The sequence below is a fragment of the Strongylocentrotus purpuratus genome, unplaced genomic scaffold (assembly GCF_000002235.5).
Source record: "Strongylocentrotus purpuratus isolate Spur 01 unplaced genomic scaffold, Spur_5.0 spur5_scaffold_21, whole genome shotgun sequence".
Lineage (NCBI taxonomy): Eukaryota > Metazoa > Echinodermata > Echinoidea > Camarodonta > Strongylocentrotidae > Strongylocentrotus > Strongylocentrotus purpuratus.
This window is the reverse complement of record NW_022145607.1, coordinates 35,423,758-35,477,970: the sequence shown is the minus strand read 5'-3', so window position 1 is coordinate 35,477,970 and position 54,213 is coordinate 35,423,758. Positions and strand designations below refer to the sequence as shown.

The following is a 54,213-nucleotide window of genomic DNA, read 5'->3' as shown; positions in this document are numbered from 1 at the left end:
TCTGGTCCCAAAGAGAACTCAGGAACTTGCCAGCAGTTTTGTTGATATTATAGATTTTATCCAAACTCGGTTTAAACTTTTGTGCAGACATCCAGAAAATAAGAACGTTACCAGTTGTTTTTTTCATGTACACGGTATATGACTGCAGACTCCTGTTAAAACTTGGACAATAAAATTACTTTCTACAAGAATATATTGCGAATGAGGAAGAGAACTGCGAAATCTGTTTAACATATAATGAATACGGAATGGTAACACTATGAATCAATGATATTGAATTTAGCTACCATTATTGTGCCAACTGTTGATAGATATTGTTGGATCTTCCCATACTTCAACTTCATACATGCATTGATACTAATACTGGTGTGATAATCGTGATTGCGGAGACGTGGTAATTAATTTTAATTGACCCTAGGGCTAATATAAGCTAGCTAGTAGTGCTACAATGCCTCCCAAACAAACAGCAATAGCATAATCTATCAAGGAGCTCCTAGACAGTGAGGACTCCAAGGAGGCACTCTCAAACAATTGTAGTAGCAAATTAAATGAAATCTCAAATAAGTTTGATGACATTTACCAGAAACTTGATCATCATGATCAACACTTCATAACTATTGAAAGTCTCAGAAAGTCAGATATTAAAATAACTGAAGTTTATGATGAACTCGCAACAAATTTCAGTACCTTCACACCTCATCAGAGAAGGCAAAATCAACCTTGATGGATGTCGAGATGAAGGTGAATGAGAGGGAGACAGCCATCAAACATCTTCCAAGTCAACTGATACAAGCCTCAACAAAATGTCAAACCTGAAACTTCAAGTTAACAGATAGAGCAGTTATCTCAAAACAGCTGCAAAATAATCTGAGGTCTCATAGAGAAGCGTGGAGAATACACCAAATTGAATACTGTCGTTTGTGAAGAAGGTAAGCAAATTAAAGTTGATCTTCAGGAGCAAGATATAGACGGTAGCCATCGAGTTGGTGACCCTTCTTTAGCAACACGTAAAGGTGATCATCCAATTATAGTTAAGCATAAATCATATTGCACGAGACAAGAGTTGTTACACAATAGAAGAAATCCTGTATAAAATTTAATAATTCCTATATATACAAGGTGATGATTGGGATGGGATGAAATAAGAATTATTATAAGGTGACAGGAGAAGATGGTTAATAGAATGATAAATAATAATAATAATAATAATAATAATACTGTAAACTTATAGAGCGCACACACCGTCCGGGGACGCTCATGGCGCTAGCTCAGCAACAGTTCTTTTTTATACAAGTAAAGTAAACAATTTTCCAATATTCATTTATTTAACCCATTTAAATCCTCAGCTCTGCCCGGTGGGGCCGGGTGCCCTCCAGCTGCTCCGTTGACGTTCACTGACAATTTAAGGGACTAGCCCAGTCAGCACATTATTCACAGGATCTCTAGCATCTGAGGCCACCAGGCCCCACAAGGGCAGCCAATGAGACTAAACGGTGATAACTAATTAATTTCAGATGTATATACAAATAGCATATCAATTATGGATTTAGTAAAATAAACTTATACAAGTTAAGGAAGTACTGAGTTAAAGATGGAATAGGTAAGTCTGATGACAATCTTTATTAAAGGTGGAGTATGTTGCAATACAGCAAAGTGATGGGGGAAGCTTATTCCATAATTTGGCTGCTGCATGTGAAAAAGCATGGTCTCCCCATGAATGGTGGGTACGGGGAATTTGCAGCAAATTATCACATCCAGATCTTATGGTACGAGTTGGATTGTAGGGGTGTAGTGAGTCTTTAATATATTGTGGAAAAATTCCATGGAGAGCCCGATAAACAAGTAACATAATTTTGAAGTGGACCCTTTTCTGGACAGGTAGCCAGTGAAGAGAGCGTAATATAGGCGTAATAGAGGACATTATTGGTGTGAAAGTAAAGAGTCTTGCACTGGAATTTTGGAGGAATTGCAGTCGATCTGTCTTGCTGCTGTTTGGCGAGTCCAAATAGGAAAGAATTACAAAAATCTAATCAAGATGAGATTAATGCATGGATTAATTGTTCACATGCTTTTTGAGTCAAAGATTTTCGTATGAACCCAAGGTTCTGCAGTTGAATTCTCACAGACTTGGATATGTTAGATACATGTTCAATAAATGACATATTATTGTCAAATATCACACCGAGGTTACAGACCTTTGAGGCTGAATTTAGAACTTTGCCACCTACCGGTACATGCAAGCCTAAATGAGTATGATTTGCTCTCAGTAAAGAATTCTTAGAGCCCAAAATGATAAACTCAGTTTTATTTTCATTTATTTTAAGACCGTTGGAATCCGTCCAGCCTTTCCTGTCATGAATACAGGCTTCTAAAGTTCTCCTAGCATCGGCAATTGCATCTGAGGAAGGATGTACAGAAATGAAAAGCTGAATGTTATCAGCATAACAATGATACTTTATATTATGCTTTCTAATTATTGTACTGATTGGCTCAAGGTAGACAGAAAACATTAACGGGCCACCAACGGACCCTTGTGGCACACCATATGAAATTTAAGTTTTGTCAGATTGAGAATTATTTACAGAGACATACTGGGTTCTTTTATGATGAAAACCACTGCAACGCAGTGCCTGTTACCCCAAGAGAATGTAGTCTCTTAACAAGTATTGTGTGGTCAATAGTGCAAAAGAACTTGACATATCAAGTAGCACAAGAAAAGTAACGTTACCTTTATCCATTTCAGAGAGGATACTGCCCACAAGATTAGTTAGCAGCGTTTCGACACTATGGGGCGGGCGGTAGGCAGATTGAAATTATCAATTAAATTATTTTCAATAAGATATGTGCGAAGACGTGAGAAAGCCACTCATTCTGTGAGTTTGGACAGATATGACAAATTTGAGATAGGTCTATAGTTCTGGAGACACTCACTATCCAAATTAGATTTTTTCAAGGTGAGCGCACTGCTGCAATCTTCATACTGTCAGGAACTATCCCTGAACCAAGACTTGTGTTAATTATAGTTACAATTGATGGTATAATAGCAGGAAGACATTGTATCATAAGCAATGTTGGTATGGGGTCAAGTTCACTGGATTTAGAAGGTGACCTCATTATGATTGACCTTGTCTCATCAGGAGTTGTTGGAGATAGCGTATCTAGTGTCTTCTCTGTAATCAAAGGAATTTCAAACCCTCCGATATTAGTAAGAGCTGATCTAACATTCTGAATTTTTTCCACAAAGAAATGGTTAAAACAATCTGCAAGATTTACATAAGTAGGAAGGGGAGATTTTTTACTTCTGTTAAGTAGAACATTTGCAACTCTAAAAAGCTGTCTTGTAACTAGTTATATGATGTTTTGGCAGCGCGAACACTTAACTGCACTAACTGATGCTGGTTCTGATATTTCTAGACTCTAGGCCCGATATAAGCCATTTGCGCTCCAAATTCCTATGTTGGATAGTTCAGTGATTCTTTCCATAAATGATACAATATTGATGGACTTAATGTTACATGTGTGTATCACACTCTTTGCAGCAGGAGGTTTTATTAATTTCAACTTACAAATTATGGCAGAATGGTCAGAAAGACCATCCACCACCATTACATCTGTCACACTATTTATAGGGTTGTCACAAGCGCTATATAAACTGTTCATTGCAATGACGAACCTTCGTCATTGCCTTGTTTTCGTTCACATTCTGCCCAATTAATTGCAATGACGAACCTTCGTCATTGCCTTGTTTTCGTTCACATTCTTCTTATTAATATTCTTACTTCTTCTTCTTCTTCTTGTCGTCCGGAATCCCATTCGTTTTGCACGTAGTGCTTGTTATTCCTAGTTAGGTGCTTTCCTCATGTCCTTTTCCTTTCAAATTTCGTAGGCATCATCTCTAGCATCTCACCAAGGTCACCTACTTTTTCGATTTTCGAAATCACTCATGCATAACCGTCCAGGCGCCATTTTGTCCGTTTCTGGTCCATTTTAAGCCCTTAATCTTCCTTCCTATCTCCACTATCCTAGATCCTACAAACTTCTAACAAATTCCTCTAGATAGTCTGAGAGATGTTCTTTCATCTGCGACGTATGACTTGACCTTCAAAATGCCATCTTCATACTCGAAATTCAAATCTAAAACCGACTCCGTCAAAAATCTCTCAAGTTCTTGAAAAATGGACCCCTAAATAATCTAAAACTGCCATAACTTTCTCATATAAATTCCGTTTTGTATTTAAATCTCACAGTATCTTTATCTCATAATTGCACATAGCCATGCCAAATTTCACGCTCCAATGGCTTTGCACAACATAAATAGCGCCCTCTAAAGTTCTGGGAATTGGCTTTCTCTCTGTGGCCGTATCTCCATAATGGCTTGGCAAACCCGTACCCTTTTTTGGATTTAGATACTTGAAGATATGCCCTTTCCAGCCATATACAAAATTATATACCCTATCACTGACCAAATTTGAGAAAATTGCCCTCCAAATTCGCCATTTTCAAGAAAATTGAGAAATAACTTCAACTTGCTCTAAAATGGCGATCGTTATACCTACATCAATGAAACTTGGCACACATATGTATCCATATACGTGACAACTGTTTACAAAGTTTGGTAAAATTCGAATATGTCAGCGCAAAGTTATCGCCAAAAATGATTAATTTACTATGGATTACGTAATAGCGCGTTCAATGCGCGCAATACATTGCGCGCAGTTAACAATGGTGTCAAACTGACCGCAATGAAGTGCCCTTTCGGATGATACCAAGTATTATATATGTTCACACAGAAAATTGTGAGTAAATCGCATTTGAACAAAGATCACTACACGAATTCCGCCGAGTTTCCGCCCGAACCTAACACGTTTCGGCTATGACGTCATTTTTTCAGACTGCTTTTCGCCCCTTAAACGTCCTTTTTTTTCCTTGAAAATTTGCAGTGACATGCCGAGTTCCAATACGCAGGGCACCTCTTGGCCGGATTTTTGAAATTGGTCAAGGGGGCCATTTAAGACGCCATTTTGTCCTATACATCTATTTTACATCACGTGTTTCGATAGGATTATCATAGAAAAAAAGAGAGTGGTTTACAATAACCATGAAATTCTCTTTCTAATGATACCAAATACGGCCCATAAAGAGACGTAAAGAGAGAGAGAAAAAACAATTTAACTCCGGCCATAATACAGATCCTGCACGTTTTCCGCCCATTCATTACACGCATTGTCTATGGGGCATATCGGGTTCACGCTACAGACTTCGTGCAAATTGCTCTGGATAGTCCGAGAGAAGCTCTTTCGTTTGACACGTAGAAACACGGCGTCATTGCACGCACATCGTTCTGACACGATTGCATTTCTAGTATTCTCCTTTTCCTTATCCTTATCGTCCGGAAATCGCATTCGTTTTGCACGTAGTGCTTGTGATTCCTAGTAAGGTGCTTTCCTCATGTCCTTTTCCTTTCAAATTTCGTAGGCATCGTCTCTAACATCTCATCAAGGTGACTACATTCTTCGATTTTAAAAATCACTCATGCATAACCGTCCAGGCGCCATTATGTCCGTTTCTGGTCCATTTTAAGGCCTTATTTTATTCCTTCCTATCTCCACTATCCTAGATCCTACAAACTTCTAACAAATTCCTCTAGATAGTCTAAGAGATGTTCTTTCATCTGCGACATATAACCTGACCTTCAAAATGCCATCTTCGTACTCAAAATTTAAATCTGAAACCGACTCCGTCAACAATCTCTCAAATTCTTGAAAAATGGACCCCTAAAAATCTAAAAATTGCAATAACTTTCTTTTACCAATTCCGTTAGGTCTCATCTTCTCGCAGTATCTTTATCTCATAATTGCACATAGCCATGCCAAATTTTACGCTCAAATGGCTATGCAAAACATAAATAGCGCCCTCTAAAGTTCTGGGAATTGGCTTTCTTTCTGTGGCCGTATCTCCATTATGGCTTGGCAAACCCGTACCCTTTTTTGGATTTAGATACTTGAAGATATGTCCATTCCAGCCATATACAAAATTATATACCCTATCACTGACCAAATTTGAGAAAATTGCCCTCCAAATTCGCCATTTTCAAGAAAATTGAGAAATAACTTCAACTTGCTCTAAATTAGCGATCTTTATACCTACATCAATGAAACTTGGCAGACATATGTATCCATATACGTGACAACTGTCCACCAAGTTTTGTAAAATTTGAATATGTCAGCGCAAAGTTATCGCCAAAAATGATGAATTTGCTATGCATTACGTAATAGCGCGTTTAATGCGTGCAATACATTGCGCGAAGATAACAATGGTGTCAAACTGACCGCAACGAAGTGCCCTTTTGAATGATACCAAGTATAGTATATGTTCACACAGAAAATTGTGAATAAATCGCATTTGAACAAAGGTCACTACACGAATTCCGCCGAGTTTCCGCCCGAATCTAACACGTATCGGCTATGACGTCATTTTTTCGGACTGCTTTTCGCCCCTTAAACGTCCTTTTTTTTCCTTGAAAATTTGCAGTGACATGCCGAGTTCCAATATGCAGGGCACCTCTTGGCCGGATTTTTAAAATTGGTCAATGGGGCCATTTAAGACGCCATTTTGTCTTATAAATCTATTTTACATCACGTGTTTCGATAGGATTATCATAGAAAAAAAGTGAGTGGTTTACAATAACAATCATGAAATTCTCTTTCTAATGATACCAAATACGGCCCATAAGAAGACATAAAGAGAGAGAGAAAAAACAATTTAACTCCGGTCATAATACAGATCCTGTACGTTTTCCGCTCATGCATTACACGCATTGTCTATGGGGCATATCGGGTTCACGCTTTTGACCCCCAGAACGATCTGTATTGCAATGACGAACATGCACCAAATCCCCTTGGTTTTTGCACGCAGTGCTTGCGAGCCCTTTCTACGTCCTTTCCCCTATCCCAATTTCTTTCAAACTTCGTAGGCATATAGTCACTACCATCCCATCAAGGTCACTGTTGAGGCCTTTCTCTCGCCCTACCTATCTCTAACATCACAGAAGCTACAGACTTCGTACAAATCGCTCTGGATAGTCCGAGAGAAGCTCTTTCGTTTGACATGTAGAAACATGGCGTCATTGCACGCACATCGTTGTGACACGATTGCATTTCTAGTGCTAATTATTCTTGTGCAAGTTTTTCAACTTGAACTTTTAAAGGCAGGTGATATTCACCCTATTCCAGGGCCAGATAATAATAAATTTTTTTAGGGGTCCATTTTTCAAGAATATGAGAGATTGTTGACGGAGTCGGTTTTAGATTTGAATTTTGAGTATCAAGATGGCATTTTGAAGGGCAAGTTATACATCGCAGATTAAAGAACATCTCTTAGACTATCTAGAGGATTTTGTTAGAAGTTTGTAGGATCTAGGATAGTGGAGATAGGAAGGAAGATAGAAAGGCCTTAAAATGGACCAGAAATGGACAAAATGGCGCCTGGATGGTTATGCATGAGTGATTTCGAAAATCGAAAAAGTAGGTGACCTTGATGAGATGCTAGAGATGATGCCTATGAAATTTGAAAGGAAAAGGACATGAGCAAAGCACCTAACTAGGAATCACAAGCACTGCGTGCAAAACGAATGCGATTTCCGGACGATAAGGAAAACAAGGAGGAGAATATTAATGGGGCAGAATGTGAACGAAAACAAGGCAATGACGAAGGTCGTCATTGCAATTATATGGAATTCTTCTTTTCAAGAAGCAACTCCTACTATAAGGTTGATGTACAAAGTCATTTACAGAACCACTAACAAAATTATGTGCACATGCAATGTTACTCACATGGAAGCACAATGTTACAAGAAACCAGAGATGAATAGAATCCATTGTATTACATAATAGTACTCCAATTGTGCTTGGTCAGGCAATGACAATACAAGGTTAATACAACAATTCAGAGCCGCGATCATAACATTTTTACATAATTGAATATTCATATCAAATGCTAATGCAACTTATTCAAAAATAGAATGGTAGTGAAATCCTATAGTGTACCATAGGCTTACTAAACAATAACATGAGTTACAGATACAGGTAATATTAAACAAAAATCTGATAAAAGATACAAAAGAGAAATATCAATACCGGTATCTATGTTACATTCTATCTAGAAATATATTTTCCACAGTGAACTTACAAAAATAAATACTATCCCTTCAAATGTCTTCTTGGGAAAACGTGACATCATATACGAGAAAAGATATCGCTTCCTCGATCCGAAAATAGAATATACAGTAGGCCTGTTGGTGCACCATATGTGAGAGAGAGAGGGAGGATTGAGAATAGAATAATTGAAATTGATCATTTATGAAGTACATGTACCAACAAAATTGGGGGTACATTTAGCTTGCAAAATGAAATCCTATTTCAAGCATGCCATTTGTTATATCCCCCTCCCCCCCCCCCCCCCCCTCCTGAAGTTTTGTGATAAATTCACAGTACACACAATTTTGCTACATGAATTCATGATGCTGAAATCTACATTCATGACACTGAAAATATATACATCAACATAGTCTTACACATATCACCCTCATTTTGTATTATGTATAGCGGTCCTTATGAGTAGTGACCCCTCACGCAATTTACGGTCATCTTCACAATTAAACCTCGTATCTACTTCTGTGTCAACTCTCTCTTATGGTAATCGCTCCTTTCGCAAAGCTTCTGCTGAACTTTGGAACAAATTACCTTTAAATGTAAAAAACTGTCAAACCGTTAACCTATTCAAAACTAGTCTCAAGACACATTTATTCAAAATTGCGTTCGATGATTAATTATCTCTGTTCACTTTGATGTGTATTTTATATGTATTGTTATTTGTAGGTTTATTTGCATTTTTAGTTTTGTATAAGATGTAATTGTATATCAGTCTATTTTGTGTGTATAGCGCTTAGAGACTTCGGTGGTAAGCGCTTTATAAGTAACGTTTTTATTATTATTATTATTATAATATAAATTACGAATAGCGGTCCTTATGAGTAGTGACTCCCAATATAAATTATGAATAGCGCCCCTTCTTCATGTTCATGAATAGCGACCCTCATTTGGTATTATGAGTAGGGGCCTGTCCTTACAAGTAATGACCCTCAATATAAATAATGAATAGCGACCCTTACCTCACACTATGAATAGCGGTCCTTAAGAATAACGGTCCTTATGACATTACGAATAGTGACCTCCTTTCCGTTTTATGAATAGCGCTTCTTCATGTATAGGAAGTTACACGTTATGAATTGTAGTCCTTAAGACTAGCGAGGTTACCCCTTAAAAGGTTTCTCTCCTGTATGTGTTCTAAGGTTCCTAATTTTGGACATTTATATGTATGCAGAGGCGCCGGAGGTGAGGGAGAAGGGGGGGAAGGGGGGGGGGGGCAGGGAAAAATGTGTGGGGGGGGGGGTGGGGTAAAACGCATTTTCGCCCCACAAAAAACAAATCACCGGTAAAGGAGTGAAGATGGTATGTATTTTTTAACCAAAAATACAATAAAAATTGAATCACAACAAAAATTATATTCTATCCAAAGAAAAGGAGAGTAAACAGAAATTGAATTTCCTAAATATTCTGCATGCCCATATATTTACCAATGAAGGATTTGATAATAGCAATAGGCGCATATCGTGGAAATATTGTGAGAGGAATGGGAAAGCGTGTGTTTTTTTTATTATATGGATGAGAAGACATGATCCCCTCAACACTGGCATACTGACGGGTTGGGGTGGGGTTTTGGGCAGTTGCCCCCTCCCCCCCCCCCCCCAAATAATATTCAAACAAGGTTTATTTCTCATTCGATACCTCTAGAGATTTACAAATGTTGCTGAAATGACACGATTTTCTGGGATTTTTTTCTCAATTTCCTTGGTAAGTGCGTTTGTTGGAAAATATCAAAATCCAAAATTTACAGCCAGGCCTTCAGACCCCACCAGGGGCCCTAAGACGGGCCCCTCAATTGGTCATCTGACTATAATTAAATGCTTTAAAAAAACCTGAGCTTCAAGGGGCTCAGCCCCCTGGCAGTGACCTGCCAGTGTCACAAATAAGGTATCTAAATACGCTTTTCTGACCATAATAATTAAATGCCTAAAACCCCTGAGCTTCCAGGGGCTCCTCACCTCGACTCCCCCCTGGGCAATAGAGCGATTTACAAACCAAAACAGAAGCAATTTAAAATATTCAAGTTTGATTGTAATACATTAACAGGTTCTCAGAATATCGTGACTCAAGCTCTTTTTCATATATATGTATGACCCTTTGATCTTTGACCTCATGACCCTTAAATCTAATCAGTTCATTGGCTCTGCAATATACACGCATGTCATGAGTTTGTTAGTAATCTGTCCATCTGTTCTAATGATAATATTTATGTCGCATTTTTACTGTGTGTGTTATTGGTCAATTAGCAAGATCATGAACTGTATAAACGATAAAATCCCTTTTTAGAACAAAGTAAACATTTAAATGGCTTTTCTCCAGTAACTATTAAGATTACTGTTAAAAGAAAATCTCTTAATACAATCTTAACATTTATGTTCTTATATGCCTTGTGAGCTCACATTTATCAGAAAATTCCTTTTTTTATAAGAAACGCTTGAAGAGTTGCTCTCCTGTATGTGTTCTACAGTGGCTAGTAACATCCTTTTATAAAAAAAGAAATCTCTTATTACAATCACGACATTTATAAGGTTGTTCTCTTGTGTGTGTGTCTAACATGACAAATTAGATGACCTCGTTCAGAAAAACCTGTATCGCAAACGGATTAATTAAAGGGTTTCCCACCTGTAATATATCTAAGCTGGCTAATAACTTCCAATTGATAGAAAATCTCATATTACAATCGAAACATTTTCTTCTTTTTTTCTAGTACGTGTATGTGTCCTAAAATGACGATTAAGATCACCTTGTTGAGAAAAACTGGTATCGTAATGGTAACATCGATAAGGCTTTTCTCCACTGTGTGTTCTTAAATGTCGAATAAGGGTACTTCTTGGAGAAAAACTTGTATCACAAATTGGAATGCTTAAAGGGTTTCTCTCCTGTATGTGTTCTAAGGTGGTTAGTAAGCCTAGCCTATTGAGAAAAACCCTTATCACACTTAGAACATCGATAAGGCTTTTCTCCTGTATGTCCTTACATGAGAGGTACATGTAAGAGTACTTTGTTGAGAAAATCTCTTATCACAATGGTAGCATCGATGAGGCTCTTCATCGAGGCTGTGTGTTCTTAAATGTCTAATAAGGGTACTTTTATAGGGAAAACCCTCATCACACTAGGAACATTTAAAGGGTTTCTCCCCTGTATGTATTCTAAGGTGGTTAGTAAGAATAGTCTTTCGAGAAAATGTCTTATCACAATGGGGACACTTAAAGGGTTTCTCTCCTGTATGTGTTCTAAGGTGGGCAGTAAGATTAGTCTTTACAGAAAACCCCTTATCACACTGAGAACACTTAAATGGTTTCTCTCCTGTATGTGTTCTAAGGTGGTTAGTAAGAATAGTCTTTCGAGAAAATGTCTTATCACAATGGGGACACTTAAAGGGTTTCTCTCCTGTATGTGTTCTAAGGTGGCTAGTAAGAAAAGTCTTTCGAGAAAATGTCTTATCGCACTGAGAACACTTAAATGGTTTCTCTCCTGTATGTGTTCTAAGGTGGTTAGTAAAAGTAGTCTTATCACGAAATCTTTTATCACAATTGGGACATCGATAAGGCTTTTCTCCACTGTGTGTTCTTAAATGGGTAGTAAGATAACTTTGACAAGTAAAAACCTTATCACACTGGGAACATTGATGAGGCTTTTCTCCACTGTGTGTTGTTAAATGTCTAATAAGGGTACCTCTTTCGGCAAAACCTGTATCACACTGAGAACACTTAAATGGTTTCTCTCCTGTATGTGTCCTAAGGTGACGTGTAAGATTCTTGTTTTCAGAAAATCCTTTATCACAATTGGGACATCGATACGGCTTTTCTCCACTGTGTGTTCTTAAATGGGTAGTAAGATAACTTTGGCAAGTAAAAACCTTATCACACTGGGAACACTTAAAGGGTGTCTCTCCTGTATGTTTTCTAAGGTGTCTAATAAGGGTACTTCTTTGAGAAAAAAACTTTTCACAATAGGAACAGTGAAAAGGCTTTTCTCCTGTATGCGTCCTTAGATGCTTTCCTAGATTACTTTGGCAAGTAAAAACCTTATCACACTGGGAACACTTAAATGGTTTCTCTCGTGTATGTGTTCTAAGGTGGCTAGTAAGCTCATTCTTTTGATAAAACGTCTTATCACAATGGGAACATCGTTGAGGCTTTTTGTTGAGGCTGTGTGTTCTTAAATGTCTAATGAGGGAACTTTTATGGGGAAAACGCTCATCACACTGGGAACACTTGAAAGTTTTCTCTCCAGTTTGTGTTCTAAGGTGGCTAGTAAGCTCATAGTCGACCTGGTGTTTTTTTGGATGTAGTATAAGAGTGTTCTCATCTGTCAATGTCTTACTGCAATGTAAACACAGATGTGTCTTCTCTCCACTGCATGCTGTTATATGTGGTTGTATATTGTCTTGTCCATTGTCCAACTCTAGGGAAGAAAAGAAAGTACCGGTAATTACATCCCTATTGAAGAGAAGGTCAAGTTCTGGTATTAAAGTGTCAAAATCAAAATTAAAGTCACTGTAGAGTAAAGAAATATCCCCAGGCGTATCCAGTCTGCCTAGATGCAGACTATCACGAAATGGTTAAATCCTTCAATACAGTCAATTTTGCATACATCAATTTTGACAGGATACATTGAAATCTTTGAAATGTGTGTAAATCAAAGAAAATTTGACTTTCGTCCAAGTTGTCTTTGATGGGACCAAGCAAAATGCATCTAAATAGATGATTTTTGCTTTCTATGTATTAAGTCAAATGAATTAAACCATATCTGGTCCCAAAGAGAACTTGGGAACTTGCCAGCAGTTTTGTTGATTTTATAGTTTTTATCCAAACTCGGTTTAAACTGTTGTGCAGACATCCAGAAAATAAGAAAGATACCAGTATTTTTTCATGTACACGGTATATGACTGCAGACTCATGTTAAAACTTGGACAATAAAATTACTTTCTACAAGAATATATTGCCAAAAAGGAGGAAGAGAACTGCAAAATCTGTTTAACATAATGAATGAATGGGTACTGAATACGGAATGGTAACACAATTATGAATCAATGATATTGAATTTAGCTACCATTCTTGTGCAAACTGTTGATAGATATTGTTGGATCTTTGAAATAATCTACTACGGTCCCATACTTGATGAAACGTTAAGTGAACTGCGTACATGCATTGATACTAATACCGGTGTGATAATCGTGATTGTGGTGACGTAGTAATTAGTGTCGACCCTAGGGCTAGGCCAGCTAGTAGTACTACAATGCCTCCCAAACAGACAGCAATACCATCAAGCTATCAAGGAGCTCCTAGACAGTGGGGACTCCAAGGAGGCACTATCGAACAATGGTAGTAGCAAATTAGATGAAATCTCAAATAACTTTGATGGCATTTACCAGAAACTTGATCATCATGATCAATGCTTCATAACTATTGAAAGTCTCAGAAAGTCAGATATTAAAATAACTGAAGTTTATGATGAACTCGCAACAAATTTCAGTACCTTCGCACCTCATCAGAGAAGGCAAAATCAACCTTGATGGATGTCGAGATGAAGGTGAATGAGAGGGAGACAGCCATCAAACATCTTCTAAGTGAACTGATACGAGCCTCAACAAAATGTCAAACCTGAAACGTCAAGTTAACAGATAGAGCAGTGTTCTCGAACAGCTGCAAAAGAATCTTCGGTCTCATAGAGAAGCGTGGAGAAAACACCAAATTGAATACTCTCATTTGTGAAGAAGGTAAGCGAATTAAAGTTGATCTTCAGGAGCAAGATATAGACGGTAGCCATCGAGTTGGCGACCCTTCTTTAGCAACACGTAAAGGTGATCATCCAATTATAATTAAGCTTGAATCATATTGCAAAAGACAAGAGTTGTTACAAAATAGAAGAAAATTAAAGCCACAGTAATAATCGGGAGCGCCAGGAGTGTCAAGTCTGATGACAGATATGAGCTCAGCTTGAAGGCGTGGCAATCCTGTATAAAATTTAATAATTCCTATATATACAAGGTGATGATTGGGATGGGATGAAATAAAATGTATTAAGGTTACAGGAGGAGATGGTTAATAGAATGATAAATAATAATAATAATAATAATAATAATAATACTGTAAACTTATAGAGCGCACACATCGTCCGGGGACGCTCATGGCGCTAGCTCAGCAACAGTTCTTTTTTAAACAAGTAAAGTAAACATTTTTGCAATATTTATTTATTTAACCCATTTAAATCCTCAGCTCTGCCCAATGAGACTAAAGGGTGATAACTAATTAATTTCAGATGTATATACAAATAACTTATCAATTATGTGTTTAGTAAAATAAACTTATACAAGTTAAGGAAAGACTGAGTTACAGATGGAATAGGTAAGTTTGAAGACCATCTTTAAAGGTGGAGTATGTTGCAAGACAGCAAAGTGATGGGGGAAGCTTATTCCATAATTTGGCTGCTGCATGTGAAAAAGCATGGTCTCCCCATGAATGATGGGTACGGGGAATTTGCAGCAAATTATCACTTCCAGATCTTAAGGTACGAGTTGGATTTTAGGGGTGTAGTGAGTCTTTAATATATTGTGGTGAAATTCTATGGAGAGCCCGATAAACAAGTAACATAATTTTGAAGTGGACCCTTTTCTGGACAGGTAGCCAGTGAAGAGAGCGTAATATAGGCGTAATAGAGGACATTATTGGTGTGAAAGTAAAGAGTCTAGCACTGGAATTTTGGAGGGATTGCAGTCTGTCTTGCTGCTGTTTGGTGAGTCCAAATAGAATAGAATTACAAAAATCTAATCGAGATGAGATTAATGCATGGATTAATTGTTCGCATGCTTTTTTAGTCAAAGATTTTCGTATGAACCCAAGGTTCTGCAGTTGATATCTCACAGACTTTGATATGTTAGATACATGTTCAATAAATGACATATTATTGTCAAATATCACACCAAGGTTACAGACCTTTGAGGCTGGCTTTAGAACTTTGCCACCTACATGCAACCTTAAATGAGTATGATTTGCTCTCAGTAAAGAATTCTTAGAGCCCAAAATGATAAACTCAGTTTTATTTTCATTTATTTTAAGACCGTTGGAATCCATCCAGCCTTTCATGTCATCAATACAGGCTTCTAAAGTTCTCCTAGCATCGGCAATTGCATCTGAGGAAGGATGTACAGAAATGAAAAGCTGAATGTCATCAGCATAACAATGATACTTTATATTATGCTTTCTAATTATTGTACAGATTGGCTCAAGGTAGACAGAAAACATTAACGGGCCACCAACGGACCCTTGTGGCACACCATATGAAATATAAGTTTTGTCAGATTGAGAATTATTTACAGAGACATACTGGGTTCTTTTATGATGAAAACCACAAAACGCAGTGCCTGTAACCCCAAGAGACTGTAGTCTCTTAACAAGTATTGTGTGGTCAATAGTGTCAAAAGTATACTTGACATATCAAGTAGCACAAGAAAACTAACATTACCTTTATCCATTTCAGAGAGGATACCGTCCACAAGATTAGTTAGCAGCGTTTCCACACTATGGTGCGGGCGGTAGGCAGATTGAAAATTATCAATTAAATTATTTTCAATAAGATATGTGCGAAGACGTGAGAAAGCCACTCATTCTGTGAGTTTGGATAGATATGACAAATTTGAGATAGGTCTATAGTTCTGGAGACACTCACTATCCAAATTAGATTTTTTCAAGGTGGGGCGCACTGGTGCAATCTTCATACTGTCAGGAACTATCCCCGAACCAAGACTTGTGTTAATTATAGTTACAATTGATGGTATAATAGCAGGAAGACATTGTTTCATAAGCAATGTTGGTATGTGGTCAAGTTCACTGGATTTAGAAGGTGAACTCATTATGATTGACCTAATCTCATCAGGAGTTGTTGGAGATAGCGTATCTAGTGTCTTCTCTGTAATCAAAGGAATTTCAAACCCTCCGATATTAGTAAGAGCTGATCTAACATTCTGATTTTTTTCCACAAAGAAATTGTTAAAACGATCTGCAAGATTTACATAAGTAGGAAGGGGAGATTTTTTACTTCTGTTAAGTAGAACATTTGCAACTCTAAAAAGCTGTCTTGTAACTAGTTATATGATGGTTTGGCAGCGCGAACACTTAACTGCACTAACTGATGCTGGTTCTGATATTTCTAGACTCTAGGCCCGATATAAAAGCCATTTGCGCTCCAATTTCCTATGTTGGATAGTTCAGTGATTCTTTCCATAAATGATACAATATTGATGGACTTAATGTTATGTGTGTGTATCACACTCTTTGCAGCAGGAGGTTTTATTAATTTCAACTTACAAATTATGGCAGAATAGTCAGAAAGACCATCCACAACCATTACATCTGTCACACTATTTATATCTGACTGGCGAGTGATTAGCAAGTCCAGAGTGTGGCCATGTATGTGTGTTGGGACTTGAATATGTTGTTTAAAGTGACTTGGTAACATTGTTGAAGGTTGATGAAAAAAATTGCTTAATTTTTGTATAAATGTTACTTACTATATTCCTTCTACTGTACTAACCCTCTGACATGCAAAAAATCCTGATTTTTTTTTCAAACCACGAAGATATCTATGGTTTTCTTTGAAGTCGTCAATGTATGACACCCTCTAACAGTGATTAACAGTAAATTCTCCCAACCCTTTTTGAATTTTCCCAACCGTTTTTCCATGAAAAAGAGACATAGAACAGGCTATAAAAAAATCGGTCAACACTTAAATGTCTGGAATGGAATAGCAATTTTATTGCTTTGTGAGATTTCCATTCACCTAAAATGTAATTAAAATTGTAATGATATATTTGGGAGAATTAAGGAATCGATCAGATCAGTTTTTTCCAATTTGTACCATGAATAATGGTCCATTTTCATTCAAATTTTAAGATTATCTTTAATTGTACATTTAGCATTGAAGTCACTACCTAATTAGCACCACTTTCTCTTATCTGTGATGCAACCATGTCTCACATACACCAAAAATGTCAAGGTCATAACAAAGTCATTGAATTCAGAGTTTTTATTATGAATCGGGCGGGTATTAATCATACAAATAATTATTATGCTATTATTGATATAATGATATAATGTGTTAATTTCCAAGGAATTTACATGTTTTGTTAATTTCATTAGTAATGTTAGTAATATTAAGTAATGTTAATTTGTTAAGTATTGTTAGTAATATTTGATCTTCTTGTTAATTTGTTAAGTATTGTTAGTAATATTTGATCTTCTTGTTAATTTAAGTAATGATAATTTGTTAAGTTATGTTAGTAATATTTTGTTTTCTTGGTAATTTGAGTATTGTTAATTCCATTAGTAATATTGATTTTTTTTGTTGAAGTAATTTTGATTTGTGTACATGTACAGCGCTTTGAAACTGTTGTCACAAGCGCTACATAAATTTTTCATATTATTATTATTATACAAAAGGAGTTACTCTGTTGTGGTTGAACAAGTTTATCCTTTGAACGGTGAGGCAGTGATGCCTTACACTCGTTTCGGTGACAGTTTCTACGTTTGCCACCTTGATTTCCCCTGCGCGTTTTGGTATAAAAGGTTGAAGCCCACATGATGTGATAACATTTAAAACATCATGTAGTAATTCAGTTAACTTGTCTTTCCACTGCCGAAACTCAGCTGTATTATACTTACATGTATATACATGTTGTGTGGACTTGAGTTCAGAGTAGGCATTAGTCACGGTAGGTGTATGATGAATGGTATTAAATTTATTATTATCTGGCCCTGGAATAGGGTGAATATCACCTGCTTTTAAAAGTTCAAGTTGAAAAACTTGCACAAGAATAATTAGCATTATATGGAATTCTTCTTTTCAAGAAGCAAGTCCTACAATAAGGTTGATGTACAAAGTCATTTGCAGAACCACTAACAAAATTATGTGCACATGGAATGTTATTCACATGGAAGCATAATGTTACATAAAAACAGAGATGAATAGAATCCATTGTATTACATAATAGTACTCCGATTGTACTTGGTCATGCAGTGACAATACAAGGTTAATACGACAATTCAGAGCCTCGATCATAACATTTTTACATAATTGAATATTCATATCAAATGATAATGCAACTTATTCAAAAATAGAATGGTAGTGATATCCTATAGTGTACCATAGGTTTACTATACAATAACATGAGTTACAGATACAGGTAATATTAAACAAAATCACTTTTAATACAAAAGATAATACTGTAGTTCTTTCATAACAAATGAAAGAGAAAAAACATTTCATGTAAAAGTGAGAAGAGAAATAAAGAGTATAACAAAAATCATTAAAAATCTGATAAAAGATACAAAAGAGAAATATCAATACCGGTATCTATGTTACATTCTATCTAGAAATATATTTTCCACAGTGAACTTACAATAATAAATACTATCCCTTCAAATGTCTTCTTGGGGAAAACGTGACATCAAATACGAGAAAAGATATCGCTTCCTCGATCCGAAAATAAAATATACAATAGGCTTGCGGGTGCACCATGTGAGAGAGAGAGGGAGGATTGAGAATAGAATAATTGAAATTGATCATTTATGAAGTACATGTACCAAAAAACTTGGGGGTACATTTAGCTTGCAAAATGAAATCCTATTTCAAGCATGCCATTTGTTATATCCCCCCCCCCCCTCCTGAAGTTTTGTGATAAATTCACAGTACACACAATTTTGCTACATGAATTCATGATGCTGAAATCTACATTCATGACACTGAAAATATATACATCAACATAGTCTTACACATATCACCCTCATTTTGTATTATGAATAGCGGTCCTTATGAGTAGTGACCCCCAATATAAATTATGAATAGCGGTCCTTATGAGTAGTGACTCCCAATATAAATTATGAATAGTGCCCCTTCTTCATGTTCATGAATAGCGACCCTCATTTTGGTATTATGAGTAGCGGCTGGTCCTTACAAGTAATGACCCTCAATATAAATAATGAATAGCGGTCCTTATGTCACATTATGAATGGCGATCCATATGAATAACGGTCCTTATGACATTACAAATAGTGACCTCCTTTCCGTTTTATCAATAGCGGTTCTTCATGTATAGGAAGTTACACGTTATGAATTGCAGTCCTTAACACTAGCGAGGCTACCCCTTAAAAGGTTTCTCTCCTGTATGTGTTCTAAGGTTCCTAATTTTGGACATTTACATGTATGCAGAGGCGCCGGAGGTGAGGGGGGGGGGGGAGCAGGGAAAAGTATGGGGGGGGGTAAGAGATTTACAAATGTTGCTGAAATGACACGATTTTCAGGGATTTTCTCAATTTCTTTTATAAGTGCGTTTCTTGGAAAATATCAAAATCCAAAAATTTACAGTCAGGCCTTCAGACCCCACCAGGGGCCCTAAGATGGGCCCCTCAATCGGTCATCTGACTATAATTAAATGCCTAAAACCCCTGAGCTTCCAGGGGCTCGTCACCTCAACTCCCCCGGGGCAATAGAGTGATTTTACAAACCAAAACAGAAGCAACTTAAAATATTCAAGTTTGATTGTAATACATTAACAGGTTCTCAGAATATCGTGATTACAAGCTTTTTTTCATATACATGTATGACCCTTTGATCTTTGACCTCATGACCCTAAAATCTAATCAGTTCATTGGCTCTGCAAGATACACACATGTCATGAGTTTGTTAGTAATCGATCCATCTGTTCTAATGATAATATTTATGTGGCATTTTTACTCTGTGTGTTATTAGTCAATTAGCAAGATCATGCACTGTATAAACAATAAAATCCATTTTTAGAACAAAGTAAACATTTAAATGGCTTTTCTCCAGTAACTAGTAAGATTACTCTTGTGTGTGTGTGTCTAACATGACAAATTAGATGACCTCGTTCAGAATAACCTGTATCACAAACGGATCAATTAAAGGGTTTCCCACCTGTAATATATCTAAGCTGGCTAATAACATCCAATTGATAGAAAATCCCATATAACAATCGAAAAATTTTCTTTCTTTTTTCTAGTACATGTATGTGTCCTAATATGACGATTAAGATCACCTTGTTGAGAAAAACTGGTACCGTAATGGTAACATCGATAAGGCTTTTCTCCACTGTGTGTTCTTAAATGTCAAATAAGGGTACTTCTTGGAGAAAAACTTGTATCACAAATTGGAATCCTTAAAGGGTTTCTCCCCTGTATGTGTTCTAAGGTGGTTAGTAAGCCTAGCCTTTTGAGAAAAACCCTTATCACACTTGGAAAATTGATAAAGCTTTTCTCCTGTATGTCCTTACATGAGAGGTACATGTAAGAGTACTTTGTTGAGAAAATCTCTTATCACAATGGTAGCATCGACGAGGCTCTTCATCAAGGCTGTGTGTTCTTAAATGTCTAATGAGGGTACTTTTATAGGGAAAACCCTCATCACACTAGGAACATTTAAAGGGTTTCTCCCCTGTATGTGTTCGAAGGTGGCTAGTAAGACTAGGTGGCTAGTAATTAGACGAAATGTCTAGTAAAGTGACATCTGTGAGAAAAACTCTTATCACAATGGAAACATTGTAGAGGCTTTTCAGTAAGGCTTTGTGATCTTAAATGTCTAATAAGGGAAGTTTTATGGGAAAAACCCTTATCACAATGGGGACACTTAAATGGTTTCCCTCCTGTATGTGTTCTAAGGTGACGACTAAGATTATTCTTTCGAGAAAATGTCTTATCACAATGGGGACACTTAAAGGGTTTCTCTCCTGTATGTGTTCTAAGGTGGTTAGTAAGAATAGTCTTTTGAGAAAATGTCTTATCACAATGGGGACACTTAAAGGGTTTCTCTCCTGTATGTGTTCTAAGGTGGCTAGTAAGACTAGTCTTTTGAGAAAATGTCTTATCACAATGGGGACACTTAAAGGGTTTCTCTCCTGTATGTGTTCTAAGGTGGGCAATAAGATTAGTCTTTACAGAAAACCCCTTATCACACTGAGAACACTTAAATGGTTTCTCTCCTGTATGTGTTCTAAGGTGGTTAGTAAATATAGTCTTTCGAGAAAATGTCTTATCACAATTGGGACACTTAAAGGGTTTCTCTCCTGTATGTGTTCTAAGGTGGGCAGTAAAATTTACAGAAAACCCCTTATCACACTGAGAACACTTAAATGGTTTCTCTCCTGTATGTGTTCTAAGGTGACGAGTAAGATTATTCTTTTCAGGAAATTCTTTATCACACTTGGCACATCGATAAGGCTTTTCTCCACTGTGTGTTCTTAAATGGGTAGTAAGATAACTTTGGCAAGTAAAAACCTTATCACACTGGGAACACTTAAAGGTTTTCTCTCCTGTATGTGCTCTAAGTTGGGCAGTAAGATTAGTCTTTACAGAAAATATCTTATCACACTGGGAACACTTAAATGGTTTCTCTCCTGTATGTGTTCTAAGGTGTCTAATAAGGTGACTTCTTTCAGAAAAACCCTTTTCACAATAGAAACAGTGAAAAGGCTTTTCTCCTGTATGCAACCTTAGATGCTTTCCTAGATTACTTTGGGAAGTAAAAGCCTTGTCACACTGGGAAAAGATGAAAGGTTTCTCTTGTGTATGTATTCTAAGGTGGCTAGTAAGCTCATTCTTTTGAGAAAACGTCTTATCACAATGGGAACTTCGTTGAGGCTTTTTGTTGAGGCTGTGTGTTCTTAAATGTCTAGTAAGGTTACTTCTTTGAGAAAAACTCTCATCACACTGGGAACATTTGAAGGGTTTCTATCCTGTATGTCTTCTACGGTGGCTAGTAAGAATATTCTTTTGAGAAAATGTCTTATCACAATGGGGACACTTAAAGGGTTTCTCTCCTGTATGTGTTCTAAGGTGGTTAGTAAGAAAAGTCTTTCGAGAAAATGTCTTATCACAATGGGGACACTTAAAGGGTTTCTCTCCTGTATGTGTTCTAAGGTGGTTAGTAAGAGTAGTCTTTCGAGAAAATGTCTTATCACAATGGGGACACTTAAAGGGTTTCTCTCCTGTATGTGTTCTTAAATGGGTAGTAAGATTACTCTGGAAAGTAAAAACTTCATCACACTTGGAACACTTAAAGGGTTTCTCTCCTGTATGTGTTTTAAGATGGGCAGTAAGATTAGTCTTTACAGAAAAACCCTTATCACACTGGGAACATTTAAAGGGTTTCTCTCCTGTATGTGTTCTAAGGTGGGCAGTAAGACTAGTCTTTACAGAAAACCCCTTATCACACTGAGAACACTTAAATGGTTTCTCTCCTGTATGTGTTCTAAGGTGGACAGTAAGAGTAGTCTTTACAGAAAACCCCTTATCACACTGAGAACACTTAAATGGTTTCTCTCCTGTATGTGTTCTAAGGTGGTTAGTAAGAATAGTCTTTACAGAAAATCCCTTATCACACTGAGAACACTTAAATGGTTTCCCTCCTGTATGTGTTCTAAGGTGACGAGTAAGTTTGCTCTTTTCAGAAAATCCTTTATCACAATTGGGACATCGATAAGGCTTTTCTCCACTGTTGAAAATTTTCCCTCCAGTTTGTGTTCTAAGGTGGCTTCTTAGCTCATACTCGCCCTGGTGTGTTTTCTGATGTAGTATAAGAGTGTTCTCATCAGTAAATGTCTTACTGCAATGTAAACACAGATGGGACTTCTCTCCACTGCATGATGTTATATGTGGGTGTATATTGTCTTGTCCATTGTCCAACTCTGGGGAGGAAAAGAAAGTTATTACATCCCTATTGAAGAGAAGATCTAGCTCTGATAAGTGCCAAAATTAAAATCACTGTAGAGTAAAGAAATATCACAAGGCGTATCCGGTCTGCCTAGATGCAGACTATCACGAAATGGTTAAATCCTTCAATGCAGTCAACTTCGCACACATCGATTTTGACAGGATACATTTAAAAATTTGATATGTGTGTAAGTCAAAGAAAATGAATTAAACCATATCTGGTCCCAAACAGAACTCAGGAACTTGCCAGCAGTTTTGTTAATATTATAGTTTTTATCCAAACTCGGTTTAAACTGTTGTGCAGACATCCAGAAAATAAGAAAGTTAAGGGTACTTTTTTTTCCATTTACACGGTATATGACTGCAGACTCATGTTAAAACTTGGGACAATAAAATTACTTTCTACAAGAATATGTTGCCAATAAGGAGGAAGAGAACTGCAAAATCTGTTTAGCATAATGAATGAATGGGTACTGAATACGGAATGGTAACACTTATGAATCAATGATATTGAATTTAGCTATCATTCTTGTGCAGACTGTTGATAGATATTATTGGATCTTCGAAATAATCTACTATGGTCCCATACTTGATGAAACGTTTAGTGAACTGCGTACATGCATTGAATTCTAATACCGGTGTGATAATCTTGATTGTATGACGTGGTAATTAGTGTTGACCCTAGGGCTAGGCCAGCTAGTAGTACTACAGTGCCTCCCAAACAGACAGCAATAGCATAAAGCTATGAAGGAGCTCCTAGACAGGACTCCAAGGAGGCACTCTCGAACAATGGTAGTAGTAAAATTAGATGAAATCTCAAATAAGTTTGATGACATTTACCAGAAACTTGATCATCATGATCAACGCTTCATAACTATTGAAAGTCTCAGAAAGTCAGATATTAAAATAACTGAAGTTTATGATGAACTCGCAACAAATTTCAGTACCTTCGCACCTCATCAGAGAAGGCAAAATCAGCCTTGATGGATGTCGAGATGAAGGTGAATGAGAGGGAGACAGCCATCAAACATCTTCTAAGTAAACTGATACGAGCCTCAACAAAATGTCAAACCTGAAACGTCAAGTTAACAGATAGAGCAGTGTTCTCGAACAGCTGCAAAAGAATCTTTGGTCTCATAGAGAAGCGTGGAGAAAACACCAAATTGAATACTTTCATTTGTGAAGAAGGTACCGGTAAGCAAATTAAAGTTGATCTTCAGGAGCAAGATATAGACGGTAGCCATCGAGTTGGCGACCCTTCTTAAGCAACACGTAAAGGTGATCATCCAATTATAATTAAGCTTAAATCATATTGCAATTAAAGCCACAGTAATAATCGGGAGCGCCAGGAGTGTCAAGTCTGACCGATATGAGCTCAGCTTGAAGGTGTGGCAATCCTGTATACAATTTAATAATTCCTATATATACAAGGTGAGGATTGGGATGGGATGAAATAAAATGTATTATAAGGTGACAGGAGATGGTTAATAGAATGATAAATAATAATAATAATAATAATAATAATAACTAGACTTTAATTCGTCCCTTTGACGAATTAGGTGATACGTGCTATTTTGTTATCATGAAAGTGTGCCGATGATGATCTAATGATAATGATCATAAATACGATAAAGACCATGATTAAGAGTGGTATAGCGCCCCCTTCAGGTATTCGATAGAGATTTGTAGAATCAGGATTTCAGAAAAAGTCGCCTAACACGCTAACTAAGAAAATTCTGACATGTCGCCTTTAATTGAAATTTTCACTAAGATGATGTCATCGAAATGATAAATGATGTACGTCAATATTGTAGATAATTTATTAGCTACACCGTATCAAAATTTGCGAGAACATAGAGTACTCATAAGCTAGATAGTGCTCAACGATCAATGTCATGAAGATTCATGATGTGAACGAAATTCACCTTCCTTAGGCATAACACGCAAATTAAGAAAATTCTGAAACGTGGCCTTTAATTGAATTTTGTACTATGATGACGTCAATGAAATAAAAAGTAGTGTGTATTTATCTTGAAGGCAATTGCCTCAACTACAAGATACCGACATTTGGAAGAAAATCAGTCAATATTATGAGAAATACACTAAATTTTCCATAAATATAATGACGTCATAATATGCAATTTTGTATTTTGACTTTCAAGGCCATTATGATGACGTCAAGATGTATTTGATGGCCTAATAAGATATGAAATCATATCTCCGACTCATACTGTTTCTAAATATGAAACAAAAATGGCAGTCCTTATTCATCCCGATGTACTTTTTATAGGCATGTTTTTGCCCATATATGCTATGTAATACATGACCTCGCGCGCGCGGATATTTATCTTGGACGGACGCTCATTCCGTTACTTATAGTGATAAAGAGATGAACATGGGAGGCAGTGACAGAAGGAGACAGATCAAGAGAAGAAGAGGGAAAGGGAAACAGTGAGAGGGAGAGGGTGAAAGTGTAAGAGAGAAGGAGAGGACAAGAGAGATGAAGATGAGAGAGAGCAAGAGAAGGAGAGGGGCAGAACAAGTCTAGGTGAAGGGAGACAGAGCAAGAGAAAAAGAGAGAGAGGGGGAGAGATGCAATTGATAAAAATGCCTTTAATATTTCTAGCATAAATAGCTAGGCTCTTAAATTACGATCATGACAGTGTGCCGAAACTGCCGATGATGGTATAATGATAATGTTCATGCATACGATAATGACGATATTGATGATGATGAAGATGCCATGATTAAAAGTGGTATAGCGCCCCCTTCAGGTATTCGATTGAGGATTGTTATATATGATAACTGACATGTCACCTATATGATTGAATTTTTTACTATGACAACGTCGTGATAATGTTAAATAGTCTACATAAATTTTGTGGAAACTTTTCGTAGCTACAACATACTCAAAAATCAACAAAATCCAAGGAGAAATAACGGCGATATCGCTCAAAAAGACAGAAATGTAGAATCCAGATTTGAGGAAAAAGTCATCTCCCATAGGGATTACACCCCAAAAGTTATAGATTAAGTGTAAATAGGGTAATAATAAAGTAAATAGGGTTGTTTATTACATTATTTGCGATTCTATGTGTTTTAATAATTAAAGGAGATGGTACAGTGAAAGGTCAAAAAGAAAAAAAAAGGAAAGAAAAAAATTGTTGGAGACGCCCGGACTCGAACCAGGGATCTCAAGGTCAGAAGTCAAGTGCGTTACCGATATACCAAAACATTTCCCATAGCGATTACACGTAAACGGAAAATTGAATTCTCAAATCCCACTTTGCAAGTGAAATATGAGCATGATCCCGGCTTATTGTCTCAGTTACCTAATCCAAAGCTCAGCAAAAACAAAGCTAAAACAAGGGAGATATTGCTCGCGAAAGACAGAAATGTAGAATCCAGTTTTGAGAAAAAGTCATGTCCCATGACAAAATGCAAAATGTGAAAAATTGACATGCCTCCTTTAATCGCAAAAATACGCCATGATGCTTTTGTCAAAATGAAAAATTGTGGAGACTGAATTTGTAGACAATTGTCTCAGCTAGAACATTTAAAAATGTGGATGAAAAACAATCAAAATTTACAGAGATACAATCGATTTTCAAAAAATATGCAAACGTCATAATATGCAAATTAAAATTTTGAGTTTGGAGGCCATTATGATGACATTATGAGTTAATTGAGGGTCAAATGAGACATGAAATCTTATTTCCAACTCATCATCTATCCACATATGAAAAAATATTGGGAGTTTCTATCTATTCTGAAGAGTTACAATGAATTTTGTATAGGCATGATTTTGCCCATGTATTGTGGATAAAGATAACGCAGATCCGCGCGTGCTGCCAACTTTGACGGACGCTCATTGCGTTATTAAAAGGTGAACAAGTTATTAAAATGCTTGGAAAAATGTGCCAAATATGATGACAGAGAAAATTCAGCGATTCTATGTTGCAAAATGCTAGTACGCGCGGAAACGCGCACAAATGTGCGTGTGCGCGATTTTTTTTGCGAAATGCTTTAAATGGCCTGAAACGTATGCAAAAAAATTTGAAGACGATTTAGAGCATTTTAAATGCGCGTTAATGCGCGCGCACAAGCGCGTACACGCGCGTTTTGCGCACGTTTTTTGACCTGAAGTTGACTGGACGGATACTGATCTTAATCATGACAAATATGAATGAAAAATTATTTTCCGTTATGAAGATATGATCATAAGTTGATTTTCACAAAATGGCACCTGGATGACGTCACGATGACTGAGTCTTTGAAAAGTCACGCAGTTCTAAGTTAGACTAAGATCTATCATCAGTGAAAGTTTCATGACAATGGCTTTATTTAGTCTTGAGATATCCTGCGAACAAAATCGAGGAAGAATAATAGGAATAATAATAAAAATCTTGACGAAATCAAAAGGTGATACGTTGACTTCGTTACGTATCACCTAATAATACTGTAAACTTAAAGAGCGCACACACCGTCCGGGGACGCTCATGGCGCTAGCTCAGCAACAGTTCTTTTGATACAAGTAAAGTACACAATTTTGCAATATTCATTTATTTAACCCATTTAAATCCTCAGCTCTAGTGCCCGGTGGGGCACGGTGCCCTCCAGCTGTTATGTTGACGTTCACTGATAATTTAAGGGACTCGCCCAGTCAGCACATTATTCACAAGAGCTCTAGCATCTGAGGCCACCAGGCCCCACACGGGCAGCCAATGAGACTACCGTAAAGGGTGATAACTAATTAATTTCAGATGTATATACAAATAACATATCAATTATGGATTTAGTAAAATAAATGTCATCAGCATAACAATGATACTTTATATTATGCTTTCTAATTATTGTACTGATTGGCTCAAGGTAGACAGAAAACATTAACGGGCCACCAACGGACCCTTGTGGCTACCGGTATATGAAATATAAGTTTTGTCAGATTGAGAATTATTTACATTTTACAGAGACATGGGTTCTTTTATGATGAAAACTGGGTTCTTTTATGATGAAAACCAATGCAACGCAGTGCCTGTTACCCCAAGAGACTGTAGTATTGTGTGGTCAATAGTGTCAAAAGTACTTGACAAGAAAAGTAACGTTACCTTTATCCATTTCAGAGAGGATACTGTCCACAAGATTAGTTAGCAGCGTTTCCACACTATGGTGCGGGCGGTAGGCAGATTGTAAATTATCAATTAAATTATTTTCAATAAGATATGTGCGCAGACGTGAGAAAGCCACTCATTCTGTGAGTTTGGACAGATATCACAAATTTGAGATAGGTCTATAGTTCTGGAGACACTCACTATCCAAATAAGTTTTTTTCAAGGTGGGGCGCACTGCTGCAATCTTCATACTGTCAGGAACTATCCCTGAACCAAGACTTGTGTTAATTATAGTTACAATTGATGGTATAATAGCAGGAAGACATTGTTTCAAAAGCAATGTTGGTATTGGCCAGGTCAAGTTCACTGGATTTAGAAGGTGAACTCATTATGATTGACCTAATCTCATCAGGAGTTGTTGGAGATAGCGTATCTAGTGTCTTCTCTGTAATCAAAGGAATTTCAAACCCTCCGATATTAGTAAGAGCTGACCTAACATTCTGAATTTTTTTCACAAAGAAATTGTTAGACGATCTGCAAGATTTACATAAGTAGGAAGGGGAGATTTTGTACATCTGTTAAGTAGAACATTTGCAACTCTAAAAAGCTGTCTTGTACTTGTGCAGCTTTCAACCAGCATAGAGAACCGAAGCTATGACGTCATAAACATCTGTTTTTAGAATTTCTCAATTTTTTCTTCATTTTCCGAAGGAGCTTCAGAAATAATGTCCAAACGTCGAAAACCAGTTGAAGAAGCCAGAGCATATAACACTGAGTTCCCATGGGACATATATTTATTCAGATGGTCATATCTCAGCCAATACTTAACATATTTAATTGGTTTTCAACATTTGTACATTATTTTTGATGCTCTTTCGGAAAATGAAGAAAAATTGTGAAATTCTAAAATTAGATTTTTGATGACGTCACACTTGACCACTCTATAGAGTTTATGTTATTAGGTGATACGTATCACCTTTTGATTTCGTCAAGATTTTTATTATTTCTTTTTATTCTTCCTCAAATTTGTTCGCAGGATATCTCAAGACTGAATAAAGCCATTATCATGAAACTTTCAACGATGATAGATCTTAGTCTACCTCAGAACTGTGTGACTTTTCAGAGAGTCAAGGTCATCGTGACGTCATCCAGGCACCATTTTGTGAAAATCAACGTATGATCATATCTTCATAACGGAGAGCCATTTTTTATTCATATTTGTCATGATTAAGATCAGTATCCGTCCGGTCAACTTCAGGTCAATAAACGTGCGCAAACGCGCGTGTACGTGTTAGTGCGTGCGTTAATGCGCGTACAAAAATTTAAAATGCTCTAAATCGTCTTCAAATTTTTTTGCATACGTTTCAGGCCATTTAAAGCATTTCGCAAAAAAAATCGCGCACACGCACAAGCGTGCGCGTTACCGCGCGTACTGGCATTTTGCAACATAGAATCGCTGAATTTTCTCTTTTATCATATTTGGCACATTTTTCCAAGCATTTTGATAACTTGTTCACCTTTTAATAACGCATTGAGCGTCCGTCAAAGTTGGCAGCACGCGCGGATCTGCGTTATCTTTATCCACAATACATGGGCAAAAACATGCCTATACAAAATTCTTTGTAATTCTTCAGAATAGATAGAAACTCCCAATATTTTTTCATATGTGGATAAATTATGAGTTGGAGATATGACCCTCAATTAACTCATAATGTCATCACAATGGCCTCCGAACTCAAAATTTTAATTTGCTTATTATGACGTTTGCATATTTTTTGAAAATCGATTGTATCTCTGTAAATTTTGATTGTTTTTCATCCACATTTTGATATGTTCTAGCTGAGACAATTGTCTACAAATTCAGTCACCACAATTTTTCATTTTGACAAAAGCATCATGCCATATTTTGCGATTAAAGGAGGCATGTCAATTTTTCACATTTTGCGTGTATTCTCTATGGGACATGACTTTTTCTCAAAACTGGATTCTACATTTCTGTCTTTCGCGAGCAATATCTCCGTTGTTTTAGCTTTGTTTTTGCTGAGCTTTGGATATGGTGTAGCTGAGACAATAAGCTATCTCCAACGTGCACTTTATTTTTCGATCATATGCCGGGATCATGCTCATATTTCACTTGCAAAGTGGGATTTGAGAATTCAATTTTCCGTTTACGTGTAATCGCTATGGGAAATGTTTTGGTATATCGGTAACGCACCTGACTTCCGACCTTGAGATCCCTGGTTCGAGTCCGGGCGTCTCCAACAATTTTTTTCTTTCCTTTTTTTTTTCTTTTTGACCTTTCACTGTACCTTCTCCTTTAAATATTAAAACACGTAGAATCGCAAATAATGTAATAAACAACTCTTATTTACTTTATTATTACCCTATTTACACTTAATGTATTACTTTTTAGGTGCAATCCCTATGGGAGATGACTTTTTCTCAAATCTGGATTCTGCATATGTCTTTTTGAGCGATATCGCCGTTATTTCTGCTTGGATTTTGTTAATTTTTGAGTATGTTGTAGCTGAGACAAGTTTCCACAACAATTATGTAGACTATTTAACATTATCATGACGTTATCATAGTCAAAAATTCAATCATAGGTGACATGTCAGTTTTCATATATAACAATCCTCAATGGAATACCTGAAGGGACGCTATACCATTTTTAATCATGGTCGTCTTCATCATCAATACCGTCATTATTGTATTCATGAACATTATCATTATATCATCATCGGCAGTTTCGGCACACTGTCATGATCGTTATTCAGGAGCCTAGCTATTTATGCTAGAAATATTGAAGGCATTTTTCTCAATTGCATTTCTCCCCTCTCTCTCTTTTCTCTCTTGCTCTGTCTCCCTTCACCTAGTCTTCTTCTGCCCCTCTCCTTCTCTTGGTCTCTCTCATCTGCATCTCTCTTGTTCTCTCCCTCTCTCTTACACTTTCACCCTCTCCCTCATACTGTTTCCCTTTCCCTCTTCTTCTCTTGATCTGTCTCCTTTTGTCTCTGCCTCTCTCTCTCACTTTCTCTACTCTCCCCCCTTTCTCTCTGCATATAATCTTAGCTTGTCTCATTTATATGTATAATAATTTAATCCAAAGAAATTCGAGGACATTTCTATCGTTTGGCCATTCACTGCCATGCATACTAACTATCATTTATAGATTTAACATCTTATAGATGTTGGGTTATGGATGGGTACAATATTAATATCTTACTAAATAAATCACTATGTACATTTTGCAATTTTTATTAAAAAAAGTGTTTTGAGCTTGTTTAGTATACCGTAAGCAAACAGTTTAATCCTCTATCGAAAACTTGAAGGGGGCGCTGTGCCACTTTCAATCATGGTCAACATTCTAATATCGTCATCATCGTGTTTATGAACATAATCGCTTTTTGATTATCGGCAACACATCATGATCAGTTTTCAAAAGAGCATATTTATGCTAGAAATATGGAAGGCATTGTTCTCAATTGTATCTCTCTCTCTCTCCTCTGTCTTGCTCTGTTTCCTTTCTCCTCTAATGTTACGCTCCTCTCTCTTGGTCTGTCTCTGCATCTCTCTCTCTCTCTACTCTTTTACCCCCTCTCTCTATCTCTCTTGCCTTGCCTCCCTCTGCCCTTCACAGTTGAAACTTGACTCATGGATAGACCATAATGGGAGTAGTATTTTATAACGATCGAGATGAAATCGTGAAAATACGTTCTTTATTATGTTACACATGAGCATACGTATCACCTAATTCGTCAAAGTGACAAATTAAAGTCTAGTTTTGTTTGTTTTTGTTATTTTGTTAGGAATTATTAATGTTTTCATTTAAAAAAAATGTTGTTATGATGTTCTCTTTTCCGTTTTGTTATTGTGTATTGTAATTGTTTAACCCTGCATGAGATGCATGTAATGTAATACAAATCTCTGTCCTGGGTTTCATGTACATCTTTATTATTATGTTATATGTATACTTTCTTGAATAAAGATGAATAAACAACATTTTATGTTTTGGAAGCGCGAACTCTCACGATCAGACTCTAGGCCCGATTTAAGCCATTTGCGCTCCAATTTCCTATGTTGGATAGTTCAGTGATTCTTTCCATAAATGATACAATATTGATGGACTTAATGTTACATGTGTGTATCACACTCTTTGCAGCAGGAGGTTTTATTAATTTCAACTTACAAATTATGGCAGAATGGTCAGAAAGACCATCCACCACCATTACATCTGTCACACTATTTATAGGGTTGTCTCAAGCGCTATATAAATTGTTCATATTATTATTATTATTATGCAAAAGGAGACACTCTGTTGTGGTTGATCAAGTTTATCGTTTGAACGGTGAGGCAGTGGTACCTTACACTTGTTTCGGTGACAGTTTCTACGTTTGCCACCTTGATTTCCCCTGCGCGTTTTACGTATACAAGGTATAGAAGGTTGAAGCCCACATGATGTGATAACATTTAAAACATCAAGTGTGTTAATTCAGTTAACTTGTCTTTCCACTGCCGAAGCTCAGCTGTATTATACTTATTTACATGTTGTGTGGACTTGAGCTCAGAGGAGGCAGTAGTCACAGTAGGTGTATAATGAATGGTATTAAATTTATTATTATCTGGCCCTGGAATAGGGTGAATATCACCTGCTTTTAAAAGTTCAAGTTGAAAAACTTGCACAAGAATAATTAGCATTATATGGAATTCTTCTTTTCAAGAAGCAACTCCTACTATAAGGTTGATGTACAAAGTCATTTACAGAGAACCACTATCAAAAGTATGTGCACATGGAAGCACAATGTTACAATAAACCAGAGATGAATAGAAGCATTGTATTACATAATAGTACTCCGATTGTGCTTGGTCAGGCAATGGTAATGCAAGGTTAATACAACAATTTAGAGCCTTGATCATAACATTTTTACATAATTGAATATTCATATCAAACGCTAATGCAACTTATTCAAAAATAGAATGGTAGTGATATCCTATAGTGTACCATAGGCTTACTATACAATAACATGAGTTACAGATACAGGTAATATTAAACAAAATCACTTTTAATACAAAAGATAATACTGTAGTTCTTTCATAACAAATTAAAGAGAAAAAACATTCTATGTAAAAGTGAAAAGAGAAATAAAGAGTATGAAAAAATCATTAAAAATCTGATAAAAGATACAAAAGAGAAATATCAATACCGGTATCTATGTTACATTCTATCTAGAAAAATATTTTCCACATACAAAAATAAATACTATCCCTTCAAATGTCTTCTTGGGGAAAACGTGACATCATATACGAGAAAAGATATTGCTTCCTCGATCCGAAAATAGAATATACAGTAGGCCTGCGGGTGCACCATGTGAGAGAGAGAGGGAGGATTGAGAATAGAATAATTGAAATTAATCATTATGAAGTACATGTACCAAAAAAATTGGGGGTACATTTAGCTTGCAAAATGAAATCCTATTTCAAGCATGCCATTTCATCCCCCCCCCCCCTCCTGAAGTTTTGTGATAAATTCACAGTACACACAATTTTGCTACATGAATTCATGACGCTGAAATCTACATTCATGACATTGAAAATATATCCATCAACATAGTCTTACACATATCACCCTCATTTTGTATCATGAATAGTGGTCCTTACGAGTAGTGACCCCCAATATAAATTATGAATAGCGCCCCTTCTTCATGTTCATGAACTCATTGAATAGCGACCCTTATCTCACATTATGAATGGCGGTCCATATGAATAACGGTCCTTATGACATAACTAATAGTGACCTCCTTTCCATTTTATGAATAGCGGTTCTTCATGTATAGGAAGTTACATGTTATGAATTGCAGTCCTTAAGACTAGCGAGGTTATACCCCTTAAAAGGTTTCTCTCCTGTATGTGTTCTAAGGTCCCTAATTTTGGACATTTATATGTATGCTGAGGCGCCGGAGGTGAGAAGGGGGGGGGGGGGGGTAAAACGCATTTTCGCCCCACAAAAAACAAATCACTGGTAAAGGAGTGAAAATGGTATGATTTTTTAACCAAAAATACAATAAAAATTGAATCACAACAAAAATTATATTCTATCCAAAGAAAAGGAGAGTAAACAGAAATTGAATTTCCTAAATATTCTGCATGCCCATATATTTACCAATGACGGATTTGAAAATAGCAATAGGCGCATATCGTGGAAATTATGTGAGAGGAAAGCGTATATGTTTTTTATCATATGGATCAGAAGACATGATCCCCTCAACATTGCATGGCGTACTGACGGGTTGGGGTGGGGCTTGGGGCAGTTGCCCCCTCCGCCCAAAAAAAATAATATTCAAACAAGGTTTATTTTTCATTTGATACCTCTAGGGATCTACAAATGTTGCTGAAATGACACAATTTTCTGGGATTTTTTCTCAATTTCTTTTGTAAGTGCATTTGTTGTTGGAAAATATCAAAATCCAAAATTTACAGTCAGGCCTTCAGACCCCACCAGGGGCCCTAAGATGGGCCTCTCAATTGGTCATCTGACTATAATTAAATGCCTAAAAAACCCTGAACTTCAAGGGGCTCAGCCCCCTGGCAGTGACCTGCCAGTGTCACAAATAAGGTATCTAAATACAATATCTGACCATGATAATTAAATGCCTAAAACCCCTGAGCTTCCAGGGGCTCCTCACTTTAACTCCCCCCAGGGCAATAGAGCGATTTTACAAACCAAAAAAAGAAGCAATTAAAAATATTCAAGTTTGATTGTAATACATTAACAGGTTCTCAGAATATCGTGATTACAAGCTCTTTTTCATATACATGTATGACCCTTTGATCTTTGACCTCATGACCCTAAAATCTAATCAGTTCATTGGCTCTGAAAGATACATGCATGTCATGAGTTTGTTAGTAATCCATCCATCTGTTCTAATGATAATATTTATGTGGCATTTTTACTCTGTGTGTTATTAGTCAATTAGCAAGATCATGCACTGTATAAACGATAAAATCCCTTTTTAGAACAAAGTAAACATTTAAATGGCTTTTCTCCAGTACCGGTAACTAGTTTTACTGTTAAAAAAAAATCTCTTAAAGGTAAAGACCAGTATTGGTAACGCCCCAATTTCAAAAAATGAAATGGAAGCTCTCATTACCAATCATGTGAAAGAATATGTTTTGACTAATACATGATGATAAAAAATTTGCCGGGAAACCGCCTACTAATTCATATATTTGGTAAATTTATTTCTCTCATGGTCGTGTGAGAGAGATAGGGTAGTCCCATATACATCTTTCTGTGTATAGTGCTTGTAACTTTACGAAGAATGGGCCAAATTTCTTATCATTTTGATGATTCCAGAACCTTGCAGATGCTAGATGCTAGATGATCAACCTTTTCTGATCGATTCCACAACGTTTCTTTCACAATGCAATCGCATGACCATTACTGGTCTTTACCTTTAATAAAATCATTTATGTTCTCATATGCCTTGTGAGCTCACATTTATGAGAAAATTCCTTATTTTATTAGGAACGCTTGAAGAGTTTCTCCATGGGCGTAAATCCTTACGTAATTATTATTGTTCAGGGGGTAATGAATGAATAGATCATCCCCCCCCCCCCCCGAGCAATATGTATTACGTAAGGATTTACGCCCATGGTTTCTCTCCTGTATGTGTTCTACAGTGGCTAGTAACATCCTTTTATTTATGTAATGATATGGATATTCTCGTGTTTACGTTTTCCTCAAAGGTTCATTGACGTACATGTACAAGGCAAATTCCTGGTAGATTTCGCTAGAACTATGTTTACAAACATACATGGTGAATTCCTTGTATGCTATTTTTAACACCTGTTCCGAGACGTTGCGCTCTTAATTTTTGCTCTACTTTTTCGGCTTGGCCGATTGGATTAGGTGTCGCTGGGCGTGTCGCCACAGTTGACTTAAATTTAATTAGGCAAATTTGGGAAATAGATTTGTATTACAATTGGAAGGGTTTTTCCTTGTTGCCGGGTCTGTTCACACTATCGAAATAGTATGAGAGAGGAAGTGAGGATTACAGGTGTGTAATAGCCAGAAGCATGTGGGCTCGCTAGTGTGGACGGACATAGCAACATTTATCCCTTTTTATATTCATTGAATTAATTTCCAGGGTTGTTGGGTCTCCAGGTGATTTGCATCTCTTGTTTGAAAGATTAGAATGTAAGAGACACAGGTGGGTGCGTGAAAGAAGTATGTGAGGAATAGAGATGCGGATCATCCGGAGCGCCTTATATCCGGGGGGTAAATTCGCCAAGAAATATAGGACCTTTTAATACGGAAACTAATTATGGGTGGATTGATATTACGCAAAGCGTCTGTGTGACACGCCTCAATTTTTGGGAGGACGAGGCGTGTCAGTTCGGGAGGATAAAAACCGAGTTGCGTCTCTGGAGCGGGACCTCTTTTCCGTTACGATACCGACATGAGTGACTAATTTGCTTCAATTGGGTTGCCCAGCCCCAAAACATGAACTTCGTGATTTTATTAATTCTACGTTTATTTTAATAAATCTTCAACTCCAATCAAGAATTTGTTTTAGTGACTTTGATTTATCTTCGTTTTCTACACTTCAAGAACTAAAGTTATACTTTAACATTTTCTGAGTCGGTACTAGGCGGGGCGGCTTTGGCCACCGGGCCGTCTCGCCGTGGATCGCTTCAATTGGTAGTACGGATGGGGTGCACCTCACTCCCCGGGGGGACAGAGTTGTATCGGCGTACGCTCCGTCGGATTTCTAGTTTTTGTCGAAACAATTTTTGGATGTAATTGTGGTGATTTGTAATTGGGGTCATTTATGGTTATGGTGATTTTTGCCTAATTGCGTGTTGAAATTGGTTGTATATTCCATAGGTTTGCATATTACAAATTTTTATATTTTTTCAGTTACACGTATCGTTGTCTATTCCAGTGTTCGGAGAAGGTGCATGTATTTTCACTAGTATATTTCAATTTTTAAGTAGTTTCTGATTACATATGGATGTTTACAAGTGGCAGGAGCAGTCCCAACAACCGGTTGGAGGAGGTCTGGGGTATCCGGCTCTGACCGCCGGGGTTGTGACACTTCCCTAAACTTCGCAAACAGTTTCAGGCTATAATTACAAGTAGTTGGAGACGTGATAGTGGTAGGTTTCATAGTCTGCAGTAGGGAAATTTGGGCGTTTTTGTTAACCATGCAGGAATAGGACACTCGAGGAATTTATTATAGGTTTTTGGATTAAAATTTTAATTTTGTTATTGCCTCTTTAGGCAGGACCACATAATTGGTTAATTATGTGGATGAAGAGAGGAGGGAAAAAATGGAAAATTTTGGAGTTTGAGGGTTTGTTTAATTGACTATTGCGTTAAGGTTGTGCATTTACTTGCAAAATATTGACATGCTGTTTTAATATGCCAAGGGTGTCATTAATGGGGGGTGATATTTCTAAGTATGTTTGCACTAGTGGGTATTTTTGTGAGTTGGATTACCAGTTTGCTATGTGTGTTTACATATTGTAATTCGGAAGCCATGTTGGCTTTATATGATGTATATGAAGTTATTGTAGATGTTTTAGGGCTGGGCAGCCATGTACGTGTGTGTAACTTGGAGGGGAACGTATATATGACGAGAATTTCTATTTTTTTGTTGCGATCTTATGGGACAGATCGTTTCAGTAGGGGAGTTTGTAATGATATGGATATTCTCGTGTTTACGTTTTCCTCAAAGGTTCATTGACGTACATGTACAAGGCAAATTCCTGGTAGATTTCGCTAGAACTATGTTTACAAACATACATGGTGAATTCCTTGTATGCTATTTTTAACACCTGTTCCGAGACGTTGCGCTCTTAATTTTTGCTCTATTTTTTCGGCTTGGCCGATTGGATTAGGTGTCGCTGGGCGTGTCGCCACAGTTGACTTAAATTTAATTAGGCAAATTTGGGAAATAGATTTGTATTACAATTGGAAGGGTTTTTCCTTGTTGCCGGGTCTGTTCACACTATCGAAATAGTATGAGAGAGGAAGTGAGGATTACAGGTGTGTAATAGCCAGAAGCATGTGGGCTCGCTAGTGTGGACGGACATAGCAACATTTATCCCTTTTTATATTCATTGAATTAATTTCCAGGGTTGTTGGGTCTCCAGGTGATTTGCATCTCTTGTTTGAAAGATTAGAATGTAAGAGACACAGGTGGGTGCGTGAAAGAAGTATGTGAGGAATAGAGATGCGGATCATCCGGAGCGCCTTATATCCGGGGGGTAAATTCGCCAAGAAATATAGGACCTTTTAATACGGAAACTAATTATGGGTGGATTGATATTACGCAAAGCGTCTGTGTGACACGCCTCAATTTTTGGGAGGACGAGGCGTGTCAGTTCGGGAGGATAAAAACCGAGTTGCGTCTCTGGAGCGGGACCTCTTTTCCGTTACGATACCGACATGAGTGACTAATTTGCTTCAATTGGGTTGCCCAGCCCCAAAACATGAACTTCGTGATTTTATTAATTCTACGTTTATTTTAATAAATCTTCAACTCCAATCAAGAATTTGTTTTAGTGACTTTGATTTATCTTCGTTTTCTACACTTCAAGAACTAAAGTTATACTTTAACATTTTCTGAGTCGGTACTAGGCGGGGCGGCTTTGGCCACCAGGCCGTCTCGCCGTGGATCGCTTCATTTAAACAAAATCTCTTAGTACAATCGCGACATTTATAAGGTTTTTCTCATGTGTGTGTGTCTAACATGACAAGTTATAATGACCTCGTTCAGAAAAACCTGTATAAAAACGGAACAATTCAAGGGTTTCCCGCCTGTAATATATCTAAGCTGGCTAATAACATCCAATTGATAGAAAATCTCATATTACAATCGAAACATTTTCATTTTTTTTCTAGTACATGTATGTGTCCTAAGGTGGTTAGTAAGCCTAGCCTTTTGAGAAAAACCCTTATCACACCTGGAACATCGATAAGGCTTTTCTCCTGTATGTCCTTACATGAGAGGTACATGTAAGAGTACTTTGTTGAGAAAATCTCTTATCACAATGGTAGCATCGATGAGGCTCTTCATCGAGGCTGTGTGTTCTAAAATGTCTAATAAGGGTACTTTTATAGGGAAAACCCTCATCACACTAGGAACATTTAAAGGGTTTCTCCCCTGTATGTGTTCTAATGTGGCTAGTAAGAATAGTCTTTCGAGAAAATGTCTTATCACAATGGGGACACTTAAATGGTTTCTCTCCTGTATGTGTTCTAAGGTGGGCAGTAAGATTAGTCTTTCGAGAAAATGTCTTATCACAATGGGGACACTTAAATGGTTTCTCTCCTGTATGTGTTCTAAGGTGGGCAGTAAGATTAGTCTTTACAGAAAACCCCTTATCACACTGAGAACACTTAAATGGTGTCTCTCCTGTATGTGTTCTAAGGTGACGAGTAACATGATTCTTTCGAGAAAATGTCTTATCACAATGGGGACACTTAATATTTACACCCCCAATACACCCCAATTATTAATATTTACACCCCCAATACTATTTCATATCTGAAATTTCCCTGAATACCAACTTGTGCACAAGTTGAACAGAGATGGGGACATATTACGCATCCCTGACGTACTCCTCTTTTGATTTTTGTGTAACCTGTAATTTCATTGTTAATTTTGATGGCAGCTGTCTCCTCCCAGTAAAGTTTAGATATGAGACGTATGTTCTTACCATCTAGATTAATTTTTTGTAGGCTTTCAATCAATTTGTTGTGGTGAATTTTTTTCCAAATTAGTGAATCGTTTAAATTATTTTGTAGATCCCTTTGCCATTTATCCTGTTGATTTGTTTCTGAGATATTTGATGAAAATTTGTTAAAGAAAATATTGTACGTAAGTTTTGATATCTTTTTAGGTTTACGGAATTCGTTCAATAAAGTATTAACACAATTTAGAGAAGAACTTTCTATTTCAAAATTTCCCTGTTTTTGAATACGTTTCCAACTACTTGGTAATGCGGAAAGAACTGAATAATATAACATAAATGAATCAGACAGAAAATTTATTTGGCGTTGGATTTGATCAAAAGACATGAATGAACCATCAATGCGCAAAATATCCTTAACATATATCATATCAGAATTAAAACATATATTAATATTGAGAGGTTTTCCGCCTACCAGTATATGAGAATTCAGGCAAAGGGGTTGGGAAATAATTTCTTTGAATTTAACTGGGTTGTAGTACTTGTAGTGACTCCATACAATCAATATATCATTCCAGAAAGGATCTGCGTATTTATTGAACATTAAATGATCAGAGCGGAGATTGCCGCTAAAAAAAATATCACCTGCTATACTTGTGCAATGTGCAAAAAAACATTTTCCATTTACTTTTGTTTTCTTCATAAAAGTATCTCTTTATCCAAGTAACTTTCATTGCACGGTTAAAAGATAATAAATGAGGCATTTTAAGGCCTCCTTCTTTATATTCATTGTAAAGCAAAGAGCGTCTAATTTTGTCCTTCTTATTACTCCATACAAATTTAAAGAGTACTCTCTGAAGTTCTGAAAAGAATGATAAAGGGGGATCAGGAAGAATACAAAGTAAATAAATCAATGTTGGTATAACTACGGATTTAATAATGGTCACAGTTCAAGTTGGAAATTATTTATTTAGAAAAAGTGGAAAGAGTTATTGCCACAAGACAAGGACAAATGCTGAACATACATTGAAATGGCAAAACAAGTATGTAAGATTGTTATCAATGTTATCTTCAATGTATTCTGTACGCTTTATTTCATAATGTACCACTCATTATTATGTAAATGTCCTTCACAAACTGCTTTTTTATGTATTTAGATTTGAAGCAATAAACCTAGGATTATATTATTTTTTAAAGACCACTTATACAACAAAATCCCTTTATTATGTTTAATACATTATGTGGCATTTCTACTCTGTGTGTTATCAGGCAATTATCAAGATCCTGCACTGTATAAACGATAAAATCCATTTCAGAACAAAGTCAACATTTTAATGGCTTTTCTCCAGTATGTATTTTCAGATAACTAGTAAGATTACTGTTAAAAGAAAATCTCTTTATACAATCTTAACATTTATAGGGTGTGTTTTTAAATGCCTTGTGAGCTCACTTCTATAAGAAAATTCCTTATTTTTTAGGAACACTCTCTCCTGTAGTAACATCCCTTTTATAAGGTTTTTCCCTAGTGTGTGTCCTCACATGACAGGTAAGATGACCTCGTTCAGAAAAACCTGTACACACATTAAGAACATTAAAGGGTTTCCCACCTGTTATCTAAGCTAGCCAATAACATCCCTTTCATAAGAAAAATCTCATATTACAATTGAGAGATTTTTTGTTTTTCTAGTACATGTGTGTGTACTAATACTATGATTAAGATCAGCTAGTTGAGAAAAACTCTTATCACAATGGAAACATCAATGGGGCTTTTCTCCACTGTGTGTTCTGAAATGGCTTATAAGGGTACTACTTTGAAAAAAACTTTCATCACAATGGGAACATTTGAAAGGTTTTTCTCCATCGTGTGTTCTTAAATGTCTAGTAAAGTGACATCTCTGAGAAAAACTCTTATCACAATGGAAACATTGTAGAGGCTTTTCAGTGAGGCTTAAATGTCGATTAAGGGAAGCTTTATGGGAAAAATCCTTATCACACTGGGAACATTTGAAGGGTTTCTCTCCTGTATGTCTTCTAAGGTGGCTAGTAAGATCATTATGTTGAGCAAATTTCTTATCACAATGGGGACACTTAAAGGGTTTCTCTCCTGTATGTGTTCTAAGGTGGGTAGTAAGATAACTTTGGCAAGTAAAAACCTTAGCACACTGGGAACACTTAAATGGTTTCTCTCCTGTATGTGTTCTAAGGTGGGCAGTAAGATAAGTCTTTACAGAAAATGTCTTATCACAACGGGGACACTTAAAGGGTTTCTCTCCTGTATGTGTTTTAAGGTGGGCAGTAAGAATAGTCTTTACAGAAAACCCCTTATCACACTGAGAACACTTAAATGGTTTCTCTCCTGTATGTGTTCTAAGGTGGGCAGTAAGAATAGTCTTTACAGAAAACCCCTTATCACACTGAGAGCACTTAAATGGTTTCTCTCCTGTATGTGTTCTAAGGTGGGCAGTAAGATTAGTCTTTACAGAAAATGTCTTATCACAATGGGGACACTTAAATGGTTTCTCTCCTGTATGTGTTCTAAGGTGGCTAGTAAGCTCATTCTTTACAGAAAACCCCTTATCACACTGAGAACACTTAAATTGTTTCTCTCCTGTATGTGTTCTAAGGTGGGCAGTAAGATTAGTCTTTAAAGAAAATGGCCCGTATTCTGAAGTCGTGTCTAACTCCTGTTTAACTAAACAGTTGTCTAAGTCCTGTCTAAGTCCCGTCTAACTTTAGACCCGAAGTCGTGTCTAACGTTTTTCGTATTCTGAAGTCGTGTTTAAATAAAGTTAAACACGAAGTCCTGTCTAAGTCCTGTTTAACTTTAGACAACTGCGAGGGGTTGTTTAAGTCCTGTTTAAGGGCGCGATTCTGCTGCTTTTCAACGTCTACGGTACACTCTACTTGCTGACCCCGAACTTGCGGGGAGAACGATGGTACGTGCATCCTATACAATTTCAAATACATTTTGCAGGATTTTTTCTCGTGTAGCCTGATTTTTTTTCTCGATAATATTAACTATTCTTATCTAATGGTGACATCTTGGAAATTCCATAATCTATAATAAACTAACCATTCTGTTGGAGAAGTTTCTTTGCTGGTTCTTCCGAGCACAGAGGCACTGATAAGTGATATTATTAGTGCGTTTGTGTACAGTGTACGTGTAGTACACGTACGTACGTCATGCACACAGTGCAATACATGCATGCAGTCTAGTCATTACGTCACGATCACATCACCATGGTACCAGCACGCGTACAGCTAGGCACGCGCACAGCTAGCTGTGCGCGTTAATTTATTTATCCGGTGCGCGCACGCATGCGCATTGGGTCTATCGTCAGAATTAACGCCTACTGGGCATGCGCAGAAGTCGTGATTGAAAGTTAAACAAGACTTGCGCAGAACTTAAACAGTTGTTTAGTTAAACACCACTTAGACAGGACTTACACAGTTGTTTAGTTAGACGAGACTTAGACACGACTTCAGAATACGAAATTTAGTTAAACAGGACTTAGACACGACCTCGCGTCTAAGTCCTGTTTAAGTCTTGTCTAACTAAACAGTTGTTTAACTTTAGTCGTGGCTAAGTTAGACAAGACTTCAGAATACGGGCCAATGTCTTATCACAATGGGGACACTTAAAGGGTTTCTCTCCTGTATGTGTTCTAAGGTGGGTAGTAAGATAACTTTGGCAAGTAAAAACCTTATCACACTGGGAACACTTAAATGGTTTCTCTCCTGTATGTGTTCTAAGGTGGGCAGTAAGATTAGTCTTTAAAGAAAATGTCTTATCACAATGGGGACACTTAAAGGGTTTCTCTCCTGTATGTGTTCTAAGGTGGGTAGTAAGATAACTTTGGCAAGTAAAAACCTTATCACACTGGGAACACTTAAAGGTTTTCTCTCCTGTATGTGTTCTAAGGTGGGCAGTAAGATTAGTCTTTAAAGAAAATGTCTTATCACAATGGGGACACTTGAAGGGTTTCTCTCCTGTGTGTGTTCTAAGGTGGGCAGTAAGATTAGTCTTTAAAGAAAATGTCTTATCACAATGGGGACACTTAAAGGGTTTCTCTCCTGTATGTGTTCTAAGGTGGGCAGTAAGATTAGTCTTTAAAGAAAATGTCTTATCACAATGGGGACACTTAAAGGGTTTCTCTCCTGTATGTGTTCTAAGGTGGGCAGTAAGAATAGTCTTTACAGAAAACCCCTTATCACACTGAGAACACTTAAATGGTTTCTCTCCTGTATGTGTTCTAAGGTGGGCAGTAAGATAAGTCTTTACAGAAAATGTCTTATCACAACGGGGACACTTAAAGGGTTTCTCTCCTGTATGTGTTTTAAGGTGGGCAGTAAGAATAGTCTTTACAGAAAACCCCTTATCACACTGAGAACACTTAAATGGTTTCTCTCCTGTATGTGTTCTAAGGTGGGCAGTAAGAATAGTCTTTACAGAAAACCCCTTATCACACTGAGAACACTTAAATGGTTTCTCTCCTGTATGTGTTCTAAGGTGGGCAGTAAGATTAGTCTTTACAGAAAATGTCTTATCACAATGGGGACACTTAAATGGTTTCTCTCCTGTATGTGTTCTAAGGTGGCTAGTAAGCTCATTCTTTACAGAAAACCCCTTATCACACTGAGAACACTTAAATGGTTTCTCTCCTGTATGTGTTCTAAGGTGGGCAGTAAGATTAGTCTTTACAGAAAATGTCTTATCACAATGGGGACACTTAAATGGTTTCTCTCCTGTATGTGTTGTAAGGTGGCTAGTAAGCTCATTCTTTCGAGAAAACGTCTCATCACAATGGGAACATCGTTGAGGCTTTTTGTTGAGGCTGTGTGTTCTTAAATGTCTAGTAAGGCTACTTCTTTGCGAAAAACCCACATCACACTGGGAACATTTGAAGGGTTTCTCTCCTGTATGTCTTCTACGGTGGCTAGTTAGACTAGTCTTGTGAGAAAATGTCTTATCACAATGGGGACACTTAAAGGGTTTCTCTCCTGTATGTGTTCTAAGGTGGTCAGTAAGAATAGTCTTTCGAGAAAGCCCCTTATCACAATGGGGACACTTAAATGGTTTCTCTCCTGTATGTGTTCTAAGATGTCTTTTAAGGTGACTTCTTTCAGAAAAACCCTTTTTACAATAGGAACAGTGAAAAGTCTTTTCTCCTGTATGCTTCCTTAGATGCTTTCCTAGATTACTTTGGCAAGTAAAAGCCTTGTCACACTGGGAAAAGTTGAGAGGTTTCTCTTGTGTATGTATTATAAGGTGGCTAGTAAGCTCATTCTTTTGAGAAAACGTCTTATTACAATGGGAACATCGTTGAGGCTTTTTGTTGAGGCTGTGTGTTCTTAAATGTCTAGTAAGGTTACTTCTTTGAGAAAAACCCACATCACACTGGGAACATTTGAAGGGTTTCTCTCCTGTATGTCTTCTACGATGGCTAGTTAGACTAGTCTTGTGAGAAAATGTCTTATCACAATGGGGACACTTACCGTATTTGCCGGCGTAAAGGCCGCAGTATTTTTGGAAGAGAAAATATCAAAAAGTCGGGGTGCGGCGTATACGCCGAAACAGTAAAAATCGCAAGTCAAAACAGCACATCCATTATTTGTAGGCAACTTCATACAAAAAAATATATTAACAAAATTGACTTGAAAACACATCGAACAAGATCTAGTATGAACTCACGTCAGCAGCAAATTTGAAGAAGTTATCTTTTTAATCATTGTGCAACCAAAGAAATAAGAAGAAAACTGACTAGAAACTCGTACTAAAAATGTCCTTGGCTTTAGACAGCGCATGGCCCGGTAACCAAAATCATACCTCGCTCACACACTCTGTGGTGGGGAGCTACCGGGCTGGGAGTTGCAACAAATCCAACGCAGCTTCCGAGATTCACAGCGCTGCAGCGCGCAATCGTCGGTGTTCTTAACTTTTCAGTAAGATAATTCTGAATTATAATTGAGACTATCTAATTAATTAAAGCGACAAACTAACCTCGGTAGATCTCTAATAACAATACAAAAGCTTGTTTATTTTCTCCATTTGGCGGTACGATAGGGGTAAGACCGGATAACATTATGGCCACAGCTTGGTTATGGCAGGCCATTCATGTTTCTGTATGCATGCGAAGCGCCCTCTAGTGTCCAATGAATGTGCTAATCTGCCTAAAAATCTATGAAGACTTGCTAAATTACGATCATTTTTTAGGTAAACTTCCTGTAAATTTATGAAATGATTGATAATTTTGGTATTAGTTTGTAGGAAAAATAGAGTTCTACGAGAAAATTATGATTATTTTCTTTGGTCCGTTTTTTTTGTTTCCTTTTTTTTTTTTTTTTTTTTTTTTTTCTCTCTACGAAATGTCAAAGTTGGGGGTGCGGCCTATGCGCGGTGCGGCCTTTACGCCGGCAAATACGGTAAAGGGTTTCTCTCCTGTATGTGTTCTAAGGTGGTTCGTAAGAATAGTCTTTCGAGAAAATGTCTTATCACAATGGGGACACTTAAAGGGTTTCTCTCCTGTATGTGTTCTTAAATGGGTAGTAAGATAACTCTGGAAAGTAAAAACCTTATCACACTTGGAACATTTGAAGGGTTTCTCTCCTGTATGTTTTCTACGGTGGCTAGTTAGAATATTCTTATGAGCAAATGTCTTATCACAATGGGAACATTGATAAGGCTTTTGTACACTGTGTGTTCTTAAATGTCGAATAAGGGTACTTCTTTGAGCAAAACCTGTATCACACTGAGAACACTTAAATGGTTTCTCTCCTGCATGTGTTCTAAGGTGAGGAGTAAGATTACTCTTTTCAGGAAATCCTTTATCAAAATTGGGACATCGATAAGGCTTTTCTCCACTGTTGAAAATTTTCACTCCAGTTTGTGTTCTAAGGTGGCTTCTTAGCTCATACACGCCCTGGTGTGTTTTCTGATGTAGTATAAGAGTGTTCTCATCTGTAAATGTCCTACTGCAATGTAAACACAGATGGGACTTCTCTCCACTGCATGATGCTATATGTGGGTGTATATTGTCTTGTCCATTGTCCAACTCTGGGGAGGAAAAGAAAGTAATTACATCCTTACTGAAGAGAAGGTCGAGCTCTGATAAGTGCCAAAATCAAAATCACTGTAGAGTAAAGAAATATGACCAGGCGTATCCAGTCTGCCTAGATGCAGACTATCATGTAACTGCTTAAAACCTTTAATACAGACAAATTCGCATACCCTACATCAGATTTGACAGGATACATTGAAATCTTCGATATGTGTGTAAGTCAAAGAAAATTTGATTTTCGCCCAAGTTGACTTTGATGGGACCAAGCAAAATGCATCTAATTAGATTATCTTTGATTTCTATGTAGTCAAAATGAATTTAACCATATCTGGTCCCAAACAGAACTCTGGAACTTGCCAGCAGTTTTGTTGATATTATAGTGTTTATCCAAACTCGGTTTAAACTGTTGGGCAGACATCCAGAAAATAAGAAAGTTAAGGGTATTTTTTGTTTTCATGTACACGGTATATGACTGGCAGACTCCTTTTAAAAGGAAAGACCAGTAATGGAAACGCCCCAATTTCAAAAAATGAAATGGAAGCTCTTATTACCAATCATGTGAAAGAATATGTTTTGTCTAATACGTGCTGATAACAATTTTGCCGGGAAACCGCCTACTGATTGATATATTTGGTAAATTAGTTTATATATTGGTATGTGAGAGATAAACGCAGTGTCGCGCACGTGTGAGTAGTCCCATATACATCTTTCTGTGTACAGTGCTTGTAACTTTACCAAGACTGGGCCAAATTTCTTATCATTTTGATGATTCCAGAACCTTGCAGTACACACCAATACTTATATGCTAGATGATCAACCTTTTCTGATCGATTCCACAATGTTTCTTTCACAAAGCAATCACATGACCATAACTGGTCTTTATCTTTAAAACTTGGAAGATAAAATTACTTTCTACAAGAATATATTGCCAATAAGGAGGAAGAGAACGGCGAAATCTGTTTACCATAATGAATGAAAGGGTACAGAATACGGAATGGTAACGCTTATGAATCGATAATGTTGAATTTAGCTACCATTCTTGTGCAGACTGTTGATGGATATTGTTGGATCTTCGAAATAATCTACTACGGTCCCATACTTGATGAAACGTTTAGTGAACTGCGTACATGCATTATTACTAATACTGGTGTGATAATCATGATTGTGTGACGTGGTAATTAGTGTCGACCCTATATAGGGCTAGGCTAGCTAGAAGCACTACAATGCCTCCTAAACGAACAGCAAATGCTATCAAGGTGCTCCTAGACAGTGACGACTTTAAGGAGGCACTCTCAAACAATGTTAGTAGCAAATTAGATGAAATCTCAAATAAGTTTGATGACATTTACCAGAAACTTGATCATCATGATCAATGCTTCATAACTATTGAAAGTCTCAGAAATTCAGATATTAAACTAACTGAAGTTTATGATGAACTCGCAACAAATTTCAGTACCTTCCCACTTCATCAGAGAAAGCAAAATCAACCTTGATGGATGTCGAGATGAAGGTGAATGAGAGGGAGACAGCCATCAAACATCTTCTAAGTCAACTGATACGAGCCTCAACAAAATTTAAAACCTGAAATGCCAAGTTACAAATAAGAGCAGTTTTCTCGTCACAGCTGCAAAAGAATCTTTGGTCTTAAAGAGAAGCATGGAAAATATACCAATACTCTCGTTTGTGAAGAGGCTAAGCAAATTAAAGTTGATCTACAGGAGCAAGAAATAGACCGTAGCCATCGAGTTGGCGACCTTTCTTCAGCAAGGAAAAGGTGATCGTCCAATTATAGTTTAGCTTAAATCTTATTGAAGAGACAAAAGTTGTTACAAAATAGAAGAAAATTAAAGCCATAGTAATAATCGGGAGTACCAGGAGTGTCAAGTCTGACAGATATGAGCGCTATTAGTCCGTGGGCCAGAGGGGGCTACCGTGCAGCCCCCCCCCCCCCCCCTATGATCCTACTACTTCGGTGTCGTTTTGTTCATTGTGATCCATGTCATCAGAAAAAAAGATGTTCCCAAGAAAAAAATCATTTAGACATTGTTTTTTTGCCCCTTATTTGAAGATATGTAAAATTTCAGTTTTTCTTGTTTTGAACGCTTTCTTAGGGTCTATGAGAATTATGCGCTTATATTTTACCGTTTCTAAGCAGATATAAATCTAATCTCCACCAAATTAATTAACGATCTTTGTACATCATACAACAGTAGACAAAATTATTTTTACTTATTTTATTGTCTTCAACTATTAATGACATCATAAATTGGCATAAAATTTTATATGCAAATTTCTGTCTCGAAACCTGTCAAAATCTGTCAATTTTGTCTGCTATCATCATGAAATAAGTTTTTTAACACCCGAAATTGGTGTAAAATTATTCATTGATATGCTATATGATGTTTCGACAACAAATTTCAGTATCAGTCAACTCACCCCCCCCCCCCCCCCGCATAGACTTACATGTAGGCCTACCTGCCTACAGTTTTTTTTTTACTTGCAATGTATACTACATTGCATTCTGCGGCATGAAAATCATCAGAAAAACATTAATTTAATATTGATTATCACATACTGTAGAATTTATCAACGTAAAAGCCTAGGCTATGCATGCCTGAGAGCATGAGAACAATACAAACAGAGCTGCCAACCTCCAGAACAGAAAATCAGTAATCATAAGGCTCAAAATCAGTAATTTTTGGAATAAATCAGTAATTTCCTAACTGGCGCTATGAATCTAAAATAAAACGGCATGCCAACACTGCGCGGAAGCATGCGCACATGATTGTTTGAAATTTTGGTGATTTTACTCACACAAAATTGCTAAATATTGATTATCAGGTCATGACAATACATCAGTTTTCCATGAAAAAAACACAGATAACACCCCTTACAAGAACAAGTATACTTCACCCATCCTAAGATCAGCATGTACACAATTTTACAATACTCAGAAATAACACCGATTCCACCACCAAATAAACAAAACTTTTGAAAATGTCTTATCTTAGGCATATCTTGGTATGTGCATTTATATATTTTGAATATGCCACAAAAAGTGTGATATTTGTACAATATTTGATGAGTTGAAAGGATAAAGCAACCGAGTGTCATTTTGGATCCAGTGATATGACACTTCATTGCACGGATAGTGAATTTGAATGACGGATTTTGAATTTGAAAGCTGATTCAGAGCTGCGAGTGCGAATTGCGCGAATTAAAATGCTCGGAATATGAATTTGAATGAAAAAAGTGTGAAATTGGCCGCAGAAACCTATTTTAGTACACTTTGTTTACCGTAAATCTCGGTGTATAAGGCGCACTTTTTTTCCGTCGGGGAAAAATCGAAAGTCGGGGGTGCGCCTAATACACAGGTACAGGATATTTTGAGTTCTCAAAATGCTACTTTTTAGTGGTTTCCGAAAATCTCTGTGTCTCAACATGAATTACATAATGCAAATAAAGAATAGGATCTACTATTTGTAGTTAAACTATGTTCCTAATTTGAAGGGAAGAGATTTTTTTTTTTTTTTTTCCAGTCTCGATCAATTATGCCCCTTCACAAAGCACTTTGCCGGCCAAAGCTCTCCCGTGTCTCCAGCTCACTCACCTGTATCATGCAGCTCACTCACACGGGGGATATCGAATCACGACTCCAAAACTAGCCTGTCTAAATTTCGGTTTGGACTCGGGAGGACAAATTTTCTGTCATCTTTAGTTTTAAAAACAACATTGTTACTATTCTTTTTTACTTTGACTTTTTGACTGTAAAGTCGTAATAAATAAAAAGTCCTTCCCAATTCCCTGCATCATGGCTTTGGTTTCCGAACGGGACCGCACGCTGATATAAGAGCCGATTCAGTTGGTGTCGGCAAAAAAGCAAAAATCTCAAAAATAGGGGTGCGCCTTATACACAGAGATTTACGGTATATAATGTACATTCAATCAAAGTTCCTGTTTCAAAAAACAAAAGCTCACCTAGCCATATTTTAATTACTGTTGGGTCTAGCCTGTTAAAATATAAAGGTTGATTTTCCTTTTAAGGGATACTTAACCCTGATTTGTTTCTCTCTTATTTGGGGGATTTTTTTTACATAAATTAATATCAGAATGGACTTCGCCTTTAAGGATTTGATTTGCCTTTAAAATGAAAGAATGTTGATCATACCTTCAGGAATTGATTGCTCAGTTTCTCCTCCTCCTTCACTGTGAGTTGTAATAGGTTCAAATATCTCTTCTTTGTCTTCTTGCTTTATGGTGGCATAGACCATTTCTATAAGTAAAGGAAATCAAGAAGAAATGTTCAACATTCTTTTTAATAGCTGTGCATTTGCTAATTATTTTAGGATTACTGGGAGCACTGGTAAATTTTGATATTCAACTTTTTAAAGAATAGCTATCCAGCCATTTTCAAAATTTCCCAAAACTTTGTATTACCTTTAACTAATTTACTTCTGTGTTGGTCCACAAGGGTTTTTAACATATTCAGTAACAGATTAATGTTCATTCCCACCAAAAACCATTCAATAATATGAGGTACAAAATTTGTTTGAAATGCTTTAAAATAAGGATTGCGCCAGAGTGCATCTATAAACCCCAGAGCCCAGCCACATTGGACTTCATGCAATGCATGCCTCAGTACATACTCCTTTCATGTTCCAATTTTACATTTTGATTTGTCTTGTTTTGTTTTTATGTTTTGGGGTTGTTGACCACCCTAAGGCCTGAGCGCATTTGTTCAAAAGAATTCTCTTGATAACTTCATGATACCTTGTTCAGTCGATAGGTCTTGTCCTTCTGCACTTGAGAGGAATTCAAACATGTCTGTGTCAACTTCTTGTTTGATGGTGAAGACCAGGCCTGTTATGAACAAAGTAAAGATATTTTTTATATCATCTGAGAAGGAAAATTTAATCTGGTTACTTATTATTGGCTATAAAGAGAGGAATGAATTTTATAGCAAAATAAAAGGTGATATGCCAATAACTCCCAAGAATGAATGTCTTGGTATGAAACAGAGGGGAAAGATCATTGAAGGACATAGATCTATAAATGTATGCAGTTTGATCTATAATATGGATATTTTCAGGGTTTTTTTTATTGGACTTTGCAAGCATTTTCTAGTTGGCTCAAACAATTTAAGGTTTGATTTTCCTTTTAAGTGATACTCAACCCTGATAGCAAACTACTCGAAAAGAAAGTAGACAAATCTGAGAAGCAGGCGGGTGAAAGTTTGAACAAAATCAGACAAAAAATAAGAAAGTTATGAATTTTCGAAAGTTGTAAATACTAAACATATGGGCACTTCAAATTGGCTGAATTTGTATATGATGAACTGCTGGACAACTATCCCATTTGTTCCAACACACAAAATGACTAAAACATCAATTTTTCAAAACATATGACTTGGGAGTGTCTTTTCTTAGAGAGAGAACCTTTAATATTATGTTATACAAAATATATTTTTAGTAGTGCCCCAAAGGAGAAGGAGCTTAAGAGAAAAACTCCAGTATTAAAAATCAAATAGCCCAATTTTGAGATTTGAATGGATTTAGAGATATCATACCTTAAACACTCATAACTCACTTATTTCTTGTACGATGTTGTTCTAACTTTCACCATTCCAATTATCCCATTTTTTTGCTTTCTCTCAGAGCATATTTGCTATTAATGTTTGATTTTCCTTCAAGAACCTATAGCATACCATCATGAGTTACAAGCTGACCCTCATATCTGAATGTTTGATTTTCCTTCAAGAACCTATAGCATACCATCATGAGTTACAAGCTGACCCTTATATTTAAATGTTTGATTTTCCTTCAAGAACCTATAGCATACCATCATGAGTTACAAGCTGACCCTCATATCTCAATCCATCTGAACCTGGAATGGAAATGCATGTCTCCTTCTTAATATCTCCTTCCTCCTTGATGCTGATGTTTCCTGTACATGTCAAAATAAAAATCATTAAAATTCTTGATCATTACACTTATCATTTCTATAATACAACGGTACTTCCACCAAGTCTGGTGTCAAGTCTGGTGTTAACTGTGGTGTCAGCAAAATATGACCTTCTGCACATGGAAACTGCCAGCAATCTCCCTTTAAATTGTCAATTGCACATGCCTAACATTCGTTAATCACAATACTTTGTTCAGTGTATTGAATAAAGCTTTAATATTATTTTTTTAATCAGTGCAGAGACTAAATTATCTGTATATTTACTGTATCCTTATAATTCTTCTTTTGTTTTGAGAGAGAGCCTTCCTAACTATTTTATCTAAAGGTGTAAGGGATCACCTCAATTTCCTGTTTTTGCACAACTCTTGTTCTAGCTAGAGGTACCATCTATAAGGTCCAGCTCCTTTTTAAGGTGTTTAAAGTTTTTCAGACTTGCAATAGTTCTACTCTTCACACCTTTGTAATTTTAATGTTTAACGTTATGCTTCATGAATAAAAACAGACTTCGGTCTCAAAGCAACACAAACAAAAACAAAAGAAATCACACCCACAATTATTTTGAGATAGATGAGAGAGAGTATATACTGAACTCAATTGTCATTAGTCATCAGAAACATTACCAAATACAGCACAACACGTTGAAACACTCCATACCTTCATCATGTTCCTGTGATGACTGAAGAGTTCCCTCTCCTCCATTTGTACTTGAGACAGACGCCAAACAAGCATGCTTTGTCGCCATGTTATCTGTGAGACAATATGAAACATCTTTATCTACATGTATAGGCTTCCAAGTGGTAGTCCTACAATAAATCAGTGTATTTGATATCTTTAGCGCAGTACCCGGATGACAGATCAATATTGTTTTTGTATTGCTCTGTCATCCGGGAACTTCCAACTGTCGATACAATATTGCTTGATTATCGAAAATCAACAACACTTTCGCTGGTCACTGTGCCAGATGTGCATTTATTTTGTTAGTCAGCCTGATATACATGTAGATAATAATAATTATATTGTAAGGCTTTATCGTGTAGATTTCTCATACTGTCATAGCTTGAACACTATATTCTTTTATCACACTCAAAGCCATCCAAGACTTAGGATTAGTATAAATTGTTTTGCCTTCTTGTAAAATAATCAATGTCATTGAATGTGTACACACACCACACACTCTCGTGTAAAGTCTTTGGGTAGGTGAAATCTACCCCTTTTTTTTCTTCTTCTTTTTTGAAGATAAAAGGGGGTGGGGTGCGCCCCCACGCCCTTTTGATCCGCCCCTGGACGTGATGGCGCCCACACTAGTTGACCTCAACCCATCTTCCGCATCTACACCGTGCAAAATCAAATTTTCATTTTCAATTGTAAAAAAACCCTCGCGAATGGTCACAGATCCTCTGAGTGCCAAGTGAGAGCATCCACACGGTTAATTACGCTACGCTCCTGTCGTGTTAAC

At 36.9% G+C, this 54,213-nt stretch overlaps 5 protein-coding genes across 5 annotated transcripts in view; all 5 read right to left on the bottom strand.

Moving 5' to 3' along the window:
• LOC105437754 (zinc finger protein 525-like) overlaps nt 1-3,244 on the bottom strand; it is a 5,473-nt gene extending 2,229 nt beyond the window's left edge. Inside the window, exon 1 of the mRNA XM_030994615.1 lies at nt 688-3,244. Coding sequence (XP_030850475.1) covers nt 688-700 — 13 coding nt within the window. The 5' untranslated portion in view covers nt 701-3,244. The remainder of the gene's footprint in view (nt 1-687) is intronic.
• Nucleotides 3,245-9,445: 6,201 nt separating this feature from the next.
• LOC115928045 (zinc finger protein 501-like) lies at nt 9,446-12,768 on the bottom strand (the record flags this gene model as incomplete). Its single annotated transcript, XM_030994616.1, has 1 exon — nt 9,446-12,768. A coding segment is annotated over one exon (1,452 nt), but the record flags the coding sequence as incomplete, so codon positions are not given.
• A 6,681-nt stretch (nt 12,769-19,449) lies between these two features.
• On the bottom strand, nt 19,450-23,951 carry LOC115927960 (zinc finger protein 525-like). Its single transcript, XM_030994363.1, has 2 exons — nt 23,875-23,951; nt 19,450-22,967 (listed from the first exon to the last, which is right to left on the bottom strand). The coding sequence occupies exons 1-2, from the start codon at nt 23,949-23,951 to the stop codon at nt 21,947-21,949; spliced, it is 1,098 nt and encodes a 365-aa protein (XP_030850223.1). The 3' UTR covers nt 19,450-21,946.
• A 16,719-nt stretch (nt 23,952-40,670) lies between these two features.
• Nucleotides 40,671-42,779, bottom strand: LOC115927959 (gastrula zinc finger protein XlCGF8.2DB-like). Its single transcript, XM_030994362.1, has 2 exons — nt 42,758-42,779; nt 40,671-42,403 (listed from the first exon to the last, which is right to left on the bottom strand). The coding sequence occupies exons 1-2, from the start codon at nt 42,777-42,779 to the stop codon at nt 41,496-41,498; spliced, it is 930 nt and encodes a 309-aa protein (XP_030850222.1). The 3' UTR covers nt 40,671-41,495.
• A 3,339-nt stretch (nt 42,780-46,118) lies between these two features.
• On the bottom strand, nt 46,119-52,599 carry LOC100891470 (zinc finger protein 436; the record flags this gene model as incomplete). Its single annotated transcript, XM_030994614.1, has 4 exons — nt 52,501-52,599; nt 51,567-51,656; nt 50,965-51,069; nt 46,119-46,792 (listed from the first exon to the last, which is right to left on the bottom strand). Coding segments are annotated over exons 1-4 (942 nt in total), but the record flags the coding sequence as incomplete, so codon positions are not given.
• Between the last annotated feature and the right edge of the window lie 1,614 nt (nt 52,600-54,213).

Bases quoted from the DNA above. Each gene is read 5' to 3' on its own strand.
- LOC115927960 (XM_030994363.1), bottom strand. From the start codon at position 23,951: ATGGCTGTCTCCCTCTCATTCACCTTCATCTCGACATCCATCAAGGCT. The intron at 22,968-23,874 runs GTACTGAAATTT...GTGATTTTAATT, and splicing joins TTCTCTGATGAGGTGCGAAG to TTGGCACTTATCAGAGCTAG.
- LOC115927959 (XM_030994362.1), bottom strand. From the start codon at position 42,779: ATGTCACCATTAGATAAGAATA. The intron at 42,404-42,757 runs GTTAATATTATC...ACACGACTTCAG, and splicing joins GTCACCATTAGATAAGAATA to AATACGGGCCATTTTCTTTA.